This window comes from Taudactylus pleione, unplaced genomic scaffold (genome assembly GCF_031769625.1).
Source record: "Taudactylus pleione unplaced genomic scaffold, aTauple2 ptg000199l, whole genome shotgun sequence".
In the NCBI taxonomy this organism is placed as follows: Eukaryota; Metazoa; Chordata; class Amphibia; order Anura; family Myobatrachidae; genus Taudactylus; species Taudactylus pleione.
In genome coordinates, this window is record NW_028284601.1 from 3,170,483 (window position 1) to 3,242,571 (window position 72,089).

At 45.5% G+C, this 72,089-nt stretch overlaps 1 protein-coding gene across 2 annotated transcripts; it reads left to right on the plus strand.

Annotated features, from left to right (window-relative positions):
* The first annotated feature begins 6,249 nt into the window (after nucleotides 1-6,249).
* Nucleotides 6,250-46,437, plus strand: ACTN4 (actinin alpha 4). 2 transcript variants are annotated; one of them, XM_088477032.1, is made up of 21 exons: nucleotides 6,250-6,565; nucleotides 31,706-31,820; nucleotides 32,188-32,307; nucleotides 32,988-33,074; nucleotides 33,183-33,270; nucleotides 35,079-35,157; nucleotides 35,279-35,360; nucleotides 36,899-36,984; nucleotides 38,906-38,998; nucleotides 39,785-40,015; nucleotides 40,138-40,285; nucleotides 40,593-40,743; nucleotides 41,212-41,320; nucleotides 41,455-41,595; nucleotides 41,690-41,872; nucleotides 41,960-42,094; nucleotides 43,288-43,467; nucleotides 43,550-43,696; nucleotides 44,085-44,165; nucleotides 44,659-44,817; nucleotides 44,958-46,437. In XM_088477032.1, the coding sequence occupies exons 1-21, from the start codon at nucleotides 6,425-6,427 to the stop codon at nucleotides 45,114-45,116; spliced, it is 2,715 nt and encodes a 904-aa protein (XP_088333158.1). In that variant the 5' UTR covers nucleotides 6,250-6,424; the 3' UTR covers nucleotides 45,117-46,437. The 2 variants fall into 2 exon arrangements, with proteins under 2 accessions (XP_088333158.1, XP_088333157.1); XM_088477031.1 differs by lacking the exon at nucleotides 36,899-36,984 and adding an exon at nucleotides 36,478-36,563 and having other exon boundaries at nucleotides 6,253-6,565.
* The last annotated feature ends 25,652 nt before the right edge of the window (nucleotides 46,438-72,089 follow it).

A 72,089-nucleotide genomic window follows, 5' to 3' on the forward strand; every position in this document is an offset into this window, starting at 1 on the left:
GGTGACCACCCATGGCTTTAGCGAGCGGCCAGGTTGATGATCACGACCATCGGGGCTTGCGACGAGACCCTTGTGGCAGGGTCTCGTCGGCCGCAAGCCCCAGTGAGCTTTCGGCTCTATTAGAGCCGGAAGCTCACCACTGACATCACGAGTGATGTCAGTGAGGCCGCCCCCAAGCGGCAGGCGTTTGGCAAGCCACCCCCCGCCCCGCCTACAAAACGGTGCGAGCTGTCGATCACCATCGACAGCCACCCTTTTGTAGTAAGCCCTGGAGCGAAAGAATTTCTCTCTCGCTCCGGGACTTGCGCAAGCGCAGTGCGGCCACTGCATGTGTGCAGGGCCTCTATATCGACCCGCTTGCGAGCGGGTCTGAATGAGACCCAGAGCTTTATAGCAAGCTCTGTCCCTGCAAAAGATTTTTGATAAATGCCTGTGATATTGCCTGAAATGCGAATTCAGTCGGAAATATCACACTACAATCTGTATTCTAAATGCGGATTGTAGCATATAGAGCCCTATGAGACAGGTTCAGGCTCTTATATAACCTTGGGGGTGATATCGGTGTTCTAGGCCTTTTTAATGTTTTTCTCTTGTTCTTTTACCCAGCAGACATGTTTAATGCGCTTTACGGAGATCCACAGCAGAGATAGCACACTGACATATGGATAAAAGCAGGACGTCAGTGCAGTATATGTCAGTTCTTGGGATCAGATCGTACACTGGACTCTCAGGAGCACATGAACTGCAAAACCTCTTGGACTTATTAATATTGAATTATGAGATTTATACAGAAATTTTAATGTTTATGTGCTTTTATTATATCAGCAATAAAATATATACAAAACATGATATTGCCTGTAGTCTAGATACTGGTGGGTGATGTCACCAGCATGAAAGCTTTCATCACACAATAACCTCAGCAGCATTCTAGGGCCTGTTACAGTAACCTTCATACTTACCTATTTTGCAGGGCACTTTTCCGGGACCACTGGAGAGGACCTGCTGCTCTCATCTCCAGGTCGCGGGGGCCAAACTATAGCCGTAATTAGGCCACGCCCCTTTACAGGAAAACCCCACGACTCGTGAGTCTGTGATGTGGGGGGAGGCTAAATTACGTCAGTTTGCGTTGTTTAGCCCCGCCACTCCCTACAGACCCGCAAATTTCTCTGAAAATCTCCCCATCCTGCCCACTTCGCTAGGAATTGTGGGCCTCCCGCAACTCCCGGGAGAGTGGGCATGTAGGAGTAACCTTCATACTGGTAATGGGGAGCAAGTGATGATCTGCCGTCGTATAGTAGCTGCCTGGAGTAACTGGACATAATGTTGGATGAAGACCATGTAAATATATCAGTAGTAAGCTACTACCTCATGATGATTACATGTAAACATTTTGTATAGACAGCAAAAACAACAGTGACACCTGGATGCTGAAAACTATCCCAGAAGGATTTCCTGTGGACCTTGTAATCAGGAATTTTTTTTATTTTTTCTTTGCTTTTTAGTTCTTCATTTTAAAGTATTTGTGTTTAGATTATTCAACAAATGGACTTTCCTCCACAGCAGCGTTACTTCCCATGCAATGTGCAATAAATTACTTGAATTATTTTTCCATTTTATAAACAAAAAAACACTTACATTGTCCTTCACCAGAGAGCTGGATGCATCAAGCATAGCATTGCATGTGATGCATCCCGCCACTCTTAGGGCCCTATTAACTACAATCCGCATTTGAAATGAAGATTGTAGTGTGATATTTTCGCAGAGATTTATCAAACATCCCCTGCAGGGACAGAGCTGTTCGGAAAAAATAGTGCCGACCGGCTCACCATACCTCCCCCTCCTCCCGCGATCGCCCCCCCCCACACTTTCACTTACCTCCGGTCATCAGTGCTCGGTGATGTCCTGCAAGGCTCCTTCAGCTGGTCTCCCATCCTGCACTGTGACCCTGGTCAGCTGTTCTATGCAGCATCTGACCAGGGTCACAGTGCAGGAGCCGGGAGACCAGCTGACCGGAGCCCCGGGGAAGGATATCACCAGAATATCGATCAACCTGGATGCAGGTAAGTAGTTTTTTTTTTTCTTATCCAGTGATCAGCTTGTAGTCCGTTTAGAACTTATCATCCCTCCCCCGTGGTGTCACCCGATGTGGGGAAGGAGCGTGGCTGCCTTGTATGTAAGTGCCGGCTCCCTCGCAATGTCAGGAGCCGAGTGCTGCACTTAATACTACAGTGCAGCACTCAGCTCCTGTCACTGAGTGGGAGTCCCCACCTCAGTGTTACCCCTCGGCAGGTGACACCTGGGTGTGGCCCGCAGCCCCCTTGTAACACCACTTTCCATTATAACACATAATTACCCCCAATTCAAATTATGCCATACAGTAGGGTCCCTTAGTCACATCAACGTTACATCACACAGTAATGCCCCTTACACATTATGCCACACACACTAATGCACATACACTTGCAGCAGAGGCCGCCAGTGACTCACAGCTCAACTGGGCACATATACAGTAAATGCCCGTCCAGTTGTGATGTCAGTCAAGACACATCGGGCCGATGATTAGTAAGTGTGTATGCACTTACCAATTGTCAGATAGTAAGGCGGATCGGCCGTATTGCCGTACCGTTGTCCTAGTGTGTACCCAGCTTAAAAGGTAGTCTTAGAAAAAAACCTCAGGGGCTTGCTTACCAAACTGCAAAAGGCTCTTTTGCAGGAGAAAGCAGGTGCTATTCTCTGCACAGGTTGGGTATGAAATGCCAACGTCGGTAGCCTGACAGAGCAGTTAAGTCCCCTAATGCTACCCTTCTCCCCCATTTAACCATCCCTTAGGGGTGCCTAACCCTAAAACTCCCGGGGTGGTGCCTAACCCTAAGTCCCACCCGGGGGTGCCTAAACCTAACCTTCCCCAGTGGTGCCTAACCATAACCCCCCCTTCCCCTAGTCTAACCCTTCCTGGCGGGTGCCCAACCCTAAGTCTCCCTGGGGGTGCCTAAAGCTAATCCAACGGGCTAAGTGCTAACGACGGCCGGACTAACTTCCATTGGTCTGGCGTTCTTTGGAATTCCATCGCCGGGATTAAGAGAGGTGTCTGTATTTCAACGCCTATTTTAAGTCCCTTGTTGGGCTTCTGCTGTCAGGATATAAACCGGTGGCATTTAGTCCAACGGTTTATAAACTACATCCCGTCTGCACCTGTATTGTATGGTCCCTTTTATTCTGTCTGCATATATTGTGCCTACCCATTCATACTTATCCCCATTATGTCTTCTCTATCTTCCTTAAGACTGCCCTTAGTAAACATAAAAAGGTCACAGCAAAACCCCCATAATGCTACTGAAAATAATAAACCATGTACAGTGGCAAACATATTTTCTTCTTTCTGCTGATGTATACTTGGAGCGTATTGCAGCTCTTCTTGGACTAGGACACCTGGGAAGTTTACATATTTGGTATAGTGAGTGCATGGGCGTCGTAACCCCCTTAGGCAAAGGGACGACTCTCCCCCCACAATCATGGTGGAGACTGGGAGGTGACCTAAAGTCTTCGCAAAAAAAAACAAGATTTGCCATGGCCACGTTTCAGCACGCGCCTGCGATCTCTCTCACAGCACTGTGGCAACAGCTTTAGAAAGTTACAAGGGTGACTGCACCAGGGAAGAGCTGCCATGGGAGTCGATGTTTCGCCCAATGGTGTGCTGATGATGGGTAGATCGGATCCTCCAGCAGACTTTAGCTGGGTACACACTGATAGATCTATATCGCCCATTCGCTTGAATGGGCGATTTATCTATATTGCATCGCCGGGTGTGTACAGCGGATACGACGTCATTCACTGGCATATCCGTTCTGTGCAGCACAGCAGATGGCCAATATACAGTCAGGTGCATAAATATTGGGACATTGACAGAATTTTGATATTTTGGTCTCTATTCACCACCACAATGGCTTTCAAAATGAAACAAACAAGATGTGCTTTAACTGCAGACTTTCAGATTTAATTTGAGGGTAATTACACCCAAATCAGGTGAACGATGTAGGAATTACAACGGTTTCTATATGTGCCTCCCACTTTTTAAGGGGCCAAAAGTAATGGGACTATCAACTCAAAAGCTATTTCATGGACAGGTGTGGGCTATTCCCTCGTTATTTTATTATCAATTAAGCGGGTAAAAGGTCTGGAGTTCATTCTAGGTGTGACATTTGCATTTGGAATCAGTTGCTGTTGACTCAATATGAGATCCAAAGAGCTGTCACTATCAGTGAAGCAAGCCATCATTAGGCTGAAAAATCAAAACAAACCCATCAGAGAGATAGCAAAAACATTAGGTGTGGCCAAATCAACTGTTTGGAACATTCTTAAAAAGAAAGAACGCACCGGAGAGCTCAGCAACACCAAAAGACCCGGAAGACCACGGAAAACAACTGTGGTGGATGACAGAAGAATTATTTCCCTGCTGAAGAAAACCCTTTCACAACAGTTGGCCAAATCAAGAACACTCTCCAGGAGGTAGGTGTATATGTGTCAAAGTCAACATTCAAGAGAAGACTTCACAAGAGTGAATATAGAGGGTTCACCACAAGATGTAAACCATTGGTGAGCCACAAAAACAGGAAGACCAGATTAGAGTTTGCCAAACAACATCTAAAAAAGCCATTACAGTTCTGGAACCGCATCCTATGGACAGATGAGACAAAGATCAATTTGTACCAGAGTTATGGGAAGAGAAGAGTATGGAGAAGGAAAGGAACTGCTCATAATCCAAAACATACCACCTCATCAGTGAAGCAGGGTGGTGGTAGTGTCATGGCATGGGCATGTATGGCTGCCAATGGAACTGGTTCCTTTGTATTTATTGATGTGACTGCTGACAAAAGTAGCAGAATGAATTCTGAAGTGTTTCGGGCAATATTATATGCTCATATTCAGTCAAATGCTTCAGAACTCATTGGACAGCGCTTCAGAGTGCAGATGGACAATGACCCAAAGCATACTGCAAAAGCAACCAAAGAGTTTTTTAAGGCTAAAAAGTGGAATGTTATGCAATGGCCAAGTCAATCCCCTTACCTGAATCCGATTGAGCATGCATTTCACTTGATGAAGACAAAATTGAAGGGAAAATGCCCCAAGAACAAGCAGGAACTGAAGACATTTGCAGTGGAGGCCTGGCAGAGCATCACCAGGGATGAAACACAGCGTCTGGTGATGTCTATGCATTCCAGTTAGATTTAGGAGTTTAGTTTGTCCCATTACTTTTGGCCCCTTAAAAAGTGGGATGTACATATAGAAACCGTTGTACTTCCTACACCTTATTTAGATGTAATTACCCTCAAATTAAATCTGAAAGTCTGCAGTTATAGCACATCATGTTTGTTTCATTTCAAAGCCATTGTGGTGGTGAATAGAAGCCAAAATATGAAAATTCTGTCAATGTCCCAATATTTATGCATCTGACTGTATCTGTAATATATGTCTTCATCTGCTGGTCTGTACGGGCGACCTGCCAATTGCCCGTACACATGCTGCAGGACCTGACGGTATTTGGCAGCACAACTCGGCGAGCAAAATGCATTTGAGCTGTCAAACCCGACACATCGGGCAAATTGGTGTGTATATACTTACCTATCGGTAGATAGGTTGGCTGTTTGACCTATTGTGTACGCAGCCGACACCGGTCAGATATGCAAATTTGCTAAGTCTGTCACACGTTACTGCGCAACGGGGTTACACCGGCATTGACAATTTTCACACTTAAGAATCTGTGAGAAGTCACAGGCACCGTGCATAATCTTTGTACACCACTGAATACATCAAGCCCTCAGTCAGATATTTTATATATATATATATATACACACATATATATATATATATATATACATACACACATATACATATGGGTGGGAGCAGGGTGTGGCTCCTCAGCCCCACACACACATACACAGGGACACCTGGCAGCGTAGCAGCAGCAATAGATAAGAGCGGGAGAAGTAGCTCGGAGTCGTCACTCGTCAGCCGCTTTCGGCGCTCCCTCACTTTTATATGATTATACTCTGACATTGGGTGTGGCCGATGACGTCAGAGGGCGTGACAGGCGCCCGCCTCCTAGGCCGTTCTTTAAATTGCCGCTCAGTGAAGGGTGGGCGTGGCTTGAGCAGCTCTGTGGAAAGGCGGTTTTCCGAGCGGGAAACACCCTTTACCCTCTACCATTGGGCAGTTGTCTGGGTGGGCGTGCCCCCTCGCAGCAGCGCTTCCCATTGGCGGGCCGAGTTGAGGTGAGCGAGTACTGACGCTGTGGTGGTGCGGGACGTGCACGGCGCATGCGCACTCGGGCACTGATCGCAGGGAAGGAGAGACACCCGCCGCTCACACACCGGAGAGAACACGCAGCCGCATCACCCCCCCCGAGATCCGCACTCTCCGGTCCGCCATGGTGGACTATCACAATACTGGCGGCGGGGCTCCCAACAACAAGGGCGCCTACGGAGGAGACTCTGGATACATGGAGCAGGTTGATGAATGGGACCGGGACCTGCTGCTCGACCCGGCCTGGGAGAAACAGCAGCGCAAGGTGAGCACGTTCCTGCACCACTCTGTATATCACCTTGCAGTAGCACTGTAGATAGATATATCATGAGATGTATACCTACACTGTTCCTGTATCACCCTGCTGCACCTGGCTCCCTAGTATATGTAACACGAGATATATATTATATATACCCACAGTGTAGTCCTACATCACCCTGCTGCACCTGGCCACTAGTATATGTAACATGATATATGTTAGATATACCTACACTATTCCTTTATCACCCAGCTATATATATATATATATATATATATATATATATATATATATATATTTTGTTTCCCTATATTGCCCAGTCACACCTGACCTATTGTATAAGTATATGCCTATATTGTATCCCTATTTGGCCCTGTAGTAAGTGTATGTAATATATAATAGGCCAGGTGTAGCTGGGCAATTTAAGGATATGAGGTGTGTGTGTGTATTTATATATAATTTACAATGCAGCATATAGAGGTAAATACTGTACCATATAACCTATTCTGCACTACCTGACCTTGGATGAAACAACACACACACACTTATTGCATATGACATGTAACTGCCTGCAATATATAGCTATACTTGTAACTTGCACAGCATTTCCTTGGGGAATCAGCACATTATGTCATCACCCAATGCTTGGGCTATTTATACAATGTTACAGGATGGGGTAATGGGTAGCATTGCTGCTTCACAGCACTGAAATCTTGTGTTCAATTCCCACCATGGCCCTAACTGTGTGGAGTTTGTATATTCTCCCTGTGCTTGCGTGGGTCACCTTGGGGTACTCTGGTTTCCTCTCAAAATCCAAAAATATACTGGCATGTCAATTGGCTCCTGAAAAGAAAACCCTGTTTTGTGTGTGTACATGTGGTAGGGAATATAGATTGTAAGCTCCACTGGGGCAAGGGACTGATGTGAATGGCCAAAATATTCTCTCTAAAGATCTGTGGAATGTGTGTGCTCTATATATTTGTTTTGAAATGGCTTTTTGTATATGGAACCTACCTGTTATGTCACGTGGGCATGCCGGTAAAGTGTTATTCTGTGTTGTAGACCTATGGAACATTCCATATATGCCTCTCTAGTGATATACCATCTGTATAGATTCACGTTTAACTCTTAAAAAAGGTATTCACATGTAATAGTCAGCACATGACAGCATCGGCTGTAAACTCCTGTGTCTGAGTGTACTCTGTGCCTGTACAATGCAGTTTGCCCTCACACATTGTGGAGCCACCTGTGGGAAAGGGAGGAACCTGTAACTTATTACACAACACTTGCTTGTACCGGCTGGCAGATTTATACAGCAATCTACACTAATGTAGCCTGCTGAGACACTACACTCACGATGCACTGTCAATCTTATTGTGTATTGTGACTATAATACACAGTAACTCCTAGCTGATTGTGTTCCTAATAAATGAATGGCATGTGTATACACTTCTATAGAATGGTCTATGTTTGAAAAGTTACTATGTAGGCATTTATACACATGGACACTGGAACGTGAGGTGGACATACACAGGTGTTCGGTGACTTTGCAGGGTGTCTGAAGCTGCTGTAGGGTGTGGCAAGGGATCTGTGAAACATGGGCTGAGAGTTGTGCATATAAAGTCAGATATAACATGCAGCTGGGGGGTGGCTCCATATCCCAGAGTGGGCGTCGGTCACTGTCGCCAAACTGTCATGCTGTAAAAGGTAAGCCCATGCCCTATGCATACGTCCCTTAGCCTGGATTGTCAGTGCTTTGCAATCAGGGCAGGGCTGCGTAGAGAATTTTTATTATACTTGGGCATTAATATGGGTTTGGTAACATGTTCACTAAAGACATAACGCATTCTGTGTGTGTGTAACTATATAGATCTATATAAATCAAGCTTTATCCCATGGGTATATTTATAACACAGCACGATGGAAGTCTACATAAAATGGAAAATGACATTGCATGGAACAGTTTACACTTCTGTGGTGGACTCTTAAGTTGGAGCTCTGTGTGTATATATTGGATACAAGATAAATCCAAGTTATATAGACAAGACCACTTTTCTAAAAGTAGCTAGCTCTGCTAATGGATGGCAGTCTGCAATTGTATAGGTGAAGGAACATGTAGGATCTGTTCAGCTGAATAAATAGAACACTCTGTGTATTCTGCTTTTTTTTTTTCCTCCTCTACTCTCTTGAAAGGTTGTGAATAAGTCCTTTAAGATTCTGGCTTCTGTGGTTAGTCTGTGAGCTATTTGTGTAACATGCACAATTGTGTCCCTTTCTTGTGTATCTGTTATTTTTCTAAGCAGTGAAGAGTTTTTTTAGTGCCTCCAAACCTGGTTTGGGAGTTGTAAGTGAAACCAGTGACCTATTAACGAAGAGCCTGGAAATCTTTCATGTTTGTGCTTTAAAACCCCCCTGACTGGGCACAGTCTTCCTCCCATCTGAAAGGCCTCTTTATTGGGACTCTCCAAGTGCAGCACAGTTGCCTTTTTGTGGCAGACAATTATCACACATGAGAAGAGCACTTTGTCTTCACATGCTGACCGGACCTGCGGTGTTGCATTTTCTTCTCCTGTCCACATGGGCTAGCAATATGCAGGATTGTGACTACCAATGGCACTGGGATAAAGGCCTGAGATCACTGCCTGTTGGTGAAAGCTATTAACCCCCTCACAGTAGATGAGGCCTGCCGAGCTTAGCTTAGTATCATAGTATCCAGTTTATATAGAGGCAAGATGTCAGGGTAGCACATAATTTGTAGGAATAAAACATAGGTTCTGAATGGCACCTGGTCTCAGGTTGGCAGGTGTCGTCTATAATACTATGGGCTTGTACTTTTAACCTTCCAGTGCTTTAATCATTAACAAGTGTCAGCAAAGCCTGGTCAAGAGGGAATAGGTTAAGGAGTCTATATTTGTTAGGTTGTGCAAGCAGGAATAGTTTAACTCCAGGCTGACCAGACTATACACAGCACCATATAAAAACACTTAGGTTGGGCATTTGCTTTAAGGGTAAACGCACTGTCACATGACTGGCTTCTTCAATGCCTGTCACATGACCTAATTCACATGTATTTTCCATATTGTCACAGACATGAAATGATTTTTTGCTGCAAGATACAATTAAAGAAGGAGTTTTCAATTTTCGGACCAACGCTTTGTGATCGTGCCGTGGCGGAATCGCACGTTTTCTCTTGCACCCTGTAGAGGTGCGAGGGCAAACTTGTGATGTCTGTACTACAGTGAGTGCCTGATGTGTGCAGCTGGGAATCACTGAGGCACATCGTGCTGAACTGAGTCCCCCCTCCCCGTGTATTTTGTTTGTCTCCAGTAACCCGTTTAGCGTCTGCATCGGTTTGTGGTCTTGTCCTGTCAGAATCTCTCTACACTTCTGATAAACTTTGCATCTTTGTTTGACATTGGCCACTATTCTCCTTTTAGTAAATGGTTTCAGATAAGGCACCCAAGTTCTGGCTCTCCAGTCTGGGGTCAATGTGTATGTGCCCTCGGAACTTGCAGATTCATTTTTAAAAGGCCTCTCCTACCTGTATTTCAGTTAGGTAAATAGTTGGGGAGAGCTATATGGGGTGAGAACGTCCTCTGCCCTCCCTGTTAGCTTAACGTAAGGCGAGACAAATTCCTAAAATGCCATATTCCTTATATTGCCTGGGTCCTACAGCATTACGTAGTGGGCTGTTATAACATGACACCCAATCCAACCCAGAGCGAGGTGTCTGGTAGCCTGAAAGTAGAGCCAGCCAGAGAGTCTCTGCGCTCATAATGTCTCTTGTGTTTCGGCTCTTGGCCACTGTAAGAATGTGAACATCTGTGGAGCAGGCTGAGGTTTGTGCACCAGATGACATGTCCTCAGAGCAAGCTTGCAGCATGAGTGCCCTGTTACCCAGTATTGCTGCATTTCTCTTTAATCTCCTGCCCTCAAGAAGGTATACAGAGCAATATTGAATTTGCTGCTGCGAAAGTCCAAGTTATCCTGCGGTTTTAGTTGGTTTGTTCCCTCGGGTTGCTGGACAGGAATCTCAGCTATGCACTTTTTTTTTTTTAAACAGCCAAGCAGAAAATTTGTGCGCCCTTTGCTTGTTTTCCCAAACTTCAATAAACCAGATATACGAAGCGTGCCAGTAAAGATGCAGTTCCATTTTTTTACTGCTAGTTCCAAGCTCTGCTGCTTTATCACTATAATTAGCATTTCCCAGACTGAAGAGAAATAGAATAGAATCTCTGTAGCACCCTCTCCCTGCTCCCGCAAACCTGGCTTCTACCAGCTCTTTCCTTTTCGGGTTATTGCTGTGGGTGTAATATTTGTGTTTGCTCAAACTTGTGGCTGGGCTAGTGCCAGGCGGAGAAGCACAAGATGTATTTGGAGGCTGAATTGTGTTACTATAGCACAGGGTTAGAGCCGCAAGGATGCAGCGGGGGCTGCTCGAACGCCTGTTACTGGGAGGCTCCTGACTGCCATTCATCTTGGCATAAACAGTGGCTGCTAGTGAACAACCTTTTTGTTTTGGTTTTTTTGAGGTGGTTCTTGTGTATTAAATGAACCTAGTACAACTTACTGCTGCAAGAGCAGCTACAACGACCGTATACACTTCAGGGGCGGTACGCTAACTTTCAAAAGGTCCTCACATTACCCTTTATCTTAGTAACAAATGAAAACAATATTTACTGAAATAAAGGGACATCTTTCTGTAAAAGAATAGCAGGCATTTTACCCAGTGTTACAAATTATAACATACAATTGGCATGCAATGTGCTTGTCGACAAGCATTAAGGGAACCCCGAAAGGCAGGCGCTGGGATGTCGGTAAGTGTAAACGGCTACTTACAGAATTTTACACCCACAGCCTGTACAATTGTAAACCTGATGAATTATCATACTTACATTTGTACTGACGGTGCTTGTAAAGAGCTTAAAGTAGCATTTTACATGTGCCGGCATCCCAGACACTGCCTTCTGGGGCCCACAGAACGCTTGGCTTATGTATTGCCGGTTAGGTACGTGATCCTGGCGCTGATAATGGTGGCAGCGTAATCCTGACGGTGGAAATCCCGAAGCATGCATGTAAGTATTGAATAACATATCTGCTAATAAAGCAATGAGGAGCTGTGGGGGGGCAGTATGTGTAGGCTGAGAGAGCCATATGTGGACCTGGGGCCGCTTGTTCATCACTGATCTGTGGAATGTCTAAGGTGAGGGTATACAGACTTAAGGGCCTAATTTATGAACAAGTTTTATGGTGCTCCAGCCAATCCGCTCCCAATTGTCATTTTTCAAACAGATGACAGAAGCTGGTTGGCTGGAGCCCCATTATCATATGCAACAAGTCTTTTATCATTCGTTGTGTGTGATAAAACTCGTTCAGAGTTGAGGCCCTTGATAACTGGCTGCTTGCAAATGTTCCATAGCAGAATGAACCTGGTGTAGTGATCATTGCTGGATTTAACAGACTTCAGCAGTGTAAAGTTGGGTACATATCTGAGCGATAGTGCGACCCAGAGATGTGGCCATGCAATGTAACAATTTATCACATACACACTACACGATCTGCCATACGACATATCGTTACATGCTGCATATAACAGCACCCCATCGCCCGTGGCATCATTCAGCCTTATGCCCATCATCAGTTTATTCCATCAATATATTGTATAGTTTGAAGTCCACCAGACGATGTAGAGGAAGATTATATAAAACACACGGTTCTGACTGTGCATTTTGAAGGTAATTACTACATACCTCCCAACATGACCGTCTCCAGGAGGGACACAATGCTCTGGTCCTGGACTTCCCTGGTAAGAGGTGGGGCTGCAGCGCAGTTCAAAATTCAAATAGGGGAGCCACACCAACTGTCATTTCACACGCTGCCAAACACCACTGGCTGGGACTCACTGGCAGTTGGTGTGACTCCCCTATTTGAATTTTGGACTGTACTGCAGCCCCACCTCTGGTGCCTCCACCAATCATAAATTACCAGGGAAGTCCAGGACCAGAGCATTGTGTCCCTCCTGGAGAGGGTCATGTTGGGAGGTATGTTACTAGAAGAAATTTGTTTTTGATTACACCTGCATTATATTAGCAGGTAAGGTTGCGATGGAGCTAATTGAATTCCCAACTCCCCAGAGTTCCTTTTGCCAAACAGTGTTGCTGTAGATCAGGGGTGGGGAACCTTTTTTCTGCCAAGGGCCATTTTAAAATATATAACATTATTTGCGGGGCCTGCCCAGGCAACGCCCCCTTTCTGACATCACACAAGGGCGGGGTCACCATTGACTGTGATTACAGCACTGCCTGGAGCATCCTGAGGATGCTCTGGGGAGCTGTAAGGGCTGCAGTGTGACCATCTGAAGTTTCCTAGGGACGCTCCAGGCGGCACTGCTGCATTCTAGGCACCCTGCTAGCCAGATGAGGCTAGCAGAAAAAAGCTCTTGAGGGCCAGACCAAATGATTCCGAGGACCTTATATGGCCTGAGGTTCCCCATCCCTGCTGTAGATGATGCATCACATAATTGTGCATTTTATTTGTCCACTACATGATACTGCAAAGAGCACATACTAGGAGAAGTTTATTTCTACATTTTGCCGTATACCTACTTGGTTTCCAAACTCTTGATATAAGTATGTTAGGGGTGACTTATAAATTCCATTCTCAAGGCTTGCCAACTGGGCTGAATCATAAAATGCCTTATAAATCCGTGGCAGGTGTACCCATCCCTATCCAAAGTCTGCGCAGCCATTTGTGGGCTGAATCAGGAGTACTGAGCATGCAGCCAATCAATTTGCTAGAAGCAAATTATATCAATGAGACACGATGCGCTCTGTGCCTCAGTGGTTTCAGATTTTTGGGTTTTTTTGCTGCCTCAATGTTCTGCTGGCAACTGGTACACAAAGACCAGTAAGCCTAAAATGTGGCATGTTCTAGTTGCCCGGTTTGCAAAATACTTTGCGTAAGATATAGTGAGTGGCGTTCGGTGGGGGTTTTTGTTTTTCCCACCTGTGTCTCCCATCTACAAGTTTGTAATTCTGCCCTCAGAATTGCCCAATCACCGGTTGCTGATGGTGACTTCATTTGCAATCAAAGTAAAAGGGGCTCCTGTTTAAGATGTTGAGAGATCCTTCTTTTTTTTTTTAACAATAGACACGGGTGGTATTTAACATATTACATTGATTAGTGGTCAGCAGCGATGGGTGAGACCAGCTTATCCAGTCAGACCTGTTACGATGTAGCCTGTCTGCACCTAGTAATTATGAATTTCTTGGCGGTTTAAGCCCTCAGTGATAGCAGATTTCCATGTTTGGTAACCTCTGTTCCCTATAGTGTGTTTTTGTTATTCGGTGTCATAACAGCCCCCCTCTGATATGTCTGCCACTGCCAGGCAGCTGTTTTGTAAGAGGAAATGTAGAAACTGCCTAGATTCATTGTGCTGACATTGTCCCTGGTTGCTGTGTATGAGTGTTGTATGTAAAAGTTTCTGCAGTTCTGGAAAGGCCATAAAATGAGCTTAATCCCTTCAGAAGCGTGGGGGGCAGGGTGAGTGGCTCGCCAGCCCGAGGCTTGGTATACAGTCAGACCTTGCCAGTGTAACCAGTGCATCACAGCTATACTTTCCAGGGTGTGGCGAGTGGGGGAGTTAATCCAATGACTGTGGCCCGGCAGAGCCTTCTACATTCAAGTGACACTCTGTATCCTGTCCTCTTGTACTCAGTATATTGCGATTTTCTCTGAATGTGTAAAACCTTCAGACGTGAGTCAGTATTAGTCCCTATTTATTTATAGCCGAGGGGTGGGGAGACACTCGTGTAACTCTATTATGATGTAATGATGCCGGGCCGGCCTGCAATATTTATAGGGGAGCTATGCCTTCTGTTTTTGTGGGCCATAAAACATGCTCTGCTTTAATGTCTGTATACAGAAACTTTTTATAAACTGTAAATGTACGCCGCGCCCCTCCCTGAGTCCTCTAGACGTTTTCAGCTTTCATGAACTGTACCTGGATGACAGTTTGTAGCCTTAATAGTTTCTTAATTATGCTTTTCTCTGACACATGGCTTAATATGTCAGCTTTCTGTAAAAGATAATGGGAATGTATTGATCTCTCTATTAACGCCTTACTTGTTTACTACTGTATACATTCTACGCGCGGTCATTCATTATACTTTGTGCTAGCCACTATACCACCACTCTTGCAGTATCGCCTTTGCTTGCATTTTAGGCTAGCTGTATATGTAGGCATACCATACTATCCCTTTAACCAGGACACTCATGAATTACACAGGTTTTGTGGCTAATTAAAACCAGGTGAAATGCAGGTTTGAAGTCAGCCAGCCACAGAACCTGTGTAACTTGTAGGCGGTGATTCAATTCGGTGGGAGTTGAATACCAGTGGGAAGTTGGTCCCGGAGCTATTCAATTCAGCGCGCTGTTAGGTCGACTAAATGATTTTCTTCTCGCACCCTCCTGAGAGTGAGAGGATAAAACCGACTAAAGTGCCAGCTGCGGGCTGGCTGTCCTGCTCAAGCCCCGCAGCTGGAACTTTAGTCGGAAAATGACGATTCTCACGACTAGACTCCTAGGTTTTAGTTGCGAGAACTGGCATTCTTGTAAGTGCCGGACTAAACGGCGTGCTGAATTAAATGGCTCCGGCACAAACTTCCCGGCTCTATTCCACTCCTGGTGAATTGAATCGCCCCCTTAGTATGGTAAGCCTAAGTATAAAAGTGGTGTATTCCCTGTAAACACAGCTTTAGCAGCTAGCTCAGGTGTATTCATCAGCTCAAATGTTTTTTTATACATTAGTGCTAATAGTTACTTTCCTCTTGGGTTTATTTGTAATTGAACCCTTGTAAAAAAAAAAACACTTTAAGCAACTGATGGAACGTCATTTACCAATGGGTGATAAATGTGTAATTTGCTCAGCTTTATAATACTTAGAGGGGAATTCAATTGTTTTATGCGGCGCGCTAATTAGTGGGCGCTCGACGGATCAATCCAATTGGTTTATTTTTTTGTTTGAGTGAGAATGCCACAGATGCACATACATCTGCTCGCCGCCTCCTGAGGTGGCGAGCAGATATGTGCAAAAAGTCCAATGTTTGCCCTAACCAGGACTTTAGACCAGGTTTAGCCGCTTTACGTGGCTGAACCTGGTCTAATTGCGTGCGACAAACTCGATAATCGATGGGTGCACAAAAATAATCGAATTGCTCTGATGGGCACCCATTAGTTATCGCGGCACTAAAAATTTAATCTCTTCCCTCATATTCTCTTCCCTATTTGAGAAGTCCGGATAGTCAGTTACTCAGAATGGCATATCTGGCCGCCAGTGGGCAAAAGTGAACATGATGTGGGTGTTCGGGGTTGTGTTTTTTTTTCGTTCTTTCTCTTTGCATTTGATGATTATAACCTACGCAGGCACATGTGAGGCAATTTTCCAATCACATGTATTAATAATCATTATGAAGGCTGGTATATACACATCATACAGTGTTGGTCAACGAACCGAAAGCCATTCTGTGGTCAAAGCTACAAAACCGTTCATCAGATTTGTCTGTACACATGTGTCCACGTGCAATACATCTATCCTCCGTGCACTACAAGTTGCGCTGCACATAATGCGGGAGCTCTGTGTGACTTGGTAGCATCGGGCGTCATTTTGTGCAACTTTTTACCTTTCAAATGCGTCTTATTCGCACAGCGATGTGAATAGATGGCCGCTTCTGCTGATTAAAATGATATGCAGCATGCCTATGTTCTGTGTGTGACTGCGGGTGGTATCTGCATGCTATACACAATACGTTAGTGTTACCGCCACTGACACTAACGTAGAGTTTCGCTGTTTGAATAAAACTCATTTGAAGGTAAAAAGTCGGACGAAAGACGTTCGGCGCAACTAGAAGGGCTGTTTAAACCTCAAGGAGGCTAGTTGTATGAGGACCCATCTGTATGTAAGTGTATGGTCACGTATGACCGATCCAGTCACTGGGCATTGGGGACAAAAAAGCCCATATAACCCTTTTGTATAGGCACAGTTTGGCCTTCTAGTCAGTCTAATATTAGTGTATTTATGCCTTCATTCCTATCATGGTGTCACTTTAGTTAAACAATCTTCCTCTGCCAGCATAAAGATAGACATCAGTTGATCCTGAAGAACTGGTAGATTCAGTGTTTCCTGGAGCCGCATAGTAATCTTCCACTGTGCTGTCATGTTAGAGAAGCTACACAGAAATAGTATGGATGCTCACAGGCAGGGTGGGGAATATTAATATCACTACTATATTTAAGTTCCAAGGCTGGTTTTTAAAAGCGAGATTTATTTAAACCTAGTTTTCCTTTCCAAAGCAGCCCAATGCTAGAAATATTCATCCTTAAATTTAATGTGGACGTGATCAGTTTTCTATAGATTTATGTTGTACATATAGGTGCCCATACACTATGCGATGCACCATGCAGGGCGACTGCCGATGCGTCGGCAGACGAATCGTGCGGTCCCCGCTGACCGCACGATATGCCGGCTGCCCCCTCCTCCATTTGAATGGGATCGTACTTCGCATCCCGGATCAGATGGTTCTGCAGGAAGATCTGGGGATGCGATGTACGACCCCGTGGGAGCACGCAGCACGATATCGGGTACGATTTCGTGCCCATACACGGCACGATATAGCACTTACATCGTGCTGTGTATGGGGGCCTTAAGTGCCTACATCAGTACAGTTTCTCAGGGTTCCAGGGCCTCTGATATATTTTTTAATTTCTTATTGTCCATTCCTTTTTATTACTGTATTACCACTAATCGGCTTACAATGCAGTCTGCATCTCTAGAGTCTATGGCAGATGCCTTGAGTGGAGTGTAGGGCCCTAGTTTTATATATATATATATATATATATATATATATATATATATATATATATATATATTTATTTGCGTCTGTATAAATAGGTCTATATAAGAAGATCCGTGCCACATCGGCAGTGGCACACATGGCACAAGCTAGTTGCTGTAATTGTTCCGGCATATGTTTTCTCTTAATACCCTGGCCGATCGTTTCTGCATGGGAATCGATGAATGCAGCACTTTAATGCTGGATTTCAGTTGTGCACGTTGGGCTTCTTGAGATCTCTCTAACTCTTGACTACTGTGCAGAAAGTAATAACTCTGCAATGGAGAAGCTGGGGCTATAATGAATGTTACAACAATAAGTATTTGTTATATGAATGCTGTAAAGGCCTGAGCTGACCGATGCTAGTATTGTGGTGTATGGTTGTGTATGTAAATAAGCAATTGCAGCTGAATTTAAATCAGGGGTGGATACAGCTTGCTCTTTTTTTTACCAAGTAAGGACATGTTCGTGTTCTCGGCCTCTCCCTTTTGTGAGACAGGTAGTGTGTGTGACTTTGTGCTGCAGCCCTGCATGAAGCTGACTTTCACACCTCCTGCAGAGTTACAATAACCTCACACGTTTGTCACCTCTGTCCTTTTGCCTAGAATGTGCAGAATGCGTCTACGGTGTGGTAATGGGACGATAAAGATCTCACTATACTGCCAGACAGTCTCGTCCTGGTAACTCTCAGATTGGGCCTAGTCCCACATATAGGAATGTTTATTGAACACTACTAATATACCCACCCAGTTTTGTGTGCTACTGCCTGGAGATTCCAATATGACCAGTAGAACTTTGCTGGTTTATATATATATATAATTTTTAATGTGAACTTCCTCTGTATGCAATTGGATTTGCATGACTTGCTGTCATGCTAAGGGGGGATGCTGAGGCCAGACTTGTGTGATTTTAATTGGGGTGAGCATTTGTTCATTTATTTTATATTTGCATCCTGTCAGTGTTGTCATTGGAATGTGTAATAAAAGCAGGATTGTGCCTGCATTGAGTAAAGGAGCTTTGTGTATACACCACAGCTTTGCAGTAGAGTCCAATTAGTGTCTGATTTTGGGGGGAGTGGGAGGTTACTCCAGGCGGCACACCTCCCCTCTTCTGCATTCTGGATCACATCCCTGGGAGTAATTGAAGTGACTGCAGTAACTGTGCCAGGAGCAGTGTGTAAAAAGTGCTTATTTTCTGCCCAGGAGTCGGCCGTCGCATCCAGTGTATACAGCCGCTCTTCCTTGCTTCACCCCCAGTGCTGCAGCCTGGAGTCTTTGAAGTTTGTGCTCTGATCACAGTGCAGGTCTGAACTTGTAGACATTTGAATTCGTGGCTGTCGCCCTCATGTGGAACAGACCTGTTTTTATAGGGTTGGGCTTTGCACACAGTGGACTGGTTGTGGGGTGTAAACCAGTTTAGGTGGTGATGCAAACTCTGGCACTTGTGAAGTCTGCACGTCCTCTCCGCTCCCTCTAAACACAATTCACGAGGCCATTGGGCCGTTTGCAATCCCAATCACACAGGCTACAGTACAACAGAAGGCAGACATGTTTTGTCCTATCCTGAGAACATGCAAATAGAGCCCCCCCCCCCCCCCTACCATCCTGTCTCATAGGGGTTGCGTGCGATCCGGAAGTCAGTGCTTCCTTGCTTTAAGTCTCGGATAAACATACACTGATTGCTTTCAAGGGCCCCTGTCAGCAGAATGGAGCTTGCCAGTTTCTTTAAACAGCCACATCATCTCCACATTCCTTGGCTCATTCTATACACACTATTTATGTATCTTTTACATATCTGCATGTTGCATGTAACTACACAATACAGACACATGTCCTCTTAGGATTTCATTGCACTGACCTATGTTGTGCACACTTCTACACTTTGGCTGATCTCTCTACAGTTTGTCTGACATTATTGTCCAATGAGGAACGTTGGTTTAACAAAAAAACAAACAAACAATTGTTTACACTGTCTAACACACAATGATGATTGGTGATGTCATGAATATCTGATTAGCTCACACAATAGTGAGTAGACTACTAATGCACTTTGGAAGTGAGCTTACATAGAAGTCTTGTGTTGTTATTCCATGTTATATGTAGGTCAGGTCACATGATAAAAAAATTAGTGTAATGCGTGTTTTTTTTTTTTTTTTTTTCTTGTACCTAGCAAAAGATTTTTTTTTTTTTTAAATCATCGCGGCAATTTGCGCAGATACAAGGCTTGCGGCTGCTATGGATTCTCCCGACTAATTGAATTGCTGCTGTCTGGTTTTAATTTTGCATGTTGCTAAAGGATATTTGGCTCTACTTGAAGCTGCACCTGTCAGGTCTAAGGACCCGATGTGTGTGCTGAGAGCAGGCTTCTTCTGTGCTAGGTCTGAGCTGTCCACACTTTGACATTGATTGTCTAAGCGGAAGGCGTCTGAGAATTGGTGTATAAGTTCGGCAGCAGGGAACATCCTCAGTCATGTTTGGGCTGCAAGTAACTCCTGTTTCCTCCAGATACTGCCCTCCTTGCTCACATTTCCTGCAGCAGCTGCTTAATAGGATTTGTCCAGTAGGATCAAGCTATGGGAATTCTCCTCATTCCTTATCCTTTTTTAGGCATTTGCAAACTTTTTTTTTAATTTTTGGATGAAGAAATTCTTTCTCACACTACCCCACCCCTTCCCCTTTATATATACACACTTGTGTGTTATACCCTATATCGCTCAGTCCTCTTTGTAAAGCAATGCTTCTCTTGAACCTGCCATGGCATTATCCTAAATTGCAAATATTCCCAATAATCTGCCGAGCTGCAGCCCCAAATATGGCATGTCTCGTGTGCCCGCTTGAGCCCTCTTTTTGCCTAAACTTAGCAGCTGTGGAATTTTTGCAGCTGCAAATAGAATTGTTCAGACAACTCCTAGAAGAATGAGATGGGGGAGATGGGGATGATCTGTTGCTTCAAACCCCTGGGAGTCTTTCAGCTATGTGACATCTCACCCCCCCCTGTTGACGCTAGAAAATTAAAGCCCACTCGCAGCTTGCCAGCCTTGAGTATGCCAGTATGAACCGTGATGCCAATTAATGTCGACAGTAGTACGTAGCTGCATGTCAAAAGTAAGGTTAATTTGGTACGCTGCCATTGGTAATGTGCATAACTATGAAGACCATAAACCTTATTGCACTGTTGGCATGTTACTAAGCTTTCCTGAGCCACTACAAGTAGTAATGATGGGTGCCCAGTAGCATGCCAACAGCACCAGCTATTCTCATTAATAAGCTACCAGTAATAGTGATGCACAATAATTGAAATAATATTGATAATTTATTAATGGTCCTTACAATTACTGCTGATATACTGTGTGTAATTACTTGCGCTTGAGGCTTAGTGATGCCCAGTGTGCCATAGGTATGGAATTCCCATGCATGTGAATGCTAACATATATTGCAGCTGTATGAAGTGCTGATCTGGGCTTTCTAAGGGGGCGATACAATTCAGCGTGAATTGAATATTGCTAGGAGGGAGCTCCCGGACTAATTTCTCCTTGCACCCTCCTGAGAGTGCGAGGAGAAATCCGAGTAAAGTGCCGGCCGCAAGGCTATTTGCCGGCTTAACGCGGCACTAACAGCCTCGCGGACATCACTTTAATCTGAGGATGCCGGTTCTCGGCTTTTTCATAGACCATCTTGCATTACCCATTCAATACATTCTTCAATGTTAAAAATTCCTTCTCCTATTGCTGAATGTCTGGCAACTATTCTCTGGTAAAGGTGGGGGGGGGGTCTCTGGCATGGTAGTGTAAGAGGCTACAGGTTATTACAGATGGATTTGTTCTCAGGTGACTAAAAACCCCTTCTAGCCCTCCTCTTGGTGTACACACCCGGTATGTCCAGGTTTCAGCTGGAAGTTATGCATTGCTGCTAAACCAGTTTGCGAGCTGACACTGAGAGGCTCATGTAACTGACACACAAAAGCTGCTATAAATGGTCTATATTAGGCAGTGCTGGGCTGACACGATTCATAATTGTGCAAATTTACAGAAGTCTGTATCTGTATTTAGCATCGAGAGAGGAAATTGTATTTCTATAAACAGTGTGATGGTCTGCGTAGGCGAAGCAGATGGCTGGTCGCCTCCGCTGCACCTCTGGTATCTAATGCTCTGTGTAATCTGTGTCTACAGCTTCATATTTCCATATGGAAATGCTTGTCCCCTGGCATCAACTCACAATATAAAATGGTTATGCAGTATGGTTTGGTGCTCGTATGGAGTTTAGTTTTGTTTATCAAGTAACTATCACATTGCTATTAATGTTGCCTGCGCAAAGTGCCTCATGCCTCAGCAACCTCACTAGTTCCTAAAGAGAGGATAGACTGCAGCCCCATTTGTCTATCCCTCTAAGGGGCATATTCAATTAGACGCAAAAAGTCCCGTACCTTTTGCATGCCTGACTCTTCGCCGACATCGCTGGTTTTCCATGCGAAAAAGTATCGCGCTCGTCCCCGCTTATCCCTGTGTTCAATTAGAAGACGGCACCATGCGAAAAGCAAACAGGCAAAAAGTGCTGTCAGATTTGGGGAAATCAGGCTGACAGCCCGACAGAAGGTGCACTAATATTGGGGATAATGGTAGATGCCCCTGAATAGCCCTGCTGAAGGTATTTGGGGTACTTAAATGTTCTCAATAGCTACTAATTAAGCGTCTTTGCACAAGTGGTGAAGAATAGTATTTAGCAGTTTTTTTGGTGGAAATAACTAGTACATGAAAATGGGTGTAAGCATGGTTAAAAATCGCAAAAGTTAGTTTTTGGGGTTTTTTTTATAAAAAAAGTGAAAAACGCACCTTCAGCAAGCACCTGCAATACAAAAAAAAACCCTCCCCCCATACGTGTAGACCCCCTCCTCTCAGTCTATTTTGCTAGTTTTGCCCCCAACTTTGGACTTTCGCCCCAAAAATTAAAGTACTTTTTCGGGTGATCTAAAGTATTTTTTAAACTTTTTTTTTTTTTTTTGATGCAGTTTAGTTTCGGGAGACTGTTCCAAGGCTGCAGGAGGGTTTTCTGAAGTTTGCACCCCAAACCCCAATTCTGCACTTTTTTTTTTTTTTTTTTTTTTAGACACCCATTCATAGGGGAAACTTTATCACCAGTCCCATTGCATTGAGTTCTGCATCAGCAAAGTCCACGGAATTGAATATGGAGGAAACTTTTTGCATGGCAAAATGACGTCACTCGTAATACTTTATCGCCGAAAACTGCTTTTCGCCGCTAATTGAATACGGTCCTAAGTGACTGCTTTGTCTGTGTAAGTGACACTTTGGCTGCTAGCAGTCGGCACTGTACTGAATTTGTGGTTGGTTGTCTAGTCTGGCCCTGAGATAAGTGCAGGTGTACACAGAATAATGTAGAATTTAAGAATTAATCACATTTTAGGCACCTGGTAAGATGTTGGCTAATTGGCCTTAGAAGAATTTACACACAACTAAAGTGCCAGCAGCAGTCTGTATGTTTATTGGCTCCTGAGGTTTGTCCTGTCCTGGTGGCTCTTACTTCTGAGCGAGTTCTGATACTGAACATAGAAAGAGGGCCACCGCTTTGTAGAGCGAATGGCTGTACACTAGTAAATGATTTTATGGTATTGCTTTTAGTGGAATTCCTGTCTTGGCCCTCCTCTGCAGTTATCCACAGATGTCACCTTTAGGACAAAGCTAGTTTGCCAGTGACGTGTCTCTGCGCCTTACAGTTTACATTGTAGCAGTGCAAAGTATACATTTTCTGCATAGTTTCCATCTGTTAACGGCAATCCCTCATGTTCCTAAGACACTAAATCTGCCTCTTGTTCCCTGTTCGGAATGGAATTCAGAAGTGAATAACTGGTTGGAGAACATTTTGTCAGTGTTCGGGGTCTGGTAACCGTGAGCGGAAATGCAGAGCGGCAGGAAACTTGTCTGCCCGGCAAGGACAGACTCGTGTTCTGCGATTGGTGGTTTTGTTTCAACACCTAAACGGTCAGATCCAGCTACTGCAACTTCCCATTGTGCAAGCATGGGGTTAAGTGTGCGTGGGAGCCTGCTCACTCGTTCTATGAAAACAGGGTCCACAAAATACTTTTTTGCGGTTTAACGCCGTACACACACACACACACACACACACATTTTTGTCCTTCCTGTCCTGTATTTTAAAATTCCTTACGTTGCTGATGTTTTCAGCTTGATTATGTTTTGTGTGCATTTGCTGGACCCTGTCCCAGCCAGGAAGTACTACATCATTCTCACTTAACAGTCAGAAACAGCGAGGCCCGATATTCCGCACACACAGCACCCTGGACACAGTGCGAGTGTCTGAGGGTGGTACACTCCATGTAGCACAGAGCGGGTGACTTGCCCTGTGTGAGCTCACCGACTTCCTGCCTCTCCTCTACCTTCCGAATGATAAGGTGCTTGCAGAGTTGGAGGCGCAGGACTTTGAGCAGAGCTCTTCCTGTGCTACCTTTCTGCTTTACATTTTATTAGCTATTTGTTGGACGTGGGCCAGAGAACATCCTCTGGCTTTCCCTGTGCTTGGCATACAGTGTAACCAGTGAGAGGTCAGTCCTTGCACCTTCATGTAACATGCTTCTAATAATAGTGAGCTTGTGAGGACACAGTTTCCTATGAGTTTCATTGTGCTCGGCCCCAATGTCTGAATAATAATTTGCCCGGCAGGGGTGCGCACAGTCCAGTGATGAGGCCGTGTATTTGATCTTTAAACAGACGGCAGCTTTGCCACATTCATGGGAATCTTCTTGTGTAGATGAATGACTGATTTCACGACTTGCCTGTGCCACATTCCTCCAAGATGAGCTAATGCCAGCTACTCATGTCTGCCTGAAGCAGTAAGGGTGGGGGACAGCTGTCCTTCCATTTATTATTATTATTATTATTATTATTATCCTTTATTTATACGGCGCCACAAGAGTTCCGCAGCACCTTACAAAGTACAGAAACAAATGAGCACACAAGACAAGTTATTAACAGTACAGACAATGCAGGAAAAGTACATGATGTATAAACAATGCTGCATAACACCTAAATAAGCAGCACGGTGTCAGTAACCAACTTTTAGGTGCCATTGTAAATTAAGGTAAAAGTTAGGCAAGAAGCACGTGAGGAAAGAGGGCCCTGCTCATGAGAGCTTACATTCTGAGGGGAGGGTCAGGCAAACAGGGGTGACACAGATGGGCTAGATAGTGAGGAAGGAGCATAGAGTAGTGGGTTAGGATGAGCGCTGGAAAGCATTGAGGAAGAAATGGGTCTTGAGGGCCCATTTGAAGATTAAGAGCCAGGAAGCCACGTGGTGGAGGAATCTTGCAGGAGCAATGGTGTCAGAGGGGTAAATCCAGGGTTTGGTGATGGCATGGTGAATCAAAGCATTGCAGATTAAGTGCTCATGAACGGAGACCATTCACTTACATCATTGCCTCTCTTCTTACCTGCAAGTCAACAATACACCTCTAATAAACTACCCACCCGGGATAGATGAACAAGAGATGGTAGCTAAGTCTGATGTCCTTCACCATTGTCTGCCAGCTCCTATGTGTTCTCCTTCATTGCAAGTTAATATTCATTTCACTGCCCAAGAGCTGACCATTATCCTGTAAACATTCTGGCATTGCAGAAGCAATCTTGTGGCTGCCCTTATGGTGTGCAAGCATACCTTGTCAACGAGTCCCTGTTATACATCCCTATAGACTTTTAATCGAGCCATCTCATGCTGCCCATCCACTAGGCGATTTTGACAGGCGATCGCACGATAACTACGTCGTTATCGTGCAGTCGCTTGCAAATCGTCCGCAAGTTAAGCACTTTAAAGTCGGAAACGACCAGCGATGCGCGCTGGTCGTTTCCGATATCAATCATCGGGCAAACATGCTGGTCAACCTGACAATAACATCAGGTTCAGAATGTTGTCAGATGATCGGTGAGCCTGCACTGAATGTCTGCTCGTTCAGTGTAGGCACATCACAGACGGGGAAACGACAGCATGATTACAATGTCGTAATCGTTCTCTCGTTTCTCCGTCGGCTAGTGGATGGGGCAGCATTAGACCTGTTTATTGCTTGTAACCCTTACAGCAGTGTAAATGAAATTATCTTAATGACTTATTAGTGTTTTGTAGTCTATATACCCGGGACTTAGTATATCTCCGGGACTCATCTTAGCTGCGTCCTGCTATATGATGAGGCCGATCCCTGGGAATGCGTTACATTTTACAGCGTTGGAATGACTAGCCAAAATCCAATGTCCATCAGGCTTATTGAAGGAGTGCATCCATTTCCCTGATCTCTGTTCAGTTTGCCTGCTTGCACCTCCATTGTCCTACACCAGAGACACGTAACCTAATTATGCGTACACAGTCAGATTTTGTACGATAACGATCCTATCGTTCGTTTAAATCTGGCCCCTGCAAACGACCAAACGATGGTCGATGTGCGGGCATGTATGGTAGTTATCGACCATCATCGGTAGTCCGTGCAAGCAGGCATACCTGGTCGAAATCGGCCAGGTTAGCATGTTTACTATAGGGACCTGTAATCGTTAATCGCAAATCGTGGGTCGTTATAGTTGTAAGGGGCTTGAAGCATGTGTTGGATGTTCGATAATGATCATCCAACACATGCAGATCTATCGTTATCTGATCATCCCTCAGTCATACCGTGTGTACGTACCAGAAGACCTACAGAAATTCTTGACACATTAAAAGTCTGATAAGCAGTCATTGCTACACACTTTCATGTATTTGCCAGATACAGTATAAGAGGAAGGGGGATGATGTAGGCTAGGGGGATAGTGCGGTCTCCCCTTCCAACATTTGGCTGTAAAATTTAGTATGTTTCTCCATGTTCACTTTGGCCTGATCCCAGTCCCTACCCCAGCCACACCTCAGATAATGAATGAACAGTAGTCCCAGCTCTGTGCATTCTGCAGACTTGGTGATACATTGCAGACCTGGGATACATTGCAGACTTGGTGATACATTGCAGACCTGGAACTTTGGCCGATTTATAGAAATGCAGTTATGTGTGTGTACGAATTTGCCACAGTTTCAATCCTTTCTATTTTAGTCTAAAATGTTCCCAACTGCAGGGTGTTTTAAGATGCATAATGGGTATTCAGTCAGAGGTATGCGTCATCGTAAAGGTATGAAAGTGTAATCCATTGTAACCTATAGTATAGTAGATGGCAATAAACACAGCCTATAAACCCCAGTCTAGTGGTAGGGAGTTGGCTTACATATTAGTTGTGGTTTTGTGTTAAGCACTGACAAGCTATTAATGACCGCTTTGCTGACTCTCTGCTCTATGATAAACCCTACAATGATGCAACAGTCCTCATCTGATAGAGGGTCTCACCAGCCAGGCGAGCAGGTTAGGTGTGGCAGCTAGTAATGATTGTACAGGGCAAGTCCTTGCATACAGAGCACAGGGTGTGTACACGGGGGATGTACTTGAATCTGCTGCCGGTTCACATTCCAAACGCCTCACCTGCCCCCTTCTCAAGGACACCCCTCTCCCCGCAAGTGAGACTATGACCTGGAAGGTGCAAGAATGTCAGGAATTACCCGATTTGCGTGTTTTCGCTGGGCCGGGCTCCCAGCAAGGGGACAGGGTGTTGTAATTCTTTTCACTGTGGAACAATGGAAATTTTCTAATCTGCAGGTGAAAGAATTTGCCAGCACAGTATGAGTAAGTCCCAGTGCCATAGCAGGTGCTGTATCCATGGGTGTCATCACACTCCTTATTAATGCAATACAAGGGTGTGCCTGCAGGGTCTCCTTCTCCTATGCAACACCCTGTGTACTGTTTACCTGCTGTGTACAGCCATCTTCTAATTATCTTGGCATGTACACCTCCCTTATTTGGTATCGTATCTGTGTGAAACTTGTATATCCCTGCATATACAGGCCCGTATTTAAATATACGTTGCCGAATAAACTAAAGTCTCACCAAATAAATCCTGTAGAGTATGTTCTGTGGGATAGGAAGCCCCCTTTTCAATGCACGAGATTGCAATAAAACAAACGATATATTAGAACTGAAGAGGTCCAAGTAAACTTGCAATATTGTGTATACAAAGATCCATGTAAATAAATTCCTAAACTACACTACTATTGGTGTGTGTGTGTATACAATGTACTGAAGCCAAACAAATTGTAGTTGGTGTCGAGAACTGGCACAGGGGGTGTGTAGGGAGTATTGTGCTAGCTGTGAGCAATGATTGCGCGCCTATTTCTGGAGAGTGAGTCAGTGGGGTGGGGGGGGGGGGGTCGGGGAAGTGACCCAGATCTGTTTTTCTTACTAGAAATCTCTGGGCTGACACCTGATTCTTGCTCTGCGATGGAAGTGACACCCCTGGGCTCTGCCCAGCTGGCATGTCTTGGGTGGTGCCATGTCATAAGACTGTCATTCCTTGTCATGCATGAGACCTTTCTGCTCCTTGCAGCTTTGCACAATGTTGGGAATCATTCATTCTCTGCTGCTGATTCAGTATGCTAGTGTAATAATTTACCCAACCGTTCGCAGTTATGTAATTATCGATTACGCACCGTCTCTAGTTTCGGGGAGTAATGACCTCTATCTCTATGGCTGGAATGTAATAAGGTAGACTCTTTCTGCCATTTTTGCCGACTAATTTAAAGTTATCCTGGTTTTGCGTTGTAAGATTAGTTTTTCGAGATCTATCCCTGTTACTACCCCCCCCTCCCACATCAAATCACATACACCTTTCTGTATCTTGTGGAGTTATTTTTCCTTTATTTGCACAGATAATGTGTTCGTATAGCTGTGTACATGTTGCCATTTAGCACACATCATAAAAACATACACCTGCAGGTAGCCACTATATAGTTTATACCAGAGGTTCCCAAGCTCAGGAGCTGTTTCAAACCCGTTCACTAGGATGCGATCGCTCGTAGCTGGCCGAGTTTTGCAATCGCTCATGCATCGCAATACACGTGCGCGAACCACTGCGAAAGATTGGGTAGGGCTCGCTCGCCCAGCATAGACAGCCCAGTTGAATGAGTGACCAGAAGAGGCCGTTTGTGGGTGGTAACGGGCAGGCCACTAGAAACGGGGGAGTGGAGGTACGAGCGCAGACGTGCCTGAGCGTTTCAGCGCTGTTTCAGAGGCGTGCATAATTAACAGGCAGCGTCATAGTACACATCACCTTGTTGTATTTCACACTGAAGTGATCGCAGTGCTTGCGGCAAGGTATAATCAATCTCAAGCGCTGTGAGCACATCCGATGGTGCTCGATGTACCAATGTTTTCATGCACTTCCAGGAGATGACATGTGCAAGTGGGCGTCATGGCTGGTGGGCGTCTACATACACAAAGTGAATCGCACGCCAAGACATGGTGGGCGTGCTAATGCCTTGCCGTACGATCACCTGCCTTGCTGGGGGCGTGCACTGGATTTGCACACGCTGGGAACGAGCGAATGCATCTAGCGAGCGGGTCTGAATGAGCTCCTCAGTCCTCAAAACCTGGACCGATACGGTGCCTTAACGTTTACCCTGCTTGGGCATAGGTGACTTAATTAGTACATCAGTCAGTTTGATTTAGCCATCTGTGCTCAGCCATGGGTAGTCTTAAAACCTAGAACGTTAGGGAGCCTTGAGGACCGAGCTTGAATGTTTCAGGCATTGCTCACTTGGCTAATTTTTCCATTTGCGTTGTTAAGGTGCATGCATACATACGGTGTGACTTTTCCGTTATCGATGGATTGGAACGACAAATCGTTTAAAAAGTGACGTGTCTAGGCACGATAACTATGCTGATGCGCCTTCCCGTTGGTCGTGGTCTGTTATCTCTTGAACATGCAGAAAGATCACGACCAATCTTTCACGATTTGGCACACACCGTTCCGTGTATACGCACGATGAACGATTTCATGGACAACGAACGATTTGACGTCCGTTTTCCTGGACCTGCATTGTGAGGTTGTTTTCTGCCAAACGATATATCATTAACGATTTTAAGGTGCGTACACACTAGGCGATGTCGCTCGTGGAGCAAATAGTCTAGTGTGTTCCTGGCAAGGGTGTGCTCGGTGTTGTTAACGACACTGAACACAATCACTGAACGATATCGTTCAGTGCCGGGCTCATTCCTGAACATGCAACAACCTGACAATATAGTCAGGTTGGCCTGCATGTTCAGGCGATGAATGACCAAGACAAACTATCAGCAGGAGCGTGCATCGCTGGTCGTTTATCATAAATTTTTTGCTCAAAAACAATGAAAAATATTTTTGACGACATAACTATATTGTTCCGTCGTCCAAAATATCGCCCAGTGTGTACGCACCTTTGCAGTCGTTAACGACCCATCTATATCGCTTGATCCTTTGTACAATCACTCCATATTTCTGCGCAATATTGTTTGTCTGGGAGCGTTCAGGAGCTCAAGGGAAATAGTTAACGAGCTTTAGACTAAACCTTGGACCTCTGTTACACGTGTTAAGGTCCCCACACACTAGACGATATTTTGAACGATTTGGCCGATTCCGATGCATCGGAACGACAAATTGCTTAAATCGGCAAGTGTGTACGCATTATGCGCGCTTCCCCTTCGTCGTATCTTCAGATCTTTTGTACATGAAGGAAGATGTGTCAATCTCGTTAATGATTCCCCGCAGATTGTGCAGTGTGTACGCACTACCAAAGGACCAGGCGATATAGTTACATTATATAGTTCACGATCTAACCACCAAACGATGCAAGATATGTCGTTTGTTAGATTACACAGTGTGTTTGCACTAGATCGTTTGCCCGGGAGTTCAAGGGAAATAGTTTGACATTACATCGTTTGCAAGTCGTCTAGTGTGTACCTTTACATAGGGGTTATTAATTTCCCTGCGTGACCATGTAGCTCCTGGGAGGAGTGCCTGGAGCTATTCAATTGCTCTTTTCGTGCCCTGCACTTAAGTTGGGATATGCAGTTTACCACAATTAATGCCCGTCGCTTAGTTGCGCTAAACTGCATTTTCCAAATGGTGCTACCCTGAGGCACATGTAAAGTCTGATATGTGCTAGCTGAAATCCTCTAGTTAGGGATTTACATCATGGTCAATTGGATATCTCCGGGTACTCATCCCAGGTGCTACATCCCCGTACTGGAAATTGGATTGCCCACACAGTGGTTGGTTTCCATTATTTGGGAAGCAGGGCCTTTGCTGTGTTTCAAACTGGTTAATTTGCAATAGTTTTCTTATATTTAGAATGGGGATGGGATGATTTATTCAAGAGATTGGGTAAAGGATCCCTGGGAATAACTTTGCGGTGTAAGTAGTAATACCATTACAGACAGCTCCACAAAACCGGTTTTGTAGGAAGTTGTAATCGGTGGAGCACAGGTCACTTCAGGTTAATACCGGAAGTGACTTAATTGCCGCGTCTGTCCGCAAACAGCGGGAATTGGAGCACCTATAAGAGACTGCATGACGGTATAGATAGGAACTATGTTTAGACCACAAGCCACCTTTGCCTGATGAAGGATCCTTAATGATCCGAAACGCGTTGCAGGAGGTGAAAGTTTGTGGACAAGGAGGAACGTTTTGGGAACCCAGCCACTCTTGGACTGTTATGCTTTCTGCAGTGGTGCCGAGTTACTGAGGCCCTGGACCCATTGCTACCATTTTGACTAGCCCACCGCAGCACCTTATCTTGGTGAGAGGCTATTTTGGAACCCTACTCCTCTGTACTTTTATTGTTTTATAAATGTTTTTCATTTGTTTTATGTGAGTGTGAAATAAATATCATTCTTTAAACAATATTGGGTAATTTATAAATAATCCCGGTTTTAAAAGGTCTTTTTAACAATAAGCGCCATCTTAAACACCCATGTTCTTGCAAGATTTCTGAGGCTGGTTAGAAGCTCATTAATCGCGGCTACTTTACCACCAAACAAGCTGTAACAATACAGTGTTTCTATGTTTTCCCTTTCCCTAATACATAATACATGTGTATAATGTGTATGTAATTTTATATGGCCTCTTTGTATGGTGATTTTCCTCTGCTGGCACTCCTTAATTCCGTATTAGATTTATAGATTATGCAGTTTGTGTCTAATAGATTAGATCTACAGTTGTGTTATTACACTGTTCTTGTCTGAAGTGCTCTATGTATACATTTTTATTATTTTTAATTTCTTCTCCCGCTGATGGGTTCAAAATGGCGCCTGTAGTGCTACCTGTTTTTTCAGCTTTTACATCGAGATTCTCTTCTATCCATAGACTTTCACGGCGTGGTGTAACTCGCACCTGAGGAAGGCCGGCACTCAGATTGAGAATATAGATGAGGATTTCCGCGATGGGTTAAAGCTCATGTTACTCCTGGAAGTTATATCAGGTGAGCTACATGCACTGTTCCTAGACGGGCTGCAGTCAGGTTGATAGTCTGAAAAGATCCGCGGCTGAGTAATCCTGACGTTTTGAGGGGGATCCAATTCCGCGCCATGGCCATGAAGTGCCACCGAAACGGCCGAGCAAAGGAACTTCATGGCCAAGGTCTTTGCATAGAGGAGCAAAAAAAAAAAGTAGCGACTGTTGTGTACCGTAATACACAACGCGGGCAGCACGCAGTGCAGCATGGAGTTCCCCTCTACCCTATGTGTACGGCATCTTGGATTGAAGCACAGTATAGATTAGGAGCTAGTCTGTGCTAACTTCTAATAAAATGTTACACTCGTGGTCAACACATTTTTGTTTTATTTCAGGGGAGCGTCTTCCCAAACCAGAACGTGGCAAGATGCGGGTACATAAAATCAATAATGTCAATAAAGCCTTGGACTTCATTGCTAGTAAAGGGGTGAAGCTCGTCTCTATCGGAGCAGAAGGTAGGCTGGATCTCCCAATTTGCATCTGATTTAACCCCTTAACGCTATGTTCTCTGCATTTGTGGATTCTCTACGCCTTCTCCTCGGCAATGTAAAGGCTGCTTTTTTTTGTGTGTAAATGCTCTGAATGGTCAGTGCTGTTTGTATGTCCGCCCTTCATCTATCCCTGTGCTAAGTGTTCCCATTACATAGTGGAGGCGGCTGTTCTGTGGGCTGCACCAATATTTGTGGGAGCCATCCTATCCATAACCAGGAATGTCGCAGGGATCCTTATGGGGTTTATAAGGCTGCTTTTGAATATTTGTAGTGATGCCATTGTTGAATTAATAGACTATGTTCATGCCTATTGGCCTGCCTGCAAAACCATTGATCTACTCAAGTCTCAAGGTTTATAAAGTGCAGATGCTGCCCCTAGCAACATTTAGAAAATGATAGCTAGAATTTGGTTGCTATGGGCAACACCTCCACTTTTGTAAACGCTGGACTTTAGCAAATCTACCCCTAGAACTCATTAAACAAAACAGGATCTGACTACTAGAGGAACAGTTTCCAATTTCTAGCAATCCCCTTACAAGCTAAGCACCACCATACAGTCACATGTGTGAGGTCTTCTCTCCTGACGTCTGAGCACACGGTAGAAGCCGGAGCTTGGACCCCTGGTAATGTTTGATCTCTTACAGAAATCGTGGATGGCAATGCTAAAATGACCTTGGGGATGATCTGGACTATTATCCTCCGGTTTGCCATTCAAGATATTTCTGTTGAGGGTAAGTGTGCAGACATTTTGGTTTTGTTTGTCTGTTCTCTCTTGTTCCCTGTTCTCTCTGGTTCCCTTTTCTCTTGTGCTAAACTTCCTCTCTCTCTGGTCTCCTCAGAGACGTCTGCAAAGGAAGGATTATTGCTGTGGTGTCAGAGGAAGACGGCACCTTACAAGAACGTCAATGTACAGAACTTCCACATCAGGTAACGCATTGCCTTCAGCTTCTTCTTGTGATCGGCCTCTGCTTTGCTTGAAATGAACCTTGTTACTAATCTGTAGCTGTGCATCCATGTTGCAGGAATGCGCCTCATGCTTTATTTCCCTGGTGCTGAATCTGTGCTCCTTGGGTACTCTCCTCGCAGCTACATCTGTGGCTATGCACAGCTACCCTTACGTTACTTTCAGATAGGCGCTTCTGCACCTTCTACATTTTCTTCACCCTCACCTGCAGACACTCCTTCCTGAACACCCTATTGACCTGACCTTGGCTCCATGATGTACCCTCCTACATTTGGGCTGATCTTACCTGGCTTTCTGTGCCACGGTCTTTTCTGGCCCTATTTTTCTAATACGTAGTAAACCGTTGTGGACTTAAGCACCAGCCTCCCCCTTCCATCATCTCGTCAACCACCATCAGGCTAATTCTCATAGAAACTGCTGTTAAATGCCATAGTAATGGATCTGTCAGTCACTAGGATGGTGGCCATATGTAGCAATCAGTTGTAGCAGGTTTCCTCCTCTCCTAAAGCTTGGCCATACACGCTACAATTATCGGGGCGATCCGCCCGATATCCGCGGATCGTCCCGATAATTGTAGCGTGTGCGCAGCTGACCGAGGGTTAAATATTGCTCGGTCGGACATGCCGGAATGTCCGGCATGCCCGTCTGATGCGATATTTAGGGGGTAACCTGTCAGCCGCATCGGGCAGTGTATGCCCAGCCGCGGCCGACAGACATTTCCTTTGTTCCTTCCCATGGAAGGAACAGGGAAATGTCTGCTCCACCGGGGGCGGATCGCAGATGTCGGGCAAATACACTCTGAGAAATCTCAGTGTATGCTGCGGCTGGCAGGCTGCCAGATAAAATGTCTGTCGGTCTGACACACCATTTATCTGTACGTGTATGCCCAGCTTTAAGTGTTGCAATAGAGGGAGAGAGTTGTATGACTCAAAGTACTTGATGTCCACTCCTTTAACAAAAATACAGGTGTACACCTGGTTTAATTCTAATCTGAATGACGCCTATTACCATCCCATTGCTGGGTATTCTAGTCTCCTGTCACTCCTTGGCTTTGAGAGACGCTGACTCCATTCCATAGAAACATAGAATATGACGGCAGTTAAGAACCACTTGGCCCATCTAGTCTGCCCCATTTTTAAACATATTACCTAAACCCTTATTGATCCTTATTTCTTCTGAAGGATATCCTTATGTCTATCCCATGCTTGTTTACATTGCTCTGCTGTCTTAGCCTCTACCACCCCTGATGGGAGGCTATTCCACTTGTCCACTACCCTTTCTGTGAAGTAAGTTTTCCTCAAATTTCCCCTGAACCTACCACCCTCCTGTTTCAGAACATGTCCTCTTGTTCTAATACTTCTCTTTCTTTGAAGAATGTCTCCTTCCTTTACCTTGTTAAAACCCTTTATATATTTGAACGTTTCTATCATGTCCCCCCTTTCTCTTCTCTGCTCTAAACTATACATATTAAGATCTTTTAGTCTTTCCTGGTACGTTCTGTGGTGTAGACCTTGCACCATTTTAGTTGCCCTTCTTTGTACAGTCTCTAATGTATTAATATCCTTCTGGAGATAAGGCCTCCAGAACTGAACACAGTATTCCAGATGAGGACGTACCAATGACCGATACAGTGGTATTATCACTTCTTTCTTTCTGCTACTGATTCCTCTCTCTATGCAACCAAACATCTGACTTGCCTTCCTCATTGTTACAATGTTTGCTTGCCTTTAAGTCACTCCTCTCTGGCTAACTTTTGGCTCTCCGTTTGCAGTTGGAAGGATGGCCTGGCTTTCAACGCCTTGATTCACAGACATCGGCCAGAGCTTATAGAATATGATAAACTGAGAAAGGTAAGAACAAAACCAGTGCTCACAACCTGTTTAAATCCAGTGTTGCTATAAATATTTGTTGACTTACCTTCCCATGTAAATCTTCAGGTTCCCCTAATCTTATGTCACTAATGTCTCCTAGGACGACCCAGTCACCAACTTGAATAATGCCTTTGAAGTGGCCGAGAAGTATCTGGACATCCCCAAGATGTTGGATGCTGAAGGTGAGACTCTTGGCTCGTGATCTTGCAGTAGTCACATGAGCAATTAAAGCGCTGGATTTTTTTTTTTTTTTTCTCTTGTCAATTGAATATTTTTATTGAAGTTTATTGAACACAAAAAATAGTACATAACACAGAAAAGAAACCTAATAAGCAAATAGAGGCGCCTGCAATGCATCCAGGTATAAAAATACTAAAATGCTATTAAATTGTACAGGAAATAAGATCTAAACCAGTACAAAATAAGGTATAGACATAATGGGGGGAATTCAATAGATTTTTGGATCACAGTAATTAATGTGACGGACTGATTCAATTGTTTGGGATGCCCATTAATCGTGCTTGTCCTCAAAAGCAGAGAGTTTATTCACGTAAAGCTGTTAAACCCGCCCAAAGTCTTGGTTAGGGCGCCCAAACTACTGTTTGGTTGCCCAATCCACGAACCTTTCGCACGTTTCTGCTCGCCATCTCTGGAGGGTGAAAACAGAAATGTGTGTGCCGGCGGCTCTCACCCGCGAACGGAACAATGGAATTGCTCCGTTGGGCGCCCAAAAAAACGAAGTATCCCCAATTATTTGAGTAGACCTAAAACATCAACATAGAATAAAAGGCTCAAATACCATACATAAAGCAAATGAGTCTTGAGCGCACGCGGAACACCCAGGGTAGCTTTAGAGAGCAGAAGGGTCCAGAGCAAGGCAGGAAGATTGCCAGAGAGGTCACACTTTATCAACTTTAGCAGGAACTTTTTGCTTGGTTTTAAACAATTGGCTTTTAAATACAGTGTTTAATCACTATAGCACTGATGCCTAGTAATGACTGGAGCCTTGGAATTTGCGTTTAAACTCTGCAATCGCTGGTTCAGTCTTTTATCCATTACTATGTCTTGGGGGCGTCCCAGCATATTAGTTGCTCATGTGACCTTAAGGCTTCCTCTGCATGGAGAGTGAGGGCAGGTGATCATTACCAATATGGCTTCCTCCCATTCCAGGCACTGGCTGTGTAATCTGTAGTGTGTTAGATACATTCCCCATGCCTCATAGTGAACGAAAAAAATGGCATCTGAACCTTTTGTCACATTGCTCTATCCCGTGTCTCACCCTATTTCCTTCATTTCCAGACATTGTCAACACCGCTCGCCCCGATGAGAAGGCTATCATGACATACGTGTCCTCTTTCTACCACGCCTTCTCAGGAGCCCAGAAGGTAGTGTGCGGGGCGGCCGCAGTGCCTCCACCTGTCTCCTCTCCTTTCTGCATGCCTAATTTCCTGCTTCTTTTGCAGATGCGCGGCATGCTGTCACCTCGCTTTGTGTCGGGAAACTTTTTGGTCTGCTTTTATTCAAATCTTCCTCTTAAGTGTTCAGAGGGAGTAGTGAGCCCTGCGGCGGCGGCTATCTCTACTCCCCCCCACTTGTCATTCCTGACACATACTGAGGGCAGAGAGGTGCAGGATCTGAGACAGGAAGCCCCTCATCTGGCTCCTGACCGGCCCTGCACCCTCTCACTCTGCACTTGTCCTTCTCTCTCTTCTCCGCACAGATATTGTGGGCACTCTCAGGCCTGATGAGAAGGCCATAATGACCTACGTTTCCTGCTTCTACCACGCTTTTTCTGGGGCTCAGAAGGTGAGCTTGCTGCTGCTGCTGGCATCTCATACTGGGTGTTTAACCTGTTTCTGTGATCATTGTCTCCGCTTTGTAATACTTATTCAACTCTCCTTGGCTGCTAAATGCCACGTGAAGTAGTTTTTTTTGCTGGAACTGAATGCCTTCCAAGTTTTACTGTCATCTGATGTCTTGTATGGGGTGGTATGATGTTAACCCAGCAGTGGAAGAACCCTGAGATCATAAGCACCTAACACTCGGTGCAGAAGTATCAGCTTTCACTTAAGAGCTGCTCCCACTCTATAGCATTAATGTTCGTGAGGGTTTATAATGGGCTTCCTGCAGCTAGCAGAGATCAGGTGGCTGTAATCTCATTGCTGTTACAATAGAAAGCATCAGACAATTCCCATGTCCGTGTCTTATGCACAAATCGCTGGCCTGAAGAGCACAGGGGCCTATGTATCAAATGAGAGAGAGACAATTGTGTGATATAAATCACAAACCAATCGGCTTCTAACTTACATTTTTATAGGCTGTGTGTGAAAAATGACAGGTAGGAGCTGATTGGTTAATACTTTTTCTCTCACAATTTTATCTCATCGGAGGCGATTCAATTCAACGCGAATTGAATAGCCCCGGGAGGGAGCTCCCGGAGCTATTCAGTTCTGTGCGCTGTGTGGTTGGAGAATGCCGGTTATCGCGCCTTAACAAGGGTGTTTAGGCGCGTTAACCGGCATTCTCTGACCAAAGTGCCGGGCGCGCGGCTGTTAGCGCTGCGCTAAGTAGAAAAACAGCTGCGCGCCCGTCACTTTGGTGGGATTTCTCCTCTCATCCCCAGGGAGGCGCGAGAAAAAATCCTTAGTCCACCCAAACAGCGCATTGAACTGAATAGCTCCGGGAGCTCACTCCCAATAAGCTTTGATACATAGGCCCCACAGACTCGATCATAATGAGCTGCTGAAATCATGCTAGGATGTGGTCTATTTCCATGTAACAATAATTTCACCTGGAAGCAGCTCATATCACACCTATGACTGAAAGCTGTTAAGTAGCATGATGGATGTCACCCGTGTGTAATTCTTGGTATCCAGGTAAAGCCAGGATTTAACATTTAATGGGGACGATTCAATCCATTGCGATGTGAATAGCGCCGGGATGTTGGTCCCAGAGCCATTCAATTCACCACGATGGTAAGATGACAGGAATTCTTCTTGCACTCCCCCGTGGGTGTGAGAAGAAATCAGACTATAGTGCCTGCTGCGAGGCTGTTTGCCGGCTTAGCACGGCGCTAACATCCTCACAGCCGCCACTTTAGTCACAAGAATCTGTATTCTTCCACTAAACGCGCCTCCAACTTAAGTGCTTCTAGGTGGACTTAACTTCGCAGTGAATTCAATAGCTCTGGGACCAACATCCCGCGGCTATTCACATTGCAGTGAATTGAATTGCCCCCAATGTATAGGAAAGTCTACGTATTACTGAGCTGCCTATGCTTGAAATAACTACACAGGTCTGCCATCCTCAGCCACTTCTCAGCAGCAGGCTTCCATGTTAGGTGGTAGGGTCTTCTGTAACATCCTACACCAGGGGCGGGCGGCTCTGCAGGTTTTCCTCATAGGAATGTGCAGTGTGGATTGGTTGAGTCCTACTCAAGGGAGGCGATGTTACATTTGAGTTACTGACATGGACGTTTTAGCTTTTTTGACCTCCATCTGCCCATTAGGACACATACAGATGCTGGAGTTCCAGCTGTCTGTATTAGAGGGGAGGTCATTTGTTGCAGTGCTGCAGTGGAAATGTTTCCATTGTTTGTATCTATAAATGGCAACCGGATGGTTTTTCCTGTGTGATCTTAAGTTTGAGTTGTTAGCGGAATCATTTAGGCCTGCCAGACATTTGGGGGGGGGTGTATGTGCCATCTAACCAGTGTGATCTTCCTTAGGCCGAGACGGCCGCCAACAGGATCTGCAAAGTCCTGGCTGTGAACCAAGAGAACGAGCACCTGATGGAGGATTACGAGAGACTTGCCAGTGATGTAAGTCCTTCATGTTACCTCGCTGACCTTGTCCCAATTGAGATGGGGAAATCTGTTCTGCAACTTTAGCATAAAACGGGTCATTTAAAAAATGATCAACTTAAAGGTAAGGGCAGTACACTAGAAGGCCATTAAACCAGGTTGTGTGGGAGTTTGAGGGTTGACTGCCTTCACCTTGGCCTGCTGTCATTATTCTGCCGTCTAGACCGGACTATGCTCCTAATGCTGTAAAGCAATGCCATCAACCCGATCCTGAGAGGTTCTACAGGGCTAGGGGGATGGGAGTTAGAATGGTAGTAATTAATGGTATCGATCTGATTAGGCTGCACACACATTTCCTCCAGACTCGCTGATTTTGGTTAGCCATTGCTTCGACGGCTAGCCCCCTTCGCACCCAATTGGATCGACCCTAATGTGTCTTTAATGAAGGGCACCTTCAGCACTGATGCTTTATGTAAAGCCTTTATAGATGACAAGTAATGTTCTACAATAGGAATTGTATCATTTCTCAATATTTAGTTTTGGCTCACTATGGAAACTAAGTTTAGAGACCCTTTAACATCATTATTTACATTTAATGATGTGATTTCCCTGTAAAATCTTCATATGGAGACCTGAGGATGTTGCCAGTTATGGAAGAATAAAATAAGTACGTAATGGTTGCCAGAACCTATTGTCTTTATCATTCCTGTCGTAGCCGAAGGTTAAACAGTGGCCAGGTCTAGGTTTTGGCAGCGTTGCCCGATTTGGTGAATTACTTGTTACTGAACGGTTTTCTCCTGCTAGCTCTTGGAGTGGATCCGCCGTACAATCCCATGGCTGGAAGACCGTCAGCCAGAGAAGACCATGCAAGATATGCAGCAGAAACTAGAGGATTTCCGGGATTATCGCCGTGTGCACAAACCCCCAAAGGTCCAGGAGAAGTGTCAGCTGGAGATAAACTTCAACACCTTACAGACCAAGCTGAGGCTCAGTAACCGACCTGCATTCATGCCTTCTGAGGGGAAGATGGTTTCGGTGAGTGTGGAGGGAGGGTGGACACGGATATCGGAAAGTGTCTGGAGCTGGTGTATTTGTGTGTGTGCAAAATCTAGACCATGTACTGTTTTAGTGACGTTCCTTTCCCTTACTCCTTTTAGGACATTAATAATGGTTGGCAGCATTTGGAGCAGAGCGAGAAGGGTTTCGAGGAATGGATGTTGAATGAGATTCGCCGTTTAGAGAGGCTGGACCACTTGGCAGAGAAATTTCGCCAGAAAGCGTCTATACATGAAGCCTGGACTGAAGGTGGGTACTGTAACCTGCCTGCACTCTTTGATAATAGGGAACATTATTAAATGACTGGTGGTAATCTTGGATACAATAAACCCAAGCTTTCTGCAAATATAGAGCATTTCTGCCCACAGCATCTGAGACAAATACAGTTCTACACATATAGGGAGGCGGCCATGGCGATGTTACAGGCTGTTCTGTCATGGCCCTCAGAGTATGGTGTTTCTCTGGAGTATTGGTCTTACTGCATTACATGTTGCTAAAGGGGAGGCTGTGGTGAGATGGTCTCTTCATTAACTTGCATAATTATTCTCCAAAACAGGTAAGGAGGCCATGTTGAAGCAGAAAGACTATGAGACGGCCACCCTGGCAGAAATCAAGGCTCTGATCCGAAAACACGAGGCCTTTGAGAGTGACCTGGCAGCTCACCAGGACAGAGTCGAGCAGATTGCAGCCATAGCGCAGGAGCTGAAGTGAGTTATACAGGGGGTTACAATTTTTAGAGGTTGATGCACATGATTGTATGAACTCGGGAAACCAAGTTTATTCTTAAACTGGTCCTTTTATATTTGTGTAGTTGTAACTATGCCATGATGGTGCTGGGAGATAGCACATGTGCTGTCTCTGCTCCCTGTCATAGGTGTGTGTGTGTGTATATATACACACAGTACTCTCATTGTTCACTTCTTTTCCACACCGTTATTAGAAGACATTCCAAGGCCAGAGTTTCACAACTTCCACGTCTCCGAGCTTGCCATGGATGCAGTGAATGGAGTCTTTCATTTCACTGACACGTGTAGAGGTTTTTTGGAGCGCAGAGAGAGGGCATACACATGGGGCTGAACGAATCATCCCCAGAATATAAAACCACTACTTTGGGCCTGGGGCTGCTAAACTTTTTGTCTAAAAAAAAAATAAAACAATGTTTTTCCCTCTCCCAGTGAGCTTGACTATTATGACTCGCCCAGTGTAAACGCACGTTGCCAAAAGATCTGCGACCAGTGGGATGTTCTGGGCTCCCTGACACACGGCAGACGAGAGGCCTTAGAGGTGAGGACAGAACTGTTCCCGTTTCCCTGCATGGTCTCTTCAAACCTCCACCCCCCCCAGACCCCCATGAGGTGTCTCTCTATAACTCTCACCCCGCATGATTTCTCCACATTGACTTGGCTTTTTGTCTCCAGCAAACTGAGAAGCACTTGGAGGCGATCGACCAGCTCTACCTGGAGTATGCAAAGAGAGCCGCGCCATTTAATAACTGGATGGAGGGGGCCATGGAAGACTTGCAGGACATGTTTATTGTGCACACCATTGAAGAGATTGAGGTAAGGGCTTTTTCTTGTCACCCAACGTTACCGCAAACCTAGTTCATGCTGTATCTAATGGAGAAAACATGGTTATTCTGTCTTTGTGTCGCAGGGACTAATCGCAGCCCATGAGCAGTTCAAGTCCACACTGCCGGACGCAGACCGCGAGCGAGAGGCCATTCTGGACATCCAAAGCCAGGCTCAGAAGATCGCCGATTATAACCACATCAAGCTGACCAGCGGAAACCCCTACACCACTGTCACTCCACAGACCATCAATGCTAAGTGGGATAAGGTAGGTGACTGCCTAGAGCCATTAAACCCTCTTTGCCTGGGCACTGCTCTGCATTCTAATGCATGAAATGCCCTTTGTACCTACCAGGTCCAGCAGCTTGTACCCAAGAGAGACAATGCATTGAAAGGAGAGCAAGATAAGCAGCAGTCCAATGAGAGCTTACGTTTGCAGTTTGCTAACCAAGCAAATGTGGTGGGACCTTGGATTCAGTCAAAGATGGAGGCAAGTTTCAGTCCCTTGTGACTGCAGTAACGGTTCTGTTTATCCGACAAAGAAAACGTTCATTCTTTAACCAGTCAGACCTTATTTGACATTGTGTTTAAAGACCATGACGGGTGGTGTTGGCATGCCGACAGAGCCAGTGCCACCTGGTGTTCAGTATTGGAACGGCTTTTTTTTTTTTTTTTTTTAAATGACAGGAATAATGTTTTTCTTTATAGTCAGGCTGCAGATATCACCTTTTGCCTTAAAAAAAAAAAAAACATCCTAGGCTCACCGATATGAAGGGGGTTTTCTTTCTTTCCGGTACATTGTGATGCTAGTTCTGCAGCCACTATAGTGCATTTGACTGCAGGGCTCTAAATCTGCACATTTTGTAGCTCTGAGATATGTATGGAGCTTCCATTTTTTGGAAGAGTCTACATTTGAACTGAAAATAAAATGGGCTCCCGCGACTGTCCATCTTCACGAAGGACTGCAAACATTTCCCGGTAAAAACGCTGATCATTCTAAAGTATAAATTCCATCCAAAATTTCACTGGGTATACTTCAGTGATGATGCTACCTACCTGGCGCCTGCTAGTCCCTCACTGCCTGCCACAGTGCAGCAATGCCCCTCATCTGGACATCCCATTTATATAAATGGGAAATCCTTAGCGGAGGAAGGGCGTAGACAACACGTCTGAAAGGCCTGACTCCGTAGCATCATTAAATTAATTGGGGGGTGGGGGGGGGGGGGAGAGGGAATGTAAGACCCCAGGTCCATAGCATTAACTACAAGATTGAATTCCCTTTTGGGTCGAATTCTTTAAACGTTTTCCCCTTAAGACATTGTAAAATTTCCGTCCTACTCCCAGTTACGTAGTGTGACTATTCTAACCAGTGGACATGTACTCTTTGTAGACCAAACCATGATTTGAACAGTCTGTAGCCTGTCACATAGGTACCGATGATATGGCCACAAAATGACGCCACAGTGAGACAGGAAAGTCATACTGCCACCTGCAGTCTGATTGGTTAGTAAGCATTTAAAGAACACTTTTTTTAAGAATACAAACTTGTAGTTGGGTTTCACAATTGTGTTTATAGTTACCATATAAAAATGCTGCAACTAAGTATATATTAGGTTCTGTATTTTGTGTTTAGCAGTTTTATGTCTCTTTCTGCAAATACTTATTACTATATTGACTCTTCAGGAGATCGGCAGGATTGCCATTGAAATGCATGGCACTCTGGAGGACCAGATAAGCCATCTGAAGCAGTATGAACAGAGCGTCCTAAGCTACAAGCCCAACATAGACAAACTGGAGCAGCAACACAAACTCATTCAGGAAGCCCTGATCTTCGATAACAAGCACACCAATTACACCATGGAGGTGAGAGAGCACCAGGTTACCCTGTTATGTGTAACTAAGTTATGGACGGTGCGTAATGTACCTTATGGCCTGTCTTCCGCAGCACATCCGTGTTGGTTCAGAACATCTGCTCACCACTATTGCCAGGACCATCAATGAGGTGGAGAACCAGATCTTAACACGTGATGCCAAGGGAATCAGCCAGGAGCAGATGCATGAGTTCAGGGCATCGTTCAACCACTTTGACAAGGTGAGGGGGACACTGTGGACTTTAGGGGGTGAAACGCAGTATGGTTACTGTGATACTGGCTATCATTATAGAGTTACTTGCTGGTTATGCTACAGTCCTTGTATGGTACTTCTGTGGGACGGGTAAACTCATTTGTTCCATAACCTCTTTAATAGATTCCTTCCTCTCTGTCTAATCCCAGAAAACCACCTTCCAGTGTTGTCGGAGTACATCTCCCATTTGTCTCAGGTCTCCCAATCATTATAAGCGTTTCGTAACGTATTGTTTTTTTGTTTCTCTTCCATTGTCCTTGTCTTCCACCCCATTTCACCGCCTGTCCTCCTGCCCCACCGCTTTGTCTTCGGACCCACGTGTTCTTCCCCAACCCACCATGTTCTGCTTGTGACAGGATCACACGGGTGCTCTGGGACCTGAAGAATTCAAAGCTTGTCTCATCAGCCTGGGCTATGATGTGGAAAATGACAGACAGGTACCAAACTACCACGCTAAGCACAAACTAATTCTCACTTTCTCTCTCTCTCTCTTTCTCTCTCTCTTGCTCTCTCGCACTCTCTCCTTTTTTCTGTCTAACTTTCCTTTCGCTGTTTTTCACTCTCGCTCATCTCGTGCCAATGGTTTATTTTTATTATTTTATTCTATTGTTTTATTGATGTACCTTGCATTTTGCTACATCTCACCACCTTCATCCCTTTTTCTTCCCCTATATCTGTCACTTTACTTTCTCCTCTCTCCGACTTTGTCTATTACTGTTTCTTGGAAAAGAAGAGAATATCTTCTCTGGATGCCGATGACTTTCGCGCTCTCCTTATCTCTACCGGATACAGTTTGGTATGCCGCTCACATCTGTGTTCTTCCGTGGTTTCCACCAGTGTGCTCCTGTGCTTTCACCTAGTGTCGCAGCTAGACCTGGGAGCTTCTCACTTCCCTAATCTTTGCTCTCTTTTCCACTTGCGTCATGGCAGGGTGACGCAGAATTTAACCGCATTATGGCCAGCGTCGACCCCAACAATTCTGGTATGGTGACCTTCCAAGCATTCATCGACTTCATGTCCAGAGAGACCACAGACACAGACACCGCTGACCAAGTCATCGCATCTTTCAAGGTCCTCGCTGGAGATAAGGTGAGCGTCACTTTAACCCAGTGAGTAGTGTGGACCCGCAACATGCGGCCATTTCTCTCCCGGACATGACATTGGTAGAGGAGACGTATTTCTGCATTTCCAAATTTTAAGACCTGCCCTTCTCACATATTCTCTTTCAGAATTACATCACAGCAGCAGAGCTGCGTCGGGAGTTACCACCAGACCAGGCAGAGTACTGCATCTCTCGTATGGCACCCTACCACGGCCCTGAGGCAGTGCCCGGAGCACTGGATTACCTGTCCTTTTCTACTGCGCTGTACGGCGAAAGCGACCTGTGAGAGCATGACGGGGGAGAGATTGACACTGCCCTACCACCCTCCATCGGCTACTAATTCCTCTGCTGCAGAAGAGGCGAAGCTCTGGATGGACATGGGGGTGCTGGGCTTACTGGCATCCCTCTGTCGGGGAAAGGGGGAGGGAGGGGGATCACATTAGTTTTCATTCCCTTTGCAAGGAGGGAGGAGAAGGCAGAGCAAAAGCTTTCAGGACCGCTCCTCTCCCCTCTGCAAAGCTATCTATGCAACGGCTAAAGGGCATGGGTGCTTCCGCACACAGCTGGCAACGTAGACTGCGCTTCTGGATAACCCTTTCATATCTTGCACCCTGTACAGTTCCCTTCACAAGCCCCTCTCTCCCTTCCTTTAGGTTATTTATTCCTGGTCCTACAAGCTCCTGTGAGGCATGTGGTCCTTGCCTGCGCAGTACCATTCTATCTTCCCTTGTTTTTCATGGTTTCTCAACGCAACGGCCTCTCGGTGAGGTCATGGCATAGAGGGCTCCGCACTGCAGGCAGGGGAGAGATCCATACAACGGAGGGTGCTTTACCTCACAAACCCCCCCCCCCCCCCCCCCCTGCTGTTTTTCCATGTAATATTTTAAGAGGGATGTGCACACACTCACCAGTGTTTCTGCTGAACAGAAGTTACTGGTAGCAAACATCCTGATCTGTTACAAAAAGGCCAGGGGGGTGAAATCATGCCCATTACACTCATTCACAACCATGTTTTAAGAGTTGAGGTGTTTGTTTATGGGTAACAAACCTTCAAGCAATTCGCTCTACATTCCTGTTGCTTGGTGTGTCTTGTCAGTGAACGGAGCACATTACAATGCATCATTCCATGTCATGTATTGCATAACTTTTCGGTGACTGTCTCCCACTTTTTGGGATGCACCCCCCCCCCCATTTCTTACATCCTATACATTCGCATCATATCATGTTCCTTTATATTTTTCCAGCCCTAGAATGGTTTTTACTATTTTTTTTTTCCTGTGGACCAAAAAAAACAAAAACAAAATTATAATAAAACAAAACTTTAAGAGGGTTACTATTTACTTAATTTAGGGGGATTTATGATATAAATATATATTCAACTAGCAAAACCTATATTTGCCGTTTTTTGTTTTTCTTGTCTTCTAAATGAAAAAAACAAAGAGAAAAAAAAAAAAGGTTGCTGATTATTACGAGGTCTGTAACATTCCTTGTCTCATCTTTTTATACCAGCGGCCCACCGGGAGAAATGTCAGGGGGCAGCGTCTTTCTATCATTCCTGCACCTCTTACAACTCCTTACAGAACAATAAAAGTAATATTTTTAAGATATATGTATGGTGCCATGTGTCCTTTATTCAGATCTAATGTTACTTTTGATTGTAAGAGTGTTTGTCTAACTGAAAGGATTTGTCTGCTTAGATGTCAGGAGTCTTAAGGGGGTAGTTTTAGAAGTGGAGATGTTGCCCATAGCAACCAATCAGATTCCAGCTATTATCTTCTAGGAGGTGATCGATAAATGTGAAGTAGAATCTGATTGGTTACTATGGGCAACATCTCCACTTCCAAAACCCCCACTTTAGTAAATATACCCTCAAGTCTAGAATTTAAAGTGTGTATTCGATGTAAAACAAGTTTTATTGGATTAAACATTTACTATTAACCTGTGTGTGTGTGTGTGTGTGTATATATATATATATGTCAGTCAGTCCGGAAAGTATTCACAGCGCTTCACTTTTTCCACATTTTATGTTACAGCCTTATTCCAAAATGGAATAATTTCATTTTTTGCCTCAAAATTCTACACACAATACCCCATAATGACATTGTGTAAAGTATTTTTGAGATTTTTGCAAATTTAATTAAAAAAAAACTAATAACCTAAGAAATCACATTTACATAAGTATTCACGGCCTTTGCCATGAAGCTAAAAATTTAGCTTAGGTGCATCCTGTTTCCACTGATCATCCTTGAGATGTTCCTACAGCTTAATTGGAGTCCACCTGTGGTATATTCAGTTGAGTGGACATGATTTTGAAAGGTATACACCTGTCTACATAAGGTCCCACACTTGACAGTGCATGTCAGAGCACAGACCAAGCATGAAGCTTTGAAGGTCCCAATGAGCACAGTGGCCACCATCATCCGTAAATGGAAGTTCGGAACCACCAGGACTCTTCCTAGAGTTGGCCGGCCGTCTGAACTGAGCGATCGGGGGAGAAGGGCCCTAGTCAGGGAGGTGACCAAGAACCCGATGGTCACTCTGTCAGAGCTACAGCATTCCTCTGAGGAGAGAGGATAACCTTCCAGAAGTACAACCATCTCTGCAGCAATCCACCAATCAGGCCTGTATATTAGAGTGGCCAGGCGGAAGCCACTCCTTAGTAAAAAGCCCACCTAGAGTTTGCCAAAATGCACCTGAAGAACTCTCTGGTTTGATGAGACAAAGATTGAACTCTTTGGCGTGAATGCCAGGCGTTCCGTTTGGAGCAAACCAGGCACTGCTCATCACCAGGCCAATACCATCCTTACAGTGAAGCATAGTGGTGGCAACATCATGCTGTGGGGATGTTTCTACTTAAGGGTCCACAGTGTTGACCTTTGGGTATAGCTGGATCCACGGGCACCACTCAGTTAAAGCTTTCACTGCTCCCAGGATGCACTTGGGTCCGTCCTCCTCCTATACCCCGCCCCCGAGCCACAGGCACCTCAGTTTTAGTTGGTGCCCGGCCGGAGTCAGAGCAGCCCCATAGCTTTATTTTAAAGAGAAAATGTTTTTTTTCTTTTTTTACACTATTAGAGCGGCAGCATCAGATTGTCCTTTAGGATGTCCACGCTGCCGCTCCTCCCCGCTGGCGCCGCGACGCCAGTACAGATCTGGGGATCGCGGCGGGACCCCAGAGTCTGTACTGGCCGGGCTCTGGGGACTCCCATGACTGCTGCCGGAAGCGACGGGGATCAGGTAAGCCGCGGGTCGCCGCGGATACTTCATATGCAGTCAGGAGCCTCCGGTCTCTGGGGACAATCCGGAGGCGCTAGCAGCGGCGGCGGGCTCCCCCTCTGTAGAGGAATACCCCGCGTGTCCGCTAGACCACCAGGGTTACAGGCTGGAAGCGGGACCGGCAACCCCGGGGGTTAAATGCTAGCCAGGGGAGGCAGCCTTCCCTGTCTAGCGGCTCCTCAGCTCAGCGAACCTTTCAACATGCAGTCTGGCGTTGCTGAGCTGCTCTTATCTCTCGGCCACTCCACTGAGGTCTCCGGCGGCCATCTTCACTGGCAGGCATCGCAGACTCCCAGGCGGTATCAAGTGGACCGGTCCCCCTGTGTACCTCTCCCCTGCTAAAGGACAGTGTACACAGCGCTATAGCCCTCCCAGACACTGAATCTGGGTGGTTGATTGTAGCGGAAGGTGCAGTGAGTATTTCTTCCTGCATTGTATGTGACTATTGCTAGTGCTGCCTGTCTGTGACTTATTCTCCATTACTGTCAGCTTATACCTATCCCTTTCCTTCTCCTACGGCCCGGCAGGTGTGTGGGGGAAGGGCGTTTTCTGATACCCTCACTTATATAAATCACGTATTTGTGGGGTCAGTCACATACTGTTGTGTGCTACACAGTACCATATCTGGGCTGTTGTGTCGCATACTGGTGAGTGCGCGGGTGTTAAAACCGTAATTCCTCTGGTGATACGTATTTCTTGTGTATTTACTGTATCATGTCTGATGGGGAGACTGAGCGCTCTGTGGCTCCTGTGCTAATTTCCTGCAGACGCTGTGCTGCTGGAGTTGATGGTGAGGACTTATCTCAGGATGGTCTGTGCGGGCGGTGCCAGCTGGTACCGGGCCCCTCCAATCCCCCTGTGTCACAGGACCCTCCTTGGGCGATGTTTTCACAGGTGCTGGCGTCCATTGCGGACAGGTTATCAGTCCCTTCTAGGCGTTGCCCCAGCCCACCATTCCCCGGGTATTCCGCAAATATTGCAGTCTCCCCCCGGGGCCCAGACTGTGGGTCCTTATTCGGGACGGCCTGTGTATGTCCAGTCTCCTCCAGGGACACGACAGTCTGTGGTGCCTTTGCAGAGTTTTGCTCCGATGGCTCCTCCACCTTGGGTGGATGTTCTCTCCAGCTCTGTACAGAGTCTGGCAGCTTAATCTTCGGCGTTTCAGTCGATGTTGCAAAGTGATGTGCCACCAAGGACGCCCAAACGCCCTGTTGTGAGTTCACTGGCTGCGCAGTTGTCGGACTCGGAAGTGTCCTCAGATGATGGAGAGGACTCTGACTCTGATGCCGTGGGGCAGGAGGTGGAAGCTAAGTCCTCCATTAATGTTTCAGCCTTAGTTAGGGCGGTGCGGGCTATCCTACATGTAGAGGATGTTGCGCCGGTCCCTAGATCGAAGTTTCCTAATTTTAAAAAAGCCAAGGTAACTTCGAATGTGTTTCCCCTGTCTGATCAATTAACGGATCATATCCTGAGAGCGTTAGTGGGACAGATGCGGGATGCAGCTTCCTATATTGGGGAAGCGTCTTTGGATGCCAGCCTGCTCACTTCTAGGGTGTCGGCTGCAGAGGTGTCTGCGCGGCGGTCCCTGTGGCTGAGGTCCTGGAGGGCTGATGTTGACTCTAAAAAGGGTCTGGAGGCCTTGCCTTTTAATGGGGAATTACTATTTGGACCGGATTTGGACAAAATAGTTGATACTTTGGCTAAGTCCAAGTCGGCTTTCCTCCCTTCGGCCTCTGCACCGGCTAAAGTGAGGAGCTCTGCCTTTCGGTCCTTTCGGGTTCCGGGTAAGGCCAAGGGTCAGTCCTTCCCGAGACATTCGGCGACCAAGGCCTCACCCAAACCCAAGAAACAGGCATGGAGTGCTCGGTGCCCTTCTTCCAAGCAGGAGGATAAACCTGCTGCCTGATGGGACAGGCCTTTCTCTGGGGGACCCCAGAGTGGGAGGCCGACTTCTCCAATTCGCCCTGTGTTGGCACAATACCACCACGGATGCCTGGGTTCGAGAGGTAGTCTCTCAGGTGTACGCCCTGTCTTTTCGGTTCAGGCCGCCCCACCAGTTTTTCTGCACGAGTGCTTCTCTGGACAAGACCAAAGCTGTCCAGATTCAGGTAGCTATAGAATCCTTGCTACAAGCAGGGGTCATTGTTCCTGTTCCGCAGTCTCAGTGCGGGACGGGGTACTATTCTACTCTGTTTCTGGTGCAGAAACGGAATGGTTCTCATCGCCCTATCCTGAATTTGAAGTCTCTGAACAGATACCTCAGAGTTCCCAGGTTCAGGATGGAAACGTTACGTTCCATCATTCTGGCGAAGGAACCCGGGGATTATATGGTCTCTCTCGATATCCAGGACGCCTATCTCCATGTGCCCATAGCACCGGCACATCAGCGGTATCTGAGGTTTGCTATCCTGAACCATCACTACCAATTTCGGGCGTTGCCTTTCGGCCTTGCCACGGCTCTGAGGGTGTTCACCAAGGTGATGGCAGTTATGGCTGCCCACCTTCGGGGTCAGGGTATACGGCTGTTGCCGTACCTGGACAATCTTCTGCTGCTGGCAAGCTCCCCGGAGGTGCTTCTTCGACATCTCCACCTGACCGTTGCTTGTCTTCAAGCATACGGGTGGTTGATAAATTGGAAGAAGTCCTCTCTGGTCCCATCACAACGGATGGTCCATCTGGGAGCACTTCTGGATTCTTGTCAACAAAGGATTTTCTTGACTCTGGAAAAGGTGTCCTCCCTACAATTGAGGATACACAGTTGCTTGAGCAGTGGCAGGGTGTCGGTCCATTCGGCAATGAGAGTCCTGGGGTCCATGGTGTCGGCATTCGACATGGTGGAGTTTGCCCAGTTCCATTCCAGGCCCCTGCAGGGGCAGATTCTAGCGGAATGGAACGGGATACCTCACCGGATCCGATCCCAGATGCTGATTTGTCCCCGGAAGTGCGCCGGTCTCTGGCGTGGTGGCTTCAGTCAGCTCTTCTCGTCCCTTTTTGATCCCGGACTGGGTTCTGCTTACGACAGATGCCAGTCTCCGGGGTTGGGGGGCAGTGACCGGCTCGCTGTCTCTTCAGGGCCGTTGGTCGGCGGAGGAAGCCGCCCTTCCCATAAACGTTCTAGAGCTACGGGCGGTGTACCGTGCTCTACTGTCGTCAGGCACCGTTCTTCACGGAAGAGCAGTTCAGGTGCAATCAGACAACGCTACCATGGTAGCGTACATAAATCACCAGGGAGGGACTCGCAGTCGAGCTGCGATGTCGGAGGTGTCTCAGATCCTGGTTTGGGCGGTGTGCCACCTTCCGGCAATCTCGGCGGTCTTCATCCCAGGAGTCCTCAAATGGGAGGCGGACTTCCTCAGCCGTCACGACGTGCATCGAGGGGAATGGTCGCTTCACCCAGAGGTGTTTCAACTTCTCGTGGACAAATGGGTACTGCCGGAGTTGGACCTGATGGCCTCCCGTCACAACTGCAAGTTGCCCGTGTACGGCTCAAGGACAAGAGATGCAGGCGCAAGCCTAGTGGACGCGCTGTCGGAGAAATGGACGTTTCACTTTCCTGTAGTCCTCCCTTCCTCATTTTTCACCAGGACAGGGCCGTGCTTCGTACTCGTCCTGAGTTTTTGCCTAAAGTAGGCTCTAAGTTCCACATCAATCAGGAACTTGTGGTACCAGCTTTTCAATCTCCTGATCTTACAGCTGGTGAGGCTTCGTTGGACGTTGTCCGTGCTCTCCGGGTTTATGTTGATCGGACGGCTTCTGTAAGAAAGTCCGATTCCTTGTTTGTCCTCTTTGGTTTTCATAAGAGGGGTTGGCCTGCCAACAAACAGATGTTAGCCCGTTGGCTTTGTTCTGTTATTAGGAAGGCTTATATACAGGAACGTTTACCTGTTCCGGCCTCTGTTAAGGCTCATTCCACTCGGTCTGTGGGTCCTTCTTGGGCTGCTAGACGTGGTGCCTCCGCTGTTCAGCTGTGCAAGGCAGCCACTTGGTCTTCCATTCAGACATTTTTGAGGTTTTATGCGTTTGACACCTTTGCCTCTCAGGATGCATCCTTCGGGCGCAGGATTCTCCTTTCTGCTCAGGAACATCCCCGTCCTTAGTTGAACTGCTTTGGGACATCCCCAAGGTCAACCCTGTGGACCCTGAAGTAGAAAACAAGAGATCTGGTAAGAACTTTAGTTATCTCTGTTTCTACGAAGTCCATAGGGTCCACAGGGCGCCCGCCCTGATGCACCTGGCTTCAAATGGGCTGTGTGGCTGGTCACCGGTTTTCCGTCTCCCATTTCTGTGAGTATAGTTTCTTGTGTGTTCTAGTCTTCCTTCTCTCTGTTTAGTCTCCTCCTCCGGCCTTGGCTGCTTACCAACTGAGGTGCCCGTGGGGCGGGGTATAGAGGAGGACGGACCCAAGTGCATCCTGGGAACAGTGAAAGCTTTAACTGCGTGGATCCAGATCCAGCTATACCCCAAGGTCAACCCTGTGGACCCTATGGACTTCGTAGAAACAGAGATAACAAAGGCAAGTTCTTACCAGATCTCTTGTTTTTTCAGTGGCAGGAACTAGGAGACTAGTCAGGATAGAGGGAAAGATGAATGCAGCAATGTACAAAGACATCTTGGATGAAAACCTGCTCCAAAGCGCTCTTGACCTCAGAATAGGGCGACTGTTCATCTTTCAGCAGGACAACGACCCTAAGCACACAGCGAGGATATCAAAGGAGTGGCTTCAGGACAACTCTGAATGTCATTGAGTGGCCCAGACTTGAATCCAATTGAACATCTCTGGAGAGATCTGAAAATGGCTGTGCACCAACTCTCCACATCCAACCTGATGGAGCTTGAGAGCTGCTGCAAAGAGGAATGGGCGAAACTGCCCAAAGAGGTACGCCAAGCTTGTGGCATCATATTCAAAAAGACTTGAGGCTGTAATTGCTGCCAAAGGTGCATCAACAAAGTGTTGAGCAAAGGTTGTGAATACTTATGTATGTGTGATTTCTTAAGTTTTTTTTTTTGTTTGTTTTTTGTTTTATTAAACTTGCAAAAAAACTTTACATGTTGTCATTATGGGGTATTGTGTGTAGAAATTTGAGGACAAAAATTAATTTATTCCATTTTGGAATAAGGCTGTAACATAAAAATTTTTGGAAAAAGTGAAGCGTTGTGAATACTTTCTGGATGTACTGTATAGTTTGGTCCATGTATATTTGGACACTGACACAATTTCTGTTACTGGAATGTTTTGGTAAACAGCTAAAATATCAATAATAAATATGGTTTAATATACTGTAATTTAAGGGTATTCACATCCAGCTTGGAGAAAGGGTTATGAATTACAGGTCTTTATCAAGAGACCAAAAGTAAATCAAGAACTGAATCAACAGCTATATCAAGGACAGGTGTGAGCTATTCCTCCATTATATCAATTAAGAAGCCAAAAGGTCTCGAGTTGTTCCGAAAGGTCCCCATACACCAACAATTGTTTGTGGCAATTCTTCAATTTGCAGATGATTGTGTATAAAAATCTGCAATGTATGGGCTTCACAGATCGCAACCAAAAAGTGATTGGAGTTGGTAAATCAGGTTGTCCAACATGTTAGTTTTCACAGATCAATTGGGGCTGTAGATTGCTAGTGTATGGAGATGATCAGCAGATTTGCAGACCGTTACCAGTAAAATGATGGGCCTTTCAAGATTGGCAGATCTGTGTTTGCTGAAACGATCTGCAAATCACTGAAAAAGATCTGTAATGTATGGGTGCAGATTGCTAGATTGGGAAATCCTAAGATCGGGCAACAAATCTTCAAATTGTCCAATTGATGTATGGTGGGCCTTTAGGCTGCAAAAAAAAAACCCATCAGAGACAGCTGAACCCTTAGGAGTGGACAAATCAATAGTTTGGTACAGTACACTCTCAGAAAAAAAAAAAAGAATGTACTGGTGAGCTCAGCAAAACAAAAAGGCCTGGACGTCCACGGAAGAAAACAGTGGTGGATGATCGCAGGAGCCTTTCCATGGTAAAGAAAATCCCCTTCACAACATCCAACCAAGTGTAGAACACTCTTGGTGTATCACTGTTATCCTAAAAAGAAGGCTTCACGAGAGCAAATACAGAGGGTTCACCACAAGGTGCATTCCTAAGCCTCAAAAAGCCAGCCCAGTTCTGGAACAGCATTCTTGGGATAAATAAAACTAAGATCAACCTGTACCGGAATGATGGAAATAGAACGGTATGGAGAAGGCTTGGAATGGGCCAAGATCTGAAGCATACCACATCATCTGTAAGGGGCAGTGTGATGGCATGTATGGCTTTCAATGGCACTGGGGCCTTAGTGTCTATTGGTGTGTCAGAAGCAGCCGGATGATTTCTGTAGTATATAGTATATTCTGTAGTATTATATTTTTATATATATATATATATATATATATAACTCAGCAAAGTTGATTGTCTTTCTGTACTGTGAAACGCTGTCCAATGATCCAAAACATACCGCAAAAGTAACCCAGGAGTTTAATAAGGCAAAGTAGTGGGATATTCTGCAATGGCCGTGTCAATCACCCAATCTCTCCCCAATTGAGCATGTATTTCAACTCTCTTCCCCTTCTATATACTCCCCGTCTGCATTCTTATTTTCCATTGGTCAAAACTGTGCTGTTATGTCAGCTGTCTCAACAGTTCCATTGTTTTCTTCTTTACCCCAGTAACTTTTGGAAAACTGGTCCCCTTGAGTACAGATTTGACTTTAGTGAAAAGAAAGAAGTCACACGGTGCTAGGTCTGGCGAGTATGGAGGGTGTTCTAGCATTGCAATCTCTGTTTCTTGGCCAAAAACTGCCTGAGAGAGCTGTGTGGGCTGGTGCGTTGTCTTGATGGAGGATGAATCCAGTTACTAGAACATTTTTGTAGTAATGTTGATTCACTGTTGCACCTCTGGTACCCAGTCCTCCAAAATAACACCCTTAACCACTTAACTGACTAATTCTTTTTCCAAAAACCGCTCCAAAATTGTCGGTATCTTTTATGATTGAATTAGGTCAAAAACATCATTTTAAACTTATCCATCACTGTTTTATTTGAAAAAAAATATTTTTTTAAAACACAGTATACCATAAAAATAGCATTTTTTATGTTATACTGTAGTGATGGCCATTGACAGCTGTACCATCGATGGTTCAACCATCGTTAGAAGCCATCAATTGTTTAGAGATTGGTCGAAATCTGTGTAGGCCACAACTGTTGATGTTTCCTAAACATCAATTGAGGGTTGCCATCGATGGTGCAACATTGATGGCCACCAGCAATGGCAACCCACTTGTTTTCAGTCAGACCATTGATGGTTTGCAAACCATCGATGGACATTTGCCATCTCTAATCAGAGGCTCTGTGATATATGTATACAGAGATTTATTTATATATATATATATATATATATATATATATATATGTGTTCACTCTAGCTCTGCCGGCAGGCAGGACACCGGAGCTAGCGAGGGCACTTCGATGCGCGCACCTGAAAAGGGGGCGTGTCTATAAGACGCGTCCCCTTTTTGTCACTCTTGGGGGCTTGCCCGACACCTATGGACACCCCGGGCACCAAGCGCTGCCGACAGGGAGAGTAGATGCCGGGCGCATTCGCCCAGCGTCTATTCTCCGGCGGTGACCGGGTCACCGCACATCTCCCCACCTGCGGGACACTGCGACCCGCGGGTGAAGACGGCACCCGCAGACCGTGAGGGCAGGGCGCTTTTTTGCCCTTGCGTTCCCGCTAAAACAGCCTTGCGGGAACGATATAGATATATATATATATATATATATATATATATATATATATTTATTTTCTCTGCTCCTGTTTACACACACTATATATATATATATATATATATATATATATATATATATATATGTGGCCCTTATATAAACGGGCATCATTGGGGAGGAGGAGGAGCTGTGGCCGGATGTAGTGTGCTGGGCTGCCTGGGTGCATGGAAGCAGCAGCCAAAGCTGCGGCTGCTGCTTCCTGTACATGACACAGTGATAACTGTTCCGGAGCCGCAGCGGGAGGGTGTCCCGCCGGCGGCCCGGATACATAGCAGTAACGGCGGCTACCAGAGCCGCCGCTACTGCTTTTTACTGATGGAGGTGGAACCGGCTGCCCGATCACTGCTGGCCACAGTGATCGAGTCACAGCAGCAGCTGCGGCCACATGAGCCGCGGCTGCTGCTTCTATGGGAGGGGGGTTGCCGACGGTGCCCGATCACTGTGGCCAGCAGTGATCGGACACGCTGGAGAGGCAGCCACGCTTGAAGAGAGACCAGAAAGTCCCTCTGATGTAGGCGGCTGTGGGAAGATTAGCTTCCCACAGCCGCCTAGTGGGCCTTTCTGACTGGTCGTATCAGATACGACCATATCAGGGAAAGCCCAGTCTGGTGTGGTCGTATCTGATACGACCGTGCCAGGCAAGTGGTTAATATAAAAGAAAAAATTTTGGTCCAAATTGTCTCTTCAACCTCAATTTTCTTCCCACTCGGCAGTGAAGTCTTGGAACCATCTTGGCACAAACATTTGTCATGTTAAGATCTTGATGCAAAACAGTTTCTTTTGTCGATGTTTCCCATTTCTTCTATCATTCGGATGTTAAGTCGACTGTCAGTTTGAACAATTTTCACAGTTTCTTCCACATTTTCATTTGTTTTTTTTGATGTGCAAGGTCTTCCAGGACGTTCATAGTCTTCGACGTTCTCACAACCATCACTAAATCTATCGTGCCACTCTAACACATGTGCTTGTAACATACAATCTGCCCCGTAAGTTTCGGTTAGCATACGGTTAGATTTGGTGGGTATTTTGATCAGCTTAACTAAAAATTGTAAGTTAACACGTTGCTGTAGTTTTGAACATAGCCTCTTTTGAACACTGTGTGACCGCAAACTAGCTGTGCGCGAGGTGTGAAACTTGCTAAACCGTTTTGGGATAGTCCAAGGTTAATGATTCCCCCACTCCATTTAACTCACGCAGTATGGTTAATCTTTTATAAGTAGTATTATCTAATAGCTACACCTCATACTCCATCAATTCTTGGTGCCTGGGGGAACTGGACGACTCCATTTGATGCTGCTATTTCAAGATGAAACACTTTGCATTTCCCAATAAATGCTTCCGTTCCTGGTGACCCTACCTCTGCATAAAGTCAAACTACACCTACAGACTCATACATTATACTGTAATATTTAAATGAAAAAAAATTTCATTCATTTGAAGAAAAAAAAAAAATTGTTTTGCATAATTTATAGGTTTTATGGACCCTGCCCACTTTTGCCAAAATAACCTTTGTGGTTGCATATGTACCCCACACAGGTGCTACTCCCATCTGTGTGGAATTGCTGTTTGACCATGATCCCTGATGAAATGTGCAATAGAATCATTGAGAACCATATAAATCCAGCTTTGGTGAGAGCTTTGTATAGATAACGTTATTGTAGAGCTGGATCAGATGCTCTCTGGATGGTGAATTTGTAGACCAGATGGAAAATCCTTGGTTAGGAAGAGTTCATCTTGATGATGTCACAATAAGACCATATACTTTATGCAATGAAATCTACTAGGGCTCAGACACGAACGTCAGTAGGTGCTGACATGATAGGTAGGTAGAGCTGTGACTGGCATTGCTTTTGATGTTGATGGTAATTTTTTTTTTTTTTCAAACTCACTGAAGGTACAAGTAGCATTGGGACCAGTCTTCCCCCTGTCACTTGTATGCCACTGAAGGTTTGGTAAAGATTTGTAGCTTACTGGAGCATCCTCCCATCTACTTGTGCCTGTATATCTGGGAACTAATGCAATTACTGATGTATGCCTTTTATGCTGCTGTGACATCACTGATCGTAATCGATCAACAGTCCAATTGCATCTGCTGCACAAGACTCATGCTGATGGCTCAGTGGTAAAAGTACTCTCCAACTAATATGACAGCCTGCTGCAAATGTGCAAGATTTAGTAAGGACTAAACACACACCAAGGGCTCTATTTATCAACATTATTTTTACTAAAATAATGTGAAAAAGGGTGTTTTCACACCCTTTTCACATTATTTTAGTATCACCTATAGTTATTACAGGGCAATTGGAGTAGAATTCGTAAAATTCTACTCCATCCCCTAAGTATCACTTATTTTTAGTAAAGCAGATTGCATTTCCCATAACTGTAATGGGAAATGTGATCCGACCAGAGTTACTAAAAATAAAATGTGAAAAAATATCGGGGAAAGCCCTGTGATAATAACGCCACCTGGAGGTGGCGTTATCCAGGGTCTCCCCCGGTTACCGGCCTCCTGCCCTGCTCTAACGGGGAGAGCAGAGCCGGGAGTCGGTCCCAGTAATCAGCTGTGTGGTCTAAACAGACCGCAAGCTGATTACTGTAAAAAAAAAAAAAAATTTCTTACCTGACTCCAGGGACCGGTGATCGGGCCTCCGGTGATGACTCCCCTCCGGTCAGCTGGTTTCCCATAGTGCACTGCTGCCCGGTCATCAGGTGATCGGGCAGCAGTGCAGTATGGGAGATCACCTGACCGGAGGAATGGAGAACATCACCGGAGGCCTGCAGGTAAGTGTAAGTAAAGGAGAGGGGGGTTGCGGGGGGAGGGGGGTTCACGATCGTGGGTGGCGGGGCTTAGCGCCGGAGGGGGGGTAGCAGCGGTGACCGGTCGGCGCATGCGCGGGCACCTAATCACGGTATTTTTTGCGAAAATACCGTGATAAGGCTCCGAAGGGGATTAGCAGGGACAGAGCTTTATCGCAAGCTCTGTCCCTGCAAGGGATTTGTAGTAAATCCCTGTGATATTGCCTGAATTCGCAATGCGAATTCACTCGGTAATATCACACTACAATCTGCATTACCAATGCGGATTGTAGTAAATAGAGCCCCAAGTGACTTACAGTGTTTGTTTTTAATTGCGCTTCCTTCTGCTTTTGCTGAGCTGTTTATCCAACAACAACACTGCTAAATGTTGCCATCTTGTGGTTCATAGTGTTTTTTTGTTTGCGTTTTGTTTTTTTTCCCTTTTTTTGTAAGCATGCTACTACAGGATGTTCTAGGTTTCAGCAGCCTGGGCTGGTGGAGAGATTTTCTAAAAGACAATTTGTAAAGGTGGTGTTTTTTTTTTTTTTCTTTTTTCTTTTTTTTTTTTCATTTTTCTTTTCTTTAGTATCCCAACCTATCTTAAAGCAATCAAACTTACTGGATGACTTGTATATCGTTCTCTCCACTTTCTCGAGCAGCATTTGTTTAGTGTTCTGTCAAATCAACGTTGAATTCACCAGTAATGTTTAAAAGTCTTGGCCCTGTTTCCTTTCATTTCACAATGTGCTACATGTAGAAACCCCATTTGAAATGAACTAAGTTCAGTGTATATCACTGACTAGTCAAACAAGCTTGTTCTAGCCAGACACTGTCACCGCGCCTGGGTGCGACTGCGTTTCCCTAGGAGAGTTACACGACTCCTTATAGCTTCACATTTCCATTGCAATTACATTCACAAAATGTGGGGCAAGCTTTCAGTATTAAACATAACGAAGGGGTCAGCAAATTAATTAACCACTTAAAGATTTCCAAAACTTTCTTGGGGAGGGGGGGGGCATATATTTTTGGGTATGGGGAGAAAAAGAAATAAAAAAAAGATCCTATTGGATTCAGATTAGTGTCCAAATGAATGTCTTATTAAAAGTATAGGACCAGATTTGTGCTCCACCAGTTACACAGCACAAAAAAAAAAAATCCTTTTGCAGAGTGCAGATAGATGCCCTCTCCGTGGCAAGGCACATGCCCGAAAATGTGATGCAACAGCTTTGGGTGCTGCTGTGCCACTAGAGTGCTTACACTCAGGTGACTTTGCATGCAGCATTCACTAAACTGTTCTTTACTGGAGTGCTTTGAATGCCATTGGGCTGCTTTCTCCTACAGTGTCTCACACCAATTACCAAAGAAGCAGTATCTGATGAATATGTCGGGCCTCATGAATGGTTAGGCAGTGCCTCTGCTGTCACTGGTTCCTAATAACTTGATAAGCGGCATGGTGGTTCTGCGTACAAACTGGGCATCTCCACTCCAGTTCCGCAACTTGCTCTGGCGCTGCCCTCATTATGATTTCACAGACAAGGACTGGGAGAAGGATGTTTTGTTTGTTTTTTTTGGTAATCATCTACCTGAAAAGTACTTTATTTAAAACTTGGACTGTAACTTTTCATGACAACTGTACTGATAGAATGAAAATAGGGAGCATTTGAAGCAACTCCCATTGGGAAGAAGATGCAAATAGATCAGAATAAGAAGCCCAGACCTTAGTATCAAAGGTTTTACTTCTGCGTATTCCGCACAAGACTCGTGCCAGTACTGCGACAGGATCCCACCATCCGATAAAGACTTCTTTACATTATTATGAGATAATGATCTTGAAGGGTACTGTATGTACAAGAACCTGCTTTAAATTAAAATATTAAAAATCACGTAAAAAGAAGTCTTTAAATATTAGTTACATCCTGACCTGCTGGGAATTACATGTTTGAAATAGACCTTTACATTTCTGTTAAACAGAGCCACCACCAGTTCCAGAGAGGCATTGCATGGCTTTTTTTTTTTTTTTTTGTGGCTGTATTCCAAGAATCAGCATTTCCCAGTACAGAGCTCACCCAATGACCTCTTTTGCTTATTCAAGGTCAAGCAAAGTCTAGCTATAAACACATCCAGGGCTGTGTCAAAAGTCATCTTTTTTGTCCCTAACTTATACTTACATGGGACAAATGCATAACTTAGTGGTTACTTCATTTCCAAGTCTTATTTTATCCCCTTGTCTCTGTATCTCATGGAAATTTCCCACTTCTCTCTTACATGGTGATAGCACCTGCAAATTTCCTGCTGATTACTGCTAGCCCAGGATACTGAGGCTGCATCTAACTGAATGAGAAGCTTTTGCCTGCAGGATATTGAAGTTGTGGAAAAGACGATTTTGCCGTAGGGCTGAATTCATAAATGTTCTATTTTTAGTCTGGTTTTAATCCGTTTTCCCCTCGAAGTGACAGCGCTCCAGGAAAATTCATATTCTGGTATGAAGGATTACATATTCTCTGGATAGCGCAGGGTAATATTTATGCATTATATAATTCACTGGTAATAAATAAATCCATTATTTTCAAATCTGCAATAATAAATGACCGTGTTAACCACGTAACTGGCACGGTGGCATGGGATGTGTCCTCAGCCAGACGGGCTTTCACCCTAGACTATTTCATCCCATGCCACCATCCCGTCCCCCTGCAATTTAAATGGAAATCAGTTCTGTGCAAGTGCAGAACTGATTTCTTGCTGCAGGTCCACCCATAAAGTAGCGATCTCAGACTGCCGACATCGGCGGATGAGATGGATTGTAAAGTTAAAATCCAGTGCAGAGAGGGGACTGTAGTTCTCTGAGCACTAATGACCATCTCTGATATGGGGACTGCATGGGGGGGTCTATGGCCACTGGGGGATTTATTGCCACTGGGAGGTTTCTGTTGTTAACAGAATTTCTTGTCACCTGGGGGAGCTTCGATAGACACCTATGAACATTAGGGGGCTGGGGAAATGTCACTGGGGTATCTATTAGCACTAGATAGATATGGGTTACAGCAACTGGGGGATCTCTTGCCATGGTGGGTTGCTGGGCGCAATCCCACCCCCACCCTGGCATGTTTTTTTTTTGTTTTTTTTAATACAATTTTTAAAAACAACTAAGAGGTTTTTGATTTAAAGAAAATAGATTAGATTGTTTTGTCATTTAAAAAAAAAAAATACAATACATAGAAATCCTCCGTACAATAAGAAAGACGTAAAATAACAAGGAAGCGCATAGTAAAATAAAACTCAGTACAGACAATAGTAAACAGATAAATTGCATATAACTATGGAAAAAGCATACCGGTATATCAAATGGGGGGGGGGGGGTTTCAGATTCACGAGTAACTCTGGTAGATAACCTCAAGTAGCCAAGTCAGAAAAGAGGGGTTCCATTGGTTAAAATTTAAAGATTATAACACGGCAGTGCCCCTTTTACACAATGCCCACATTTGTGCCCCTTATAATGCCCTCAGCAGTAGTGACCATTGTAGTGGTGCCCTTTATGTAGTTCCCCTTATTCAGTGACCCCAGTAGTGGTACTGTCCCTTGTGCAGTGCCCACAGTGGTAGTGTCCCTTATTCAGTGACCCCAGTAGTGGTAGTGCGCCTTATACAGTGCCCCTAGTAGTGGTGCCTCTTATGCAGTGCCCCCAGCAGTGGTAGTGCCCCTTATGCAGTGCCCACAGTGATGGTGTCCCCTGTAGAAGTAATGCCCCCTTTAGTAGTGCCTTCAACTGTAATACCCAAATAGTAATGCCCCCAAAGAAATGCCCCCCGTAGTAGTGCCCCCACTAGTAAAGCCCCTATGTAAATGCCCCCAGAAGTTATGCCCCCAATAGTGAAGCCGCTTACACAAAAAAACCCAAAAAACAATACTTACCTTAAACTCCGCTCCTGCGTCGCTGCCTCTGGTCCGCCCGGCTGCTCCTCTGAACTATGGGAGAGACTTCATGACGTCTCTCCCATAGTGCTTGTGGGGGAGCCGTAAGCCGGAGCTCAAGAGTGAGCAGCCTCCGGCTGCCGCTGCGCAGAGGGACTTATAACGCATTTCTGCTGACACCAGCTGGGAGATGCAATGGACATTGGCTTTAAAACATCACACAAAGAGACATTTGGGAATTCACCGCTCCATTTAGCTAAAACCACACGATCATTTATCTAAACAAACCTGACGGAGGATATTTTTATACATATAAGATGTGGATAAAATAGCAGAGGAGTGATGGTGCAGCGCACCATCCAGCACGTAATTCCTATGGACCTCCGTCATAGCAGAGACCGGAATCAGTATGATTTACCACCTGCCGGCAGGGGTGAAAATCCCAATCGTCAAAAGGTAAGTATTCACTAACCTAATTCTATCCCCTAACCTTCCCTTAGGGGTGCCTAACCCTAACCTCCCCCCCAAGTGCCTAAACCTAACCCCCTCTCCCGCAGCCTAAACCTAAGTCCCCCGGGGGAGGGGGTGCCTAACCCTAACCTCCCCCCGGTTGTGACTTTCCCTAACCCCCCCTTCCCCTAGCCTAAACCTAACCACCTGGGGGGGGTGCCTAACCCTAAATCCCCCCGGGAGACCCTAACCTAAACCGCGGCTGTCCGCGCCCAGCTTACCTTCGATCGGTAAGCCAGGTGTCGGGCTCCCGGCGTAGATCTAATGAAAGGCGTAGGGATTTCGATGCCTGTCATTAGTGCCTTGCCGGGATTAGACAGTCGGAAAGCCGGCGGATGGGATTACGTCCATCGGCTTCCCGACTGCTTCCCCAGAGACCACCTTGGTAGCATAGCTAGATTCTTGGAGATAAGTGAAGAAGATATCGTTGGGTAGCGAGCCTGCAGCTGTGAATATGTATAGGTAGCTTGCTGTGTGCTTGTTCTGTAAAGGGGTGTAAGTACTAACAAGCTCGCTCTCCAATTCAGGAAACAAGAGGGCCCCTGTTTGCTACACTTGGGAGCAGGATTGGTTAAGAAGGTGTTTGTCCAAACGTGGATCTTTACAGCAACTCTATAACGGTGATATAAAATAAGGAAACTAAATATCATGCTTACTGGAACGTGCTTTTCCTGTACTAGAGGGCGGCAGTGGTCACACATTGGTTAATCTCTCTCTTTACACATGAAGACAAATGTTTAATGTGTAGCAAATACAATTCTCTCACTCCTTACCTTAGTCTTGAACTGTTGGAGCTTGACAGACTTAGGGGTATATTAACTAAAGTGAGAGTTTTTAGAAGTGGAGATGTTGTCCATAGCAACCAATCAAATTCTAGCTATTCTAGAAGGTGCTAGTTAAATGTTAAGTAAAATCTGATTGGTTGCTATGGGCAACATTTTGCCTTCTTGAGGTGTATACCAGTAAAAACTAAATCTGACAATACAATGGCGATGGCTTACATCAGCCACCAAGTGGAAACCAGGACTTATTTTGACCATGCAAGATGATAAAGCATTGGGCATAATGCAGTGTCTCTGCTATTATAGTAGTCTCCATCCCGGGAAGGGAATAATTGGAAAGCCGACTCCCTCAGCCGACGGATCATCCACCCGGAAGAAGAGTCTCTTCCACTGGAAGCTTTCACACAAATAACGGACAGTTGGGAACAACCAGAGCTTGGCATCTTGGCCTTGCGGCTAAACCACAAAGTGTTTTAGTGCTTTAACCACTATTGTGCGAGAACTCTGGACTCGGGGGCATTTCTAGTAAATGCCATGACAGTCCCTTGGGACTACACCCTAGTGCACCTTTTTTCTCTAATTTCTATGGTCACTCAAATTCTAAAGAAAGCTGAGAGGGAAGGTGTTCTAGTCATCCTCATCGCTCCATATAGCTCAGGAGAACGTGGTATGTGGACATCCCATGCAGAAGGGATACTCCATCTTTCTTGCTGGTATCTATCAATATTCTGATCTATTAAATAGATCTGATTTACATTTTCTAGCTGTTGTAATTCTAGTTGGTCTTATCCTTTGTCCCAAGTGGCTGTAGATGAGGTATGGCCTAACTATATAATGGAAGAACTCTATTCTCTCCCTGTTGGAACTTCACACATGTGACGCCATGTAAAGAAATCGCATATTACCTTCAGGGCACATGAATTCGGGCAGGTTTTGACCCCGTGGCTCTTTAGAGAAATCCAGACCCATCTACACTCCACATTAGGTATAATACATTTACATTATAATAACCGTGCTCACTGGGCAGAATATTATTTTTCTCTTTGACTCTAGTATTATTCCACGATTACTACAATAACTGGTAACCTGTGCCCCTCTCATAAAACTATAATAATAATACTTTTATTTTCCTTTACAGCTCATAATATATACCTGTAATCCCCACCACCAACACCGTCCCTTTTATCCGACTCTACCCCTCTCCCCTCCTGTCGTACATACAATGAGTAATTCTTGAAGTTCTTTATTGATATTTATTCACTTGAATTCAAATGTACTGAGTAACCCAGTAAAACCAGGTCCATTCAACAGTTTTGCTTGTACTGCCATGATGTCCTGTTGACCTGATAAAATAATTAAATTACAAAAAAAAAAAAGAATCTTTGCAAATAATCTTATTATGTTTTACCATTTGTACCGTAGTTTGTTCTTTTCTGATATTAGAAATTACATTTCATCAAGCCCTCTGTCGAAGCTGGATTAGTGGCTGAGACGAAATCAGCGTAAAAATTAGCGTGCGCGACGCCATCTTGCGAATGGCAGCTAGACTCCATTTTAGAAACAAGAATCTGCAAGACGCCATTTTGCGACCAGCACCATTTTAAGTTACAACTCACAAGCTAAGTACAGATGGCAATGTTTTTGATAATCTACCAAAAACAACTAGAAATACAGCCCCTGAGAAAAGTAAATAGAATAGACAATGCACCAGAATACTGTGAGTGTTTTACATACAAATTGGGAATCCCTGTATATAGACAAGTATAGTTGTGGCAATTGTAATATAACCCAGGCATTGATCTACACAATTGAATTTGTCTGAATCCTAAACGGGTTTTAGTCCCACACCCAGACAGAATGGCCCCGGCTTCACAGCTGGGGGTAACACATTTACATTGCAGTTTGAAACTGTGAGTGAGGAATGAGATGTGTGTGTATGTATGTGTGTGTTTATGTATATGTGTATATATATTGTGACACAGTTAGGTTAGGGGGTCCCTCTCCTGGGTAGAGGACTCCTTCCTTTCACACACAGCAGCTGGAAAACAGTACGTCAGACTGGATGCAAGTACAAGCTGGTTGGCGCCAGTCTTTATTGTACAATGACAGAAACAACATAAAGAAAACATAAACATAAATCCTAGCACTAACTTCACAGGTAGTTCCCTCACTACCAGAACCTGGCAGGGCCTAATGCCCTCACCAGCAACAAAAGCACAGCACAACACTTACAGTTAGGTTTTCAAGTGTCTCTGAGCAAACTCCCTGTCTGCTGTCCCAGGTGAGACAATCAGCCCTCAACACACTAGGCTTATATTGGCCACTCTCAGGTGGAAACCCTAACAAGCCTGTTACCAGGCTAAGAGAGCCAAAACCTGGAGTGGCCGTGGGTGGAGCCCTCCCTCTCCTCTCACCCACAACCCCCAGGTCCCAAACCGGCTTTTCAAAAAGCCGAGACTCAAGCCTGCTACACTGCAGACTTTCTCCTGGAGGTTTAAAACACATAAGACAGGAATCTGGGACAAATGTACCTGCCACAGACCACTTTACCAATGATCCTATCACATATCCCCCCCCCTTTGTTTCGACCTGTGGGGCGGAACAACTGAAGCCCCCAAACAATGAACGTGTGACAACGCGTCTGCATTGGCCAGCTGGCTTCCTGGCCTGTGTTCCACTGAAAATTTAAAAGTTTGTAACGCCAAGAACCATCTCGTAATTCTCGCATTACTGTCTTTATTTTCGAACATCCACTTCAAAGGGGCATGGTCAGTGATCAATTTGAACTTTCTTCCAACCAAGTAGTACCTGAGAGCCTCTAACGCCCACTTTATGGCCAACGCCTCCTTCTCCACTGTGGCATAGTTTCTCTCATGTACATTCAACTTTCTGCTTAGATAGAAAATAGGGTGTTCCTCACCCTCCTTGTTCTGGGACAGGACCGCTCCTATACCTACTTCTGATGCATCGGTTTGTACTATGAATTCCCTGTCAAAATTAGGAGTCATCAGGACTGGTTGGGAACACAACGCTACTTTCAACTCCTGAAAAGCTTTCTCCGCCTCAGGACTCCATTCTACCATGACTTTTTGTTTGCCTTTGGTCAGGTCAGTCAGTGGGACTGCCATGGTGGCAAAGTTGGGTATAAACCTCCTGTAGTACCCCGTAATTCCCAAGAAGGCTCTCACCTGCTTCTTATTCAGAGGCCGTGGCCAGTTTTGTATGGCATCAACTTTATTGAGCTGAGGCTTTATCAGGCCTCTGCCAATGGTGTATCCCAGATATTTTACTTCCTCCATGCCTAGACAAGACTTTTTTGGGTTGGCTGTCAAACCTGCCTTATAGATGGAGTCCAACACTGCTTGTACCCTGGGTAAGTGAGTTTGCCAATCAGGACTATGAACGACCACGTCATCCAGATAAGCAGCCGCATACCGTCTATGGGGCCTTAGAATCCTGTCCATCATTCTTTGGAAGGTAGCAGGTGCCCCATGTAGCCCGAAGGGCAACATCTTGTACTGAAACAAGCCCTCTGGCGCTGAAAAAGCTGTCTTTTGTTTGGCGCTCTCGGTTAACGGTACTTGCCAATACCCTTTGGTTAGGTCAAGAGTGGTTAAATACCTTGCCGTCCCTAGTCTCTCAATCAGTTCATCCACTCTTGGCATCGGGTAGGCATCGAATTTTGAAACACTGTTCAACTTTCGGAAGTCATTGCAGAAACGCACACTCCCGTCGGGCTTTGGAATCAACACAATGGGACTTGACCATTCACTATGTGATTCTTCAATAACCCCTAACTCTAGCATATTTTTAATTTCTTTCGACACCGATTCTCTTTGTGCTTCTGGCAACCTATAGGGCTTTAGATTAACTTTAACCCCTGGGTCAGTGATGATGTCATGTTTAATGACCGAGGTTTTCCCAGGTACGTCAGAGAACAGCACCCTATTTCTGATCAGAAACTCCTTGACCTCTTGTTGTTGAATTGCCGACAGGATTTTTCCCACTGTCACTTCGGGAACTAAGGGCCCTGGATTTGCTGGAGGGGCTCGGACGGCCGACAGTGCCGTTCTATCTTTCCAGGGCTTAACAGATTTATATGGTATATCTGTTCCGGCTTTCTTTTCCCCGGCTGGTAAACTTTGTAATTGACCTGCCCCACTCTTTCTAAGATTTCATAGGGCCCTTGCCATTTAGCCAAAAGTTTATTTTCCACAGTGGGAACCAATACTAACACTCTGTCCCCAGGAGCAAAGCTGCGTAACCGAGCATTGCGGTTGTATACCCTCTGCTGTGCCTGTTGAGCCTGTTCCAGGTGCTCTCTCACTATCGGCACTACCGCAGCAATTCTCTCCTGCATTTGAGAAACATACTCAATCACCGTTTTGTAAGGACTAGACTGCCCCTCCCATGTCTCTTTGGCAATGTCTAGTAACCCCCTTGGGTGTCTCCCATACAACAAGTCGAAGGGTGAAAACCCGGTGGAGGACTGGGGAACTTCTCATATGGCCAACAATAAATACGGCAATAAGTAATCCCAATCCCTACCATCCTTGTCGACCACTTTCCTAAGCATGTGTTTTAACGTCTTGTTAAACCTCTCGACCAGCCCATCGGTTTGGGGGTGATAAACCGAAGTTCTTAACTGTTCAATTTTGAACAGGCGACATAACTCTTTCATGACTTTTGACATAAACGGTGTACCCTGGTCAGTTAGTATCTCCTTGGGTATACCCAGCCTGCTAAAGACATGAACTAGCTCTCTGGCAATGGTCTTGGTTGACGTACTGCGCAACGGGATCGCTTCCGGGTACCTGGTAGCGTAATCCATTATGACCAGAATATACTGGTGTCCCCTGGCAGACTTCATTAAGGGTCCAACCAAATCCATCGCTATTCTTTCAAACGGCACCTCTATAATAGGCAATGGAACTAGTTGACCCTTAAAATGTGGCCTGGGAGCATGATACTGACACTCAGGGCAGGATGCGCAAAAGTCAGACACCTCTTTATGAAGCCCGGGCCAGAAAAACCTCTGCATTATTCGCTCAGTGGTTTTCTCTACCCCTAGATGGCCTGCCGTTATATGACCATGGGCCAGATCCAACACTGTTCTTCTGTAGGCTTTGGGAACTATTAGTTGTTCCACAATATCTTCCCCCTTCTTAGTCACCTGATATAACAAATCCTGACACATTGCCATGTGGGGATAGGACAAAGTACTATCAGGGTCTACGGGTTTACCATCAACTACTTTTACATTCTCCCTGGCTTTTACCAAAGTAGGGTCATTCAACTGCTCCACGGCAAAGACCTCTCTTCTGACCTCTAAATCAGGCAGACGATCACTTGGCCCAACAACACTTCCCACCTCAATGGGAGGCACATCAGTTGGCGGGCCACCGTCACGTTCCGCATTCTCTAGTTCGCCAACCATAGTAGAAAAAGGGAATAAATCTGACTCAGAAGAAACTCCCTCCTCCACTACATCGACAACCTTCTCAAATGGATCGGGGTTGTTCACCTCTGGAACAAAACGGCTTTCCCACAACTTCCAGAAGTGAGCAAAGTCTCTCCCCAATATTGCATCGTACACCAGACCATGCACCAAACCCACAGAAACTATAGCAGAGCCACATGGTGTCTCGATGTTCACCTCAGCCGTAACATAATATCGAGTATCCCCATGTATGCAGGTCACACCAACAGTTTTCCCTGTATGCCTCAAGGGGTTCACCAGCTCAGCTTTTATAAGTGTCACCAAGCTACCAGAGTCTAACAGTGCCTCTACTCGGTTGCCATGTACAGTGAGTACACACATGTGCTTATCAGTCTCAGCCTGCCGGTCAGCCGTACAGGCTGTCTGTGCAAAGAAAGACCCCCTGCGGTAGACATGAGCAGTATCACATTGCATAGGTTCAGTTGTAAGTGAACAATTAGCGGCAATATGGCCGAAGCCACCACATCGGAAACACTGAGTCATATTAATGTCTAGTCGTTTACGGGGCAAGAACCTTCCTGGCCTGGCAGGCCTGTCTCCAGGTTCTACACCCTCAGTCTTAGGTACATTCCACCGCCCAGCACCCTTCTCCCCTGGAACAGTCTTACCAGTGTCTGTGGGAGTTCGCCGGTGCGCCATCGGGGCTCGGTGGGGCATACTCCTCAGCTCCTCAGCCGCCACGTACCTCTCCACCAGCTCGACCAACTGGTCTGTGGACTTAGGGTCTGCATGGCTCACCCACTTGCGCAGAGTCACAGGTAATGATCGCAGGTACCGGTCCATCACGACCCTTTCCACGATCTGTGGTCCCGTCAGCGTCTCGGGCTGTAGCCATTTTGAGGACAGATGGATGAGGTCATGCATCTGTGAACGTGGAGGCTTGTCCCTATGGAACTCCCAGCGGTGGACCCGTTGGGCACGAACAAAGGTGGTGACTCCCAAGCGAGTTAGGATCTCCTGTTTTAGTTTTTTATAGTCCTTGGCATCAGCCAGGCATAAGTCGAAATATGCTTTTTGTGGCTCCCCAGACAAAAAAGGTGCCACCAGACTTGACCACTGCTCCTTGGGCCAACTCTCCCTTTCGCCCGTTCTTTCAAATGCGTCGAGATAGGCCTCCACATCATCGCCCGAAGTCATCTTTTGAAGGAAGTGACTGGCTCGTACGGAGTGAGTGGGGGTGGGAGGACCAGTAGCAACATCTCTGGGCCGGGCGACCAGGTGCTGTACCACCTCTCTTATGGCCTGGCTGTTTTCCGCTAAGGCCTGGCAGGTTTCCTCAATGGAGACCTGTTGAAGTCTGTTAGTCTCCTGCTGAGCTGCTGTAGCTTCCTGCTGAGCCCTGGTAGATTCCTGCTGAGCTGCTGTAGCTTGGAGCAAGGCCTTAATAATGTCCTCCATTTTGTCCTGGGGTGTAGGTTGGAAGCTGAACCTTGCCTCTCTGAGCATTGGCTGACGCCTCCTCTATGGGACTCCACACTCACAAATTGGGTGTCTGTCCCTTTAATTTTTAAATGGAAAGTTTTCCTCTTGCTGCAACTTTAGTGTGTGTAGTTGCCCGCATTCTCCACCATATTGTGACACAGTTAGGTTAGGGGGTCCCTCTCCTGGGTAGAGGACTCCTTCCTTTCACACACAGCAGCTGGAAAACAGTATGCCAGACTGGATGCAAGTACAAGCTGGTCGGCGCCAGTCTTTATTGTACAATGACAGAAACAACATAAAGAAAACATAAACATAAATCCTAGCCCTGTCGGGGCACTAACTTCACAGGTAGTTCCCTCACTACCAGAACCTGGCAGGGCCTAATGCCCTCACCAGCAACAAAGGCACAGCACAACACTTACAGTTAGGTTTTCAAGTGTCTCTGAGCAAACTCCCTGTCTGCTGTCCCAGGTGAGACAATCAGCCCTCAACACACTAGGCTTATATTGGCCACTCTCAGGTGGAAACCCTAACAAGCCTGTTACCAGGCTAAGAGAACCAAAACCTGGAGTGGCCGTGGGTGGAGCCCTCCCTCTCCTCTCACCCACAACCCCCAGGTCCCAAACCGGCTTTTCAAAAAGCCGAGACTCAAGCCTGCTACACTGCAGACTTTCTCCTGGAGGTTTAAAACACATAAGACAGGAATCTGGGACAAATGTACCTGCCACAGACCACTTTACCAATGATCCTATCACAATATATATACATGTGTATATATATATGTATATGTTAAATCCATCATAGATAGAATCTCATGCATAAGCACCGCACATTACGCACAGTTGAGCTGCTAACATGACACTCAATAGCGAATGCACAATATCCTGCATGCGACTGCTGTTTATTAGCCTCATGCGCACGCATCTGCGTCTTTCTATCAAACCCCACATACTTACACATTACATATTTACATAAAAGGTTCCATAAGCTTTAAAGTATAAGATTCAAGTTTGTTCATTTATTATAATTGCTGTGAAATAAAGGTTATTTAGTAGCTCAAGTTTTATACATGATAAGTATTCCGTGCTTGGTATTATACTGATCTGCACCCTCTCCACAGCTTCCCGGTATCGTCGGCGGGAAGATCACAACATGCACTCGCAACTTATGGGCCGCAGAGACTTCAAGCACCGAAATGTACATTATAAAACCAACTGTTAGGATTTGCATGAGGCGGGAAACAGAGGCAACCAGC

What these genes read in the sequence shown, in the direction of transcription:
- ACTN4 (XM_088477032.1), top strand. Translation starts at nt 6,425, where the DNA reads ATGGTGGACTATCACAATACTGGCGGCGGGGCTCCCAACAACAAGGGC. An exon ending in ACTCCTGGAAGTTATATCAG is followed by an intron (nt 31,821 to 32,187) that starts GTGAGCTACATG and finishes GTTTTATTTCAG; the next exon opens with GGGAGCGTCTTCCCAAACCA. An exon ending in TCAAGATATTTCTGTTGAGG is followed by an intron (nt 33,075 to 33,182) that starts GTAAGTGTGCAG and finishes TGGTCTCCTCAG; the next exon opens with AGACGTCTGCAAAGGAAGGA.